Below are 72,089 nucleotides of genomic sequence, written 5' to 3'. Positions count from 1 at the left end.
GACAAGGACATCACACAAATTACAGACCAATATCCCTGATGAACATAGATGAAAAAAATCCTCAACAAGATATCAGCAAACAGAATTCAACAACACATTAAAAGGATCATACACCATGATTTAGTGGGATTTATTCCAGGGATGCAAATTTGGTTCAACATCCACAAATCAGTCAATGTTATAATCACATGAACAAAATGAAGGATAAAAAACCATATAATCATCTCAACAGATGCACAAAAAGCACTGGACAAAACTTGACATCTATTTATGATAAAAACTCTCAATAAATCAGGTATAGAGGGAACAAACTTCAATATAATAAAGGCCATATGTGACAAGCTCTCAGCAAACATCATAATCAGTGGTGAAAAGCTGAAAGCTATTTCTCTAAGATCAGAAATAAGACAAGAACACCCATTCTTGCCCTTTTATTCAACATAATATTATAAATCCCAGCCATAGGAATTAGGCAAGAAAAAGAAATAAAAAGCATGCAAAGTTGAAAGGAAGAAGTAAAACTGGCACTATTTACAGACAACATGATACATATATAGAAAACCCTAAAGACTCCATCAAAAAACTGTTAGAGGAATACTGGTCAAGATGGCAGTGTGGGAAAATGCAGAGTTAGCATCTCCCCACAACTAGGGTGCCTGAAGGCCGCGGGTGGGGGACTCTGACGCCCAAGGAGACGGGAGGAACCCCAAAGTGAACCAGTAGGATGTAGGGGGACTGAGCGGGGAGGAGAAGTGGATGGCAGACAGGATCAGTGCCTCAGAGGCCAGGGAGATCAGGAGAGGCAGGAGGGAGGGGCCCTCTGGGAAGAGCGGGAGAGGAGTGGAGGGCAATCACCTGGCCCACTTGGGCCAGGGAGCCTGCTGAGCTCCCAAACCAGTACCCACCCCCCCAAAAGCCTGATCCAGGCCACGTGGGTCCTGGAGGCATAGGAGGGAGGCTGGGGAGATCAGGAGAGGCAGGTGGGAGGGGTCATCCAGGAGGAGCAGGAGAGGAGCGGAGGGCGATTGCCCCGCCCACTAGAGCCCAGGAAGCCTGCTGGGCTCCCAGGTGAGGTCCCCTGCCCTCTGAGACCAGGGGTGAGGGGCATGCCTGGGCCCCTTCTGTTCCTTGAGACTAAGCCCCACCCCACACGGCCCCCAGGGCCTTTTCCAGCCCTGTGGGTCCTGAGCATAGACCCCGCACACCACCCAAACCTCGCCCTTGCTTAGGCCCCGCCCTCCACAGCCAAGGCCTTCCCCCCTTTTTTCTTCTTTTCACTCCTCCTCTTTTTTTACTATTGTGGTACTGATGTACCTTCCAGTTGATTCATCTATATTTTTATTTTTATATTCTTTCTAACATATCTGTTAGTTTCCTAGCCTAATTTTATTTTTTACTTTGTTATTGTTCTCTTTTTTTTTGCCACCCCATGCAGCTTGCAGGATCTTGGATCACAAGCCCAGGGTCGGGCCGAAGCTCCTGCAGTGGGAGCTTCAAGTCTGAACCACTGGACTAACAGAGAACCTCAGACCCCAGGGAATATTCATCAGAGTGAGGGCTCATGGCGTTCCTCATCTCAGCACCAAGATCCAGCTCTACCCAACAGCCTACAGACTCTAGTGTTGGAAGTCGCAGGCCAAACAACCAGTAAGACAAGAACACAATCCCACTCGTAAAAAAAAAAAAAAAAAAAATGAGACAGCACACAAATATGTCACAGATGAAGGAGAAAGGTAAAAACCTACAAGACCAAATAAATGAAGAGGAAATAGGCAACCTACCAGAACAAGAATTCAGAGTAATGACAGTAAAGTTGATCCAGAATCTTGGAAATAGAATGGAGGCATGGATTGAGAAAATACAAGAAATGTTTAACAAAGATCTAGAAGAACTAAAGAACAAACAAACAGAGATAAACAACACAATAACTGAAATGAAAAATACACTAGAAGGAATCAATAACAGAATAATGGAGGCAGAAGAACGAATAGGTGAGCTGGAAGACAAAATGGTGGAAATAACTGCCGAGGAGCAGAATAAAGAAAAAAGAATGAAAAGAATTGAGGACAATCTCAGAGACCTCTGGGACAACCCTAAACACACCGACATTCAAATTATAGGGGTCCCAGAAGAAGAAGAGAAAAAGAAAGGGTCTGAGAAAATATCTGAACAGATTATAGTTGAAAACTTCCCTAACAGGGAAAGGAAATAGTCACCCAAGTCCAGGAAGCACAGGGAGTCCCATACAGGATAAACCCTAGGAGAAACACACCAAGACACATATTAATCAAACTAACAAAAATTAAATTCAAAGAAATAATATTAAAAGCAGCAATGGAAAAACAAAAAATAACATACAAAGGAATCCCCATGAGGTTATCAGCTGATTTTTCAGCAGAAACTCTGCAGCCAGAAGGCAGTGGCAGGATATACTTAAAGTGATGAAAGAGAAAAACCTACAACCAAGATTACTCTATCCAGCAAGGATCTCATTCAGATTCGACGGAGAAGTGAAAAGGTTTTCAGACAGGCAAAAGCTAAGAGAATTCAGCACCACCAAACCAGCTTTACAATAAATGCTAAAGAAACTTCTCTAAGCAGGAAACACAAAAGAAGAAAAAGACCCACAAAAACAAATCCAAAACAATTAAGAAAATGGTAATAGGAACATACATATTGATAATAACCTTGAATGTAAATGGATTAAATGCCCCAACCAAAAGACACAGACTGGCTGAATGGATACAAAAACAAGATCCATATATATGCTGTCTACAAGAGACCCACTTCAGACCTAGGGACATATATGGACTGAAAGTGAAGGGATGGAAAAAGATATTCCATGCAAATGGAAATCAAAAGAAAGCTAGAGTAGCAATATTTGTATCAGATAAAATAGACTTTAAAATAAAGACTGTTACAAGAGATAAGGAGGGACACTACATACTGATCAAAGGATCAATCCAAGAAGAAGACATAACAATTATAAATGTATATGCACACAACACAGGAGCATCTCAATACATAAGGCAAATGCTAACAACCATGAAAGGAGAAATAGACAGTAACACATTAACAGTAGGGGACTTTAACACCCCACTTACACCAATGGACAGATCATCCAAACAGAAAATAAGTAAGAAAACACAAGCTTTAAATGACACAATATATCAGATAGATCTAATTGATGTTTATAGAACATTCCACCCAAAAGTGGCAGAATACACTTTCTTCTCAAGTGCACATGGAACATTCTCCAGGATGGATCACATCTTGGGTGACAAATCAAGCCTCGGAAAACTTAAGAAAATTGAAATAGTTCAAGCATCTTTTCTGACCACAACACTATGAGATTGGAAATCAATTACAGGAAAAAAATTGTAAAAAACACAAATACATGGAGGCTAAACAGTGCACTACTAAATAACCAAGACATCACAGAAGAAATCAAAGAAGAAATTAAAAAAACAAATGACAGTGAAAACACAATGACCCAAAAGCTATGGGACGCAGCAAAAGCAGTACTAAGAGGGAAGTTGAGAGCAATTCAATCTCACCTCAAGAAACAAGAAAACTCTCAAATAAATAATCTAACCCTACACTTAAAACAACTCAAGAAAGAAGAACAAGGAAAACCCAAAGTCAGTATAAGGAAAGAAATCATAAAGATCAGAGCAGAAATAATGAAATAGAAACGAAGAAAACAATAGCAAAGATCAATAAAACTAAAAGCTGGCTCTTTGAGAAGATAAAAAAAATTGAGAAACCCTTAGCCAGACTCATCAAGGAAAAAAAGGCAGAGGATGCAAATCAATAAAATTAGAAATGAAAAAGGAGAAATCACAAGTGACACTGCAGAAATACAAAGGATTATAAGAGACTACTACAAACAACTATATGCCAATAAAATGGACAACCACAAAGAAATGGACAAATTCTTGGAAAGGTACAATTTTCCAAGGCTGAAAAAGGACGAATTAGAAAATATATACAGACCTATCACAAGTAATGAAATTGAAACTGTAATTAAAAATCTTCTAACAAACAAAAGTCCAGGACCAGATGGCTTCACAGGCGAATTCTATCAAACATTTAGTGAAGAGCTAACACCGATCCTTCTTAAACTCTTCCAAAACGTTGCAGAGGGAGGGACACTCCCACATACATTGTACGAAGCCACCATCACCTTGATACCGAAACCAGAAGAAGATATCACAAAAAAAGAAAATTATAGAACAATATCCCTAATGAACATAGATGCAAAAATCCTGAACAAAATACTAGCAAAGAGAATCCAACAGCACATTAAGAGGACCATACACCATGATCAAGTGGGATTTATCCCAGGGATGCAAGGATTCTTCGATGTATGCAAATCAATCAATGTGATACACCACATTAACAAATTAAGGAATAAAAACCATATGATCATCTCAATAGATGCAGAAAAAGCTTTTGACAAAATTCAACACCCATTTATGATAAAAACTCTCCAGAAAATGGGCATAGAGGGAACCTACCTCAACATAATAAACGCCACATATGACAAACCCACAGCCAACATCATACTCGATGGTGAAAAACTGAAAGCATTTCCACTAAGATCAGGAATAAGACAAGGATGTCCACTCTCACCACTCTTATTCAACATACTTTTGAAAGTCCTAGCCACAGCAATCAGAGAAGAAAAAGAAATAAAAGGAATACAAATTGGAAAGGAAGTAAAACTGTCACTGTTTGCCAATGACATGACACTATACATAGAAAATCCTCAAGATGCCACCAGAAAACTACTAGAACTAATCAATGAATTTGGCAAGGTTGCAGGATACAAAATTAATGCACAGAAATCTCTTGCATTCCTATACATCAACAATGAAAAATCAGAAAGAGAAATTAAGGAAACATTCCCATTTACCATTGCAACAAAAAAATAAAATACTTAGGAATAAACCTGCCTAAGGAGGCAAAAGACTTGTACTCAGAAAACTATAAAACACTGATGAAATAAATCAAATATGACATAAAACAGATGGAGAAAGATACCATGTTCTTGGATTGGAAGAATCAATATTGTGAAAATGACTACACAACCCAAAGCAATCTACAGATTCAATGCAATCCCCATCAAACTACCAATGGCATTCTTCACAGAATTATAAAAAAAATTTACAGTTCATATGGAAACACAAAAGACCCCAAATAGCCAAAGCAATCTTGAGAAAGAAAAATGGAGTTGGAGGAATCAGGCTCCCCGACCTCAAACTATACTACAAAGCTATAGTAATCAAGACAGTTTGGTACTGGCACAAAAACAGAAATATAGATCAATGTACAGGATAGAATGCCCAGAGATAAACCCACACACATATGGTCACCTAATTTACGACAAAGGAGGCAAGAACATACAATGGAGAAAAGACAGCCTCTTCAATAAGTGGTGCTGGGAAAACTGGACAGCTACATGTAAAAGAATGAAATTAGAACACTACCTAACACCATAGACAAAAATAAATTCCAAATGGATTAAAGACCTAAATGTAAGACCAGACACTATAAAACTCTTAGAGGAAGCCATAGGAAAAACACTCTTTGACATAAACCACAGCAAGATCTTTTTTGACCCACCTCTTAGAGTAATGGAAATAAAAACAAAAATAAATAAATAGGACTTTATTAAACTTAAACGCTTTTGCACAGCAAAGAAAACCATAAACAAGACATAAAGACAACCCTCAGAATGGGAGAAAATATTTGCAAATGAAAACAACAGACAAAGGATTAATCTCCAGAATATACATACAGCTCATGGAGCTCAATATCAAAAAAACAAACAATCCAGTTTAAAAATGGGCAGAAGACCTAAACAGACATTTCAGCAAAGAAGACATACAGATGGTCAAGAGGCAAATGAAAAGATGCTCAACATCTCTAATTATCAGAGAAACGCAAATCAAAACTACAGTGAGGTATCCCCTCATGCTGGTCAGAATGGCCATTATCAAAAAATCTAGAAACAATAAATGCTGGAAAGGGTGTGGTGAAAAGGGAACCCTCCTGCACTGTTGGTGGGTATGTAAATTGATACAACCACTATGGAAAACAGTGTGGAGGTTCCTTAAAAAACTAAAAATAGAACTACCATACAACCCAGCAATCCCACTATTGGGTATATACCCTGAGAAAACCATAATTCAAAAACAGTCATGTACCACACTGCAGCACTATTTACAATAGCCAGGACTAGGAAGCAACCTAGGTGTCCATTGACAGACGAATGGATAAAGAAAATGTGGTACCTATATACAATGGAATCTCACTCAGCCATAAGAAACGAAATTGAGTTATTTGTGGTGAGGTGGATGGACCTAAGTCTGTCATACAGACTGAAGTAAGTCAGAAACAGAAAAACAAATACCACATGCTAACGCATATATGTGGAATCTAAAAAACCAGTACTGATGAACCTAGTGGCAGGGCAGCAATAAAGATGTAGACATAGAGAATGAACTTGAGGACATGGGGTGGAAGGGTGAAGCTGGGGCAAAGTCAGAGTAGCATCAACATATATATACTACCGAATTGGGAGATTGGGATTGACATATATACACTAATATGTATAAAATGGATAACTAATAAGAACCTGCTGTGTAAAAAAATAAAATTCGAAAGTTAAAAAAAACAACAACAACATATATACACTACCGAATGTAAAATAGTTAGCTAGTGGGAAGCAGCTGCATAGCACAGGGAGATCAGCTTGGTGCTTTGCGATGACCTAGAGGGGTGGGATAGGAAGGGTGGGAGGGAGGCTCAAAATGGAGGGGACATGGGGACGTGTGTATGCATATGGCTGATTCTCTTTGTTGTGCAACAGAAACTAACACAGTATTGTGAAGCAATTATACTCCAATAAAGATCTATTAAAAACAAAAAACTGTTAGAATAAAGGAATTCAGTAAAGTTGCAGGATATCAACATACAGAAGTCTGCTGCATTTCTACACACAAATAACCATCAGAAAGAGAAATTAAGAAAACGATCCCATTCACAGCTACATCAAAAAGAATAAAATATGTAGGAATAAATTTAACCAAGGAAGTAAAGACCAGTATATTGAAAACTACAAGCATTAATAAAAGAAATTGATGACAAATAAATGTAAAGCTATTCCATGCTCATAGATTGAAAGAATCAATACTGTTAAATTGTCCATACTACCCAAAGCAATCAACAGGTTCAGTGCAACCCATATCAAAATTCCAATGGCATTTTTCATAGAAACAGAATAATCATAAAATTTTTATAGAACCACAAAAGAACCCCAAATAGCCAAAGCAATCTTGAAAAAAAAACAAAACTGGAGACATGCTCCCTGGTTACAAAATGTATTGTTTCAAATGTATAGTAATTAAAACAGTATGGTACTGGCATAAAAACACATAGATCAACAGAACAGAATAGGAAGCCCAGAAATAAGGCCACACATATAGTGTCAATTACTGAGAATATATGATAAAGAAACCAAGAATATATGATGGGGAAAGGACAGTCTCTTCAATAAATGGTGGTAGGAAAACTGGACAGCCACATGCCAAAGAATGAAACCTAACCATTATCTTATACCATACACAAAAATTAACTCAAAATAGATTAAAGACTTGAATCTAAGATCTGGAACCATAAAATTTCTAGAAGAAAACATAGGCAGTAAGCTCCTTGACATAGGTCTTAGTGGTGATCTTTTGAATCTGACACCAAAAGCAAAACTAAGCAAAGGACATCAAATTAAAAAGTTTTTGCACAGCAAAGGAAAGCATCAATGAAATGAAAAAACCTACTGAATAGGAGAAAACATTTGCAAATCATGTATCTGATAAGGGACTAATATCCAAAATATATAAAGAAGTCATAACTCAACAGCAAAAAAAAAATCTGATTTTTTTAATGGGCAGATCTGAATAGACATTTTCTCCAAGACATACAGATGGCCAACGGGCACTGAAAAGATGTTCCACATCATTAATCATCAGGAAAATCAAAACCACAATGAGATACCACCTCACACCCATTAGACTGGCTATTATCAAAAAGAAAAATAACAAATGTTGAAAAGGATGTGGAGAAATGGGGACCCTTGTGCACTGTTGGTAGGAATGTAAATTGGTGCAGCCACTATGGAAAACAGTATGGAGGTTCCTCAAAAAATTAAAAACAGAACTATCATATGATCCAGCAATTCCACGTCTGGGTATTTAACTAAAGAAAACAAAAACACTAACTCAAAAAGATATCTGCACCCCCAGGTTCACTGAAGCATTATTTACAATAGCCAAGACATGGAAACAACCTAAGTGTCCATCAATGAATGAATGCATAAAGAAGATGTGGTATATATGCACAATGAAATATTATTCAGCCATGAAAACTGCTGTCTCACCATGAATTAACAATCTTCATTATATGTTTTCTAAAAACTGATAATAAGTTTAAAAGTTTAAAGCTAATTATACAAAATCATTTTCTCTATATAACTTTTTTTCCAGCTCTTTTAAGATTAATACATAAATGCTGCTGGAAAGTTAATTTTACTTAAAAAAAAAAAACTATAACCAAGTAGATTATTTTGAAAGTCTTTTCCTCCTCAAATCATTTACCAAAAATGACTTTCACTTGCATTTTGATTAATTTATGTAAACACTGCCTGTTACCACCCTTGATGAAGGCAAACGGCAAAGGCAGCCCAGCTGGGTTGATGGGGAGACAATGTTAAACAGTCTAACAATAACCCACAAGAAGAAAATCTAATTATCCTAATTACCACCAACACACGTGCCCTCAAATTTATATGTGACAATCCTTAACTCTTGAAAACAAGGCCGTCACCACACCTCAAGTGGGCGACGTTGACCAAACACGTGCCGCCACAGGACAGTCCACCTGCCCCCTCACGGTGTGCATCTCCTCAGGTCACTCCTGGTCCATGCTTTTAGGGCCAATGAGTGCATCCCAGGGCAGGACTCTCCCTTATCGGGGTTTCCAGAGAGTCTGAGTCACGGCAAACACAAGGCTGACTCAGGACTCTGCTCCAGGCTTCCAAACTACCTCAGGGCGTAGCAACCTGTCCCATCAAGACAACCCAGCCCACCACCCCAGTCAAGGGAATCTGGGGAGTTTCCTTTGTGATGCTAGGACTGCACCCAGCATCTCCCTTCCAGGGCCTTTTTCCTTTTCCTTGACCAGAATAAATCATCTTAAGTGGTCTCCGGAAGGGGTCCTCCCGCACGCTGGGCCACTCCCTCGGGCCATGGGTCCCCTCGTGTCCTCCAGGCCTCACTGGTGCTTAGTTAAGTCTGCCCTGAGCACAGCACTGGGTTCCAGATGGGCCATAAAGAGGCATCAAGCGGGTCCATGGCCCACCTCAACTTTTATCAAACTGTGATGTTAAAATGTTCATGTGCATTTTTTTTAACAAGAGTCCATGGACCTTGTCAGATATTCTATATTAGTCAGCTCAGGCAGGGTAGCTTAAACAGAATGTATTTCTAACAGTTCTGGAAGCTAAAGTCCAAGATCAAGGTGCCAAGGTTGGCTTCTGGTAAGGCCTCTCCTGCCTTATAAATAGCCACCTTCTTGCTGTGTGCTCACATGGCCTCTCCTCAGTGTGTATGTGGAGAGAGAGAGAGCGCTCTTCCTTTTCTTCGAAGGCCACCGATCCTATCAAATTAGGACCCCACCCCTATGACCTCATTTAACCTTAATCACCTCCTAAAAGCCCTTTCTCCAAATACAGTCACACTGGGGGTTAGGGATTCAATATATGAATTGGGGGGGGACACAATTCAGTCCATGGCACATCCAAAGAAGTCTTGTTTCCCAAAAAGGTTAAAAACCACCAGTAGGTAATGTGGCAAACCTCAGAAAGCAGAAGTTGAGTTCTTGCCCTTGATCAGTTTACCTCCTCATTGGGAAAACAGACCCACGTGGGATTAGAGCACAGGAGAAGTTAGTATACACTGCTGGACAGGAGAGAGTCTTGCTTAATGTACAAACTAGTGATGCTGCCTTCACAATTACACTTCAATTTAAAAAGTAAAATCAATAAATAATATAAATACACAAATACAAAAACAAATGAACAAATTCCTCTAGATGAACTCATTCTCCAAACTCACTACTCCAAAACATGAAGGCCAAGCCCCAAATCCATTCTTTAATTGTGGCCACCACATGTGAGTTCAGAAATGCTGGCAGACTCAACACAAAAGGTAAAAATATCCTCCTCCACCAGTGGCTTCTCAATGAAAAACAAGACAAAAACAAAAATATTGTCCTCAAAAAGAAGCAGAAAGACCCTCACAGAGGCTCATGTGCTTTTTTAGCAAATTGATAGAGGAGGTCCAGATTTTCGTCATTAAAGAGAGAGAATTAGGGACTTAGAACCGGAAAGCAGAGCCATTTCCCAAAAGCAGAAATTTCAATGATTTACACCAGGTTAAAGTGAGTGATTCCACACACAAGACAACAGCTGATCTTCACACCAACTGTGTGATGAAGGGCATGTTTTGATATCTGTAATTTACTTTAAAAATCACACCGTGTGATATATACGTGAATATGTATCTGAGTCACTACTCAAAAGAGGGCTTGGGGGCATCCTACTTAAGCTACTCTGGGAGTCCACACTCCAAGAGGCAGCTTCTAGAACGCTTCAGTTAAGCTTCATCTCTGGTCAATGCCCAAGGCTGTGCTAATTAGCACAATGAATATTAAACCTGTTTTCATAGGTAAAGTTAGTGACGTGTCAGTCAGCATACCAGATGTTAAAAATGGACAGTGGTTGTGAAGTTAGTAGTGCTCCAGCTCTGGAGACCGGCTAAAATGTTTTAGAGACGCTCCAGTCTTGCCTGGAGCATCTAGCCTCAGGACCATATCATTAGGGGGTGATGCTCCAAGCTTAAGTCCTAACCGCCTCCAGCTGTGAAACCTTGGTATTCTGGTTGCCTGACCTGGCCGTCTGTAAAGTAAACCGCATCCTACCTCTAGACCAAAATGAACCTTTCATAGGGGAAAAGAACATCTATAAGGAGGCGGAGCTTGCACTTCGCCGAGCTTACAGACAGGATGTTTAATTTGAGTGCGTGCATGCTTGCTAATCAATGTCTGCGGGTATGGCACAATTTCATCTAAACTTGTCTTTACAACATGATCGCGAGGATATGGGGGAAGAACTAAGTAATCCTTGCCAACCTCTGACTATTGGGCCTTGGGAGAACCTCCCCAAAAATCGAATAGTTGTGCCTGATGAAAGTGGCTTGGGTCAGTGACAACTGGGGGTCGCTGTTCTGTCCCGCGGTACCGATGAGGAATTAAAGCGTCAGACGGGCTGAAGAGCCCGCCGGGACAAGGTGAGTCGCTAGTCTCTCCCCTGGCCTCCCAAAGCCTGAACTCCCTCCTGAAGGACCCCGACCCCCGCCTTCCCTCCCTCCAGCCCCTGGGCGACCTCACTGCGGGGCCCGAACCCGCGCAACCCGGCTCCCCGGGACGGGGCGGCGCGCTGCGCTCGCTCACCTTTGTGGCAGTGGGACAGGAAGTAGGCGCGGGCCCTCAGGTTCTCCCGGTCGAAGCGGTCTATGGAGATGGTTGGATACTCGGCCATCTGCCCCTCGAAGCAGCTCATTGCGTCCGCCAACCCGGCCGGACTGGCCCCCAGTCTAGAAAGCAACGGAAGCCCCAGCCGCCGCCGGCCGCGCCGCCACTTCCGGGAAGCTGCCGCCGCCTCACCATTGGCCGGCCGGGCGCAGCCACGTCCAATCATAGCAGCCCCTCGGCCCGGGGGGCGGGAGGGGGGCAGCGCCAAGGAGCTTCCAGTCAGTTCCCGCAGCCCGTGACCTGCGGGGTGAAACCAACTAATTGGGCTACCCTGCGCTCAGAGCTGGGAGGCCGGGTGGAGGAATCTAGGGTGCAGCGCGAGGAGTGAGGCTCCTCCCGGATACCTTGACACAACACGGTGTCACTCTGGTGAAGAGTTGCCCGTGTCTGTGCAGGAACGAGAACGCCAAGGGAGACAACACCCAGAACAGGCGGCTCCACCCAGGGATGCGGAGCTTGGCTTTGAAATCGGATGCATTCCACTTCCTGCTTGTCAGCGGCGATCCTGCAAGCCTTCTTTTGCTTCTCTTCCTCTTTCTTGTCCCTTCCCAATGTCTACCTTATAGGATAATCGTCAGAATTGTGTGAGAAAACGGTATCAGGCTTGTGGTAGATTCGAAAACTCTTAGTCCCTGCTTCCATTTATACGTAATCTACAAACGGAGTAAATCCACGATCCCTGATGATCACAGCTCAGATGCATGATCTTAGGGTAGATAAGTAAAGATCCCAAGGAGAGCTGAGCTGCTAGTCTCCCCTACCTCCGCCCCTTTTGACCTTTTTCTTTTTTCTAACTTTTTTTTTTCTTTTGGAAGTTAGAAAGATGTATAAAAGAAAAAAAAAAAGGTAGGGTAATGGGCGAAAGGTCTGGAATTTTTTCACCACCAAAGCAACTTTATGAAAAGGTTTGCTAAAGTATTAACATTCACCGAATAGTCACAATGGCATTACCCGCGCCCCTTAGCAGCAAGTCTCCTTAGACACCACAGTATTATTAATCACAACTCCAATACTTGAGGTCCTACTTTGTGCAGAGCACCGAACAAGCCCTGCCGTGATGACAGAGACGACTAAGATGCGCCTACGAGTCATTTTCAATCTATTTGGAGACAAGAACTTTGCAGAACGTGGTAAATAAATGCTTCCACAGAGACACAAGGTAATGTAAGAATAGATCCAGTAACAATGCGTTCTAGCCAGGGAAAACAAGAATCAGAATGCCACCCTCAGAGAATATCGGCATGTTCCCTGCAGCCACGGGAGACAGTTCTATTCAAATACAGATTCTGGTGAAATGCTAAGGAGGAGGAAGAAAGGAAGAGGAGGAAGAAAGGAAGAGGAGGAAGAAAGTAAGAGGAGGAAGGTGGGGGGGTGAGTGGGAGGTGTGGACACATTGTCACGAATCTGAGTAAAACACCCTGCTAGTGTACATTGCCAACACCTTTGATTTGGCATAAGATGGTTTGTCATAGGATAAAAGAAGGCTGTCGCTGTGACTAGGCTGTCTATACCTAAAACCAAATCTTGCACTGAGCCTGGTATTTGCAGAATCCAGTGTGTCTACCTCTGACAATGAAGCTCCTGGCCACACAGGTCAAGATGAGGCTCATATTCTTATTAATTTGTCCCCGTGTTTATTCCCTCCTCTAAACAATGGATACAGGACAAGAGAATAAAGGCAAACAGAGAGTCAGGATTAAAAGACAGGGTATAAAATAGTAAAGATGGGTAAGCATAGCCCAGACACATGTAATATTGGCTCTTGTAGAGGAAGATTCAGTCACTTACTAGACTTTGGCATCCTCACAGTACAAATGAAATGGACTTTCGGAAGAAGCCCAATTACCTGGATACTAAGTCCCAGGAAAAATGCCTCTTGTGGTTGCTTGTAAAGAAAAGAGTGAAACATGATTAGTCATTGCTATGTCCTCCTTCCCCAGCTGGGAATTTCTATCCTTCTGCAATCTCAAAGCTCTTTGGACTTCCAAGTCCTCAATTTATTCTGTCCCAGAAGGACAGAAAACTGCTATTAAGTTTATGTTAAATACCTAAAAACTACTTATTGAGGTAGATACAAGTTTTTGTTAGGAACTCAGTACAGAATATCTTTTTCTTAATTTTATGTACTTGTAAATCGTTGTCCATAGGGTGGATGAAGAATGTCACTTGCCATATCAGTCAGCAGGGGATGTTTCAGCCATCAAGAAATCAGCCACTGCAGTTACCCCCCCCCCCAACAATGCACCCTGAGGGGATTCAGGATGGAGAAAAATAGGATACCAGCCCTAGATAGTTAAGGTGCAGATCAAGGGAATAATTTCAGTAAGCCCAGACTCTTGCATCCTCCCGTACATAGAAACGCACTCAAGGAGATATCTGGTTTTTCTTTAATTAGCAGTAATTTTTTGATGTTTGACTACCTGATTAGTTGTTGTTGTTTTGTTTTTTGCAGAAACTCCTATATATCCTAGCTCCTCCCTTACCTCTTTGAAACAGACCCTGAGAGCTATCTGAGAGGCTGTATCCCAGGCTTAAGTCCTCAGTCTGCCAAATAAAACATAAGTCTCAACTTTTAGGTTGTGCTTTCTTTTTTTCAGTTGACAATATAAACAACTTGCATTATAAATTTACTGTATCCTATGCTATTCTTTTAGAAAAAATACAGGCCCTGGATAGCGCTGCATCTGAGCCACTACTATTTATGTGATCTTGGTTAAGGTAACCTCTCCATAACTCAGCTTTCTCATCTTAAAATGGTGGTAACAATGAAGTCCACACAACGTCCTGGAAAATTGTAAGAGCTCAATAAATATTAGCTATTATTATTTATTCGGGGTATTTACTACTATATGATCTCACTGATATGTGGACTCTAAAGAAATTGCACTCATAGAAACAAAGAACAGATTGGTGGTTGCCAGAGGTGGGGGAGGGGTGGGAGAGATGACTGAAGGTGGTCAGAAGGTAGAGACTTCCAGTTATAAGATGAAAAAATCACGGGAATTGTAATGTACAGCATAGCGACTATAGTTGACAATACTGTACTGTATACTTGACAGTTGCTGAGGAAGTGGGTATTAAAAGTTCTCATCACAAGAAAACGAAAACTGTATGCTCTCGGGAGTGCCAGAGGACTGGGGGAAATAGAGACTTCAATCTTCAAAGGCACACACAAAATCTCATGCACACCGGGACCTAGAGCAGAAGCTGAAATGTTTATTTTTATTGGCCGCGTTGCACGGCTTGTGGGATTTGAATTCCCCAACCAGGGATCAAACCTGGGCTCTTGGCAGTGAGAGTGCAGAGTCCTAACCACTAGACCACCAGGGAATTCCCAGAAGCTGTAATTTAATAGGAGCCTGGGTCAAACCTACCTGCTGATCTTGGACAGTCTCCCAGAGAGGCAGGAGGCGACTGCAGCTCATCCTGGAGACACAGACACTCGGAGCCATTTTTAGGAGCTTGCTCTACCTTGTGGACACTGGCGCTGGCAAGCACCAGTACGGAACCCTTTCTCTAGCTTATGAGTCCCAGGACCCAGCCCTGCCCTGGCCCCACAGCCTACAGGGGCAATTGCGGGGATGCCTTAGGCCAAGTAACTAACTGCATGGGCCCACGGCCCTGCCTACCAGCAGACAGGCTGCCTTACTACCTCCTGAGCCCCCAGCCGCTACTGGACACAGCCCTGCCTACCAGAGGGCCCAGGACATAGCTCCACCCACCAGTGGGCGGACACTGGCCCCATACTCCCCTGGGCCTGGCTCCAGTCTCCAGCAAGCCTGCTCTAGCCTCTAGACCATCCTCACCCACCGGGGAGCAGACACCAGTCACGAGAAAACCACAGCTCCACAGCCTGTGGACCCAGCCTGCCTACCAGGAGATCGGACCCTGCACTGGGACCAGCTGAGCCCTGGCCCTGCCCACTAGCAGGCCAATAAAAGTTTCAAGATGCCCCAGACCCTGCATCCAGCTGTGTCAGGAACCAGCCCCACCCACCAGCAATCTGACACCAGCTCTGAGACACCCCCACCCCAACCCCAGGCCATGCAACCAGATTGCAGGAGCCAACTCTGCCTGCCAGTAGACTGACATTAGTTCCAGGACCTGGCTTCACCCACCAGTGGGTAGCAACAGCCCCAAAGTCTTCTGGACCCGACTCCTCCTACCAGTGAGTCAGCACTAGCCCCAGGACCACCCCTACACACAGGGTTCTGCAGTCAGCTACCTCATGATCTGGTCCTACCAACCAGTGGCTGGCAGCCTCCATACAAGGCAGGGCCTGGCAACAAACCAGACCAGGGGCCAACCAAGCCTACCAGCCTGCCTACATAGTCAGCCTGCCACAACAGAAGGACCCAACAGCCCTCATAAGAGGGAACCTATAGCTCGGGTGACAAGAGGGGAGTGTGCTGATGGGATGCACAGGATATCTCCTACAAAAGGCCAGTTCTCTAAGGTCAGGAAACAACCAATCTACCAGACACATAAAAATAAAAACAGTAACCTAGGCAAAATGAGGTGACAGAGGAACATGTTCCAAATGAAGGAACAAGATAAAATCCCAGAAGAACTAAGTGAAGTGGAGATAGGCAATCTACCCAAGAAAGAGTTCCGGGTAGTGATAGGTAAGATGGTCAAAAAACACGGGAGAAGAATGGATGCACAGTGTGAGAAGTTAGAAGTTTTTAACAAAGAGTTATAAACTGTAAAGAACCAGAAATTAAGAATATAATAACTGAAATGAAAAATGCACTAGAAGACATCAACAATACAAAGGAACAAATCAGCAACCTGGAAGACAGAGTAGTGAAAATCACTGATGCTGAACAGAAAAAAATAATGAAAAGAAATGAGGACAGTTTAAGAGACCTCTGGGAAAACATAAAGCACACTAATATTCACATTATAGGGGTCCCAGAAGGAGAAGAAAGAGATAAAGGGGCTGAGAACATACTTGAAGATGTAGCAGCTGAAAAACTTCCCTAACCTGGGAAAGGAAACAGATGTCCAAGTCCAGGAAGCACAGAGAGACCCATACAGGATTTACCCAAAGAGGAACACACCAAGACACATTGTAATTAAAATGGCAAAAATTAAACATAAAGAGAGAATATTAAAAGCAGCAAGGGAAAATAACGAGTAATGCATAAGAGAACTCTGATAAGGCTATCAGATGACATTTCAGCTGATATTCTGCAGGCCAGAAGGAGTGGCACGATATATTTAAAGTGATGAAAGGGGAAAATCTACAACCAAGAATACTCTACAGCAAGGCTCTCATTCAGATTTGATGGAGAGATCAAAATCTTTACAGACAAGCAAAAGCTAACAGTTCACCACCACCAAGCCAGCTTTACAAGAAATGTTAAAGGAACTTCTCCAAGTGAAAAAGGATAGGCCGCATCTGGAAATCTGAAAATTATAAAAGGAAAAAGCTCATCAGTAAAGGCAAACGTACAGTAAAGGTAGTGAATCATCCACACACAAAGACAGTAGGAAAGTTAAAAGATAATATAAGTAAAATCATCTATATCCACAATATGCAGTTAAGGGGTACACAAAACAGTTAGAAATTAAATATGATATCAAAAATAGTAATTGTGAGGAGAGGAGAGTACAAATGCGGAGTTAAGATGCATTTAAAATTAATCAGCAACTTAAAACAATCACACACACACATTTATTTATTTAAAAACCTCATGGTAACCACAAATCAAAAATCTATAATAGATACACATAAAAAAGGAAAAAGGAATCCAAATATAACACTAAAGATAATCATCAAATCACAAGAGAACAAAAGAAGAAGGAAAAAAAAGACCTACAAAAACAACTCCCAAACAATTAACAAAATGACAATAAGAACATATATATATCAATAATTACCTTAAATGTAAATGGACTAAACACTCCAATCAAAAGACATAGAGTGGCTGATTGGATACAAAAACAAGACTCGTATATATGCTGCCTGTAAGAGAGTCCCTTCAGACTTAAAGACACACACAGATTGAAACTGAGGGGATAGAAAAAGATATTCCACCCAAACGGAAATCAAAAGAAAGCCAGAGTAGCAATACTTATATCAGACAAAGTAAATTTAAAATAAAGGCTGTTACAAGAGACAAGGAAGGATAATACATAAGGATCAAGGGGTCTATCCAAGAAGAAATTATAACAATTGTAAGTACGTAGGCACACAATGTTGGAGCACCTAAATACGTAAAGCAAATATTAACAGATATAAAGGGAGAAAATACAGTAACACAATGATAATAGGGGGATTTAACACCCCAGTTAAATTAATAGATCATCCAGACAGAAAATCAATAAGGAAACACTGGCCTTAAATGATGCACGAGACCAGGTGGACTTAATTAATTTTTATAGAGCATTGCATCCCAAAGTAGCAGAATACACATTTTTTTCAAGTGTATATGGAACATTTTCCAGGATAGATCACAAGCTAGGCCACAAAACAAGCATCAGTACATTTAAGAAAACTGAAATCATATCAAACATCTTTTCTTACCACTACCCTATGAGACTAGAAATCAACTACAGGAAAAAAAAAACACAAGTACTTGGAGGCTAAACAATATGCTACTAAGCAACCAAAGGATCACTGAAGAAATCAAAGAGGAAATCAAAAGATACCTGGAGACAAGTGAAAACGAAAACACAGTGATCCAAAATCTATGGAATGAAGCAAAAGCAGTTCTAAGAGGGAAGTTTATAGTGATAAAAGCTTACCTCAGGAAATAAGAAAAATCTCAAATAAACAACCTATCCTTATACCTAAAAGAACCAGAAAAAGAAGAACAAACAAAACCCAAAGTTAGTAGAAGGAAAGAAATTATAAAGATCAGAGGAGAAATAAATGAAATAGAGGGCTTCCCTGGTGGCGCAGTGGTTGAGAGTCTGCCTGCTGATGCAGGGGACGTGGGTTCGTGCCCTGGTCCGGGAAGATCCCACGTGCTGCAGAGCGGCTGGGCCCGTGAGCCACGGCCTCTGGGCCTGCGCGTCCGGAGCCTGTGCTCCGCGGTGGGAGAGGCCACGGCAGTGAGAGGCCCGCATACCGCAAAAAAAAAAAAAAAAAAAATGAAATAGAGACTAAAAATTATATATATATAGAAAAGATCAATGATCTGATTCTTTGAAAAGATAAGCAAAATTGATAAGTCTTTAGCCAGACTCATCAAGAAAAAAAAGCGTGAGGGCCCAAATCAATAAAATCAGAAATGAAAAATAAGAAGTTACAACTGATACCACAAAAATACCAAGGGTTATAAGAGAATACTACAAACAACTATATGCCAATAGTACAGACAACCTAGAAGGAGTGGACACATTTCTAGAAATGCACAATCTTCCAAGACTGAACCAGGAAGAAATAGAAAATATGAACAGACCAATTGCCAGTAATGAAACTGAATCAGTAATAATAAAAAGGAAACTCCCCAAAAGTCCAGGGCCAGATGGCTTCACAGGTGAATTCTACCAAACATTTACAAAAGAGTTAACACCTAACCTTCTCAACCTATTCCAAAAAATTGCAGAGGGAGGAATGCTTCCAAATTTATTCTACAAGGCCAGCGTCGCCCTGATGCCAAAATTAAAGAGATCACACACACACAAAAATTACAGACCAGTATCACTGAGGAGTATAGATGCAAAAATCCTCAACAAAATATTAACAAACTGAATCCAACATTACATTAAAAGGATCATATAGCATGATCAAGTGGGATTTATCTCAGGGATGCAAATATTTTTCAGTATCCACAAATCAATGTGATATACCACATTAACAAATTGAAGGATAAAAATCATATAATTGTCTCAATAAAAAGCTTTTGACAAAATTCAACATCCATTTATGATAAAAACCCTCCAGAAAGTGGGCATAGAGGGAACATGCTTCAGTATAATAAAGGCCATATATAACAAGCCCACAGCTAACATCAAACTCAATGGTGAAAAGCTGAAAGCATTTCCTCTAAGATCAAGGAGAAGACAAGGTTTCCCACTCTTGCCACTTTTATTCAACATAGTATTGGGAGTCCTAGCCACAACAGTCAGACAAGAAAAAGAAATAAAAGGAATCCAAATTGGAAAGAAGAAGTAAAACTGTTGCTGTTTACAGATGACATGATACTATACATAGAAAACCCTAAAGATGCCACTTAGAAAACTACTAGAGCTCATCAATGAATTTGGTAAAGTTCCAGGACATAAAATTAATAAACAGAAATCAGTTGCATTTCTGTACACTAACAATGAGCTATTGGACAGAGAAATTAAGGAAACAATCCCTTTTACAATCACATCAAAAAGAATAAAATACCTAGGAATAAACCTACTGAAGGTGGTAAAAAACCTGTACTTGGAAAACTATAAGACAGTGATGAAAGAAATTGAAGACGACACAAACAGATGGAAAGATATACCATGTTCATGGACTGGAAGAATTAATATTGTTAAAATGACCATGCTACCCAAGGCAATCTATAGATTCAAAGCATTCCCTATCAAAATATCAAGGGCATTTTTCACAGAACTATAACAAATAGTTTTAAAATTTGTATGGAAACACCAAAGACCCTGATAGCCAAAACGATCTTGAGAAAGAACAGAGCTGGAGGAATCACACTCCCTGACTTCAGACTGGACTACAAAACTGCAGTAATCAAAACAGTATGATACTGGCACAAGAACAGACACATAGATCAGTGGAACAGGACAGAGAGCCCAGAAATAAACCACACACTTATGGTTAATTAATCTACAACAAAGAAGGCAAGGATATACAATGGAGAAAAGACAGTCTCTTCAATGGTGTTGTTGGGAAAAGTGGACAAGCTACATGTAAAAAATGAAATTAGAACACTTCTAACATCATATACAAAAATAACTCAAAATAGATTAAAGACCTAAATGTAACACCAGAAGCCATAAGATTCCTAGAAGAAAACATAGGCGTAACACTCTGACATAAATTGTCACAATGTGGGACCTCGTTCGTGGTGCAGTCGTTAAGAATCCGCCTGCCAATGCAGGGGACACAGGTTCGAGCCCTGGCCTGGGAAGATCCCACATGCCGCGGAGCAGCTAAGCCCATGCACCACAACTACTGAGCCTGTGCTCTAGAGCCTGCGAGCCACAACTACTGAGCCCACGCACCACAACTACTGAGCCCACGTGCCACAACTACTGAAGCCTGTGTGCCTAGAGCCTGTGCTCCGCAAGAAGAGAAGCCACTGCAATAAGAAGCCCACGCACCACAACGAAGAGCAGCCCCCGCTTGCCGCAACAAGAGAAAGCCCGCGCGCAGCAACTTAGACCCAACGCAGCCAAATAAATAAATAAATGATAAAGTTAAAAAAAAAGATTGTCACAACGTTTTTGGAGGTCTGTCTCCTAAAGCAAAGGAAATAAAAGCAAAATAAACAGATGGGACCTAATTAAGCTTAAAAACTTTTGCACAGCTAGGAAACCATCAACAAGCCCAAAAGATAACCTACTAAATGGGAGAAAATATTTGCAAGTAATACGACCTATAAGGGGTTAATATACAAAATATTTAAACAGCTCATACAACTCAACAGCAAAAAAACAAACAATCCAATTTAAAAATGGGTAGAAGACCTGAACAGACATTTTTCCAAAGAAGACATACAGATGGCCAACAGGGACATGAAAAGATGCTCAACATCATTAATCAACAGAGAAATGCAAATTAGTACCACAATGAGATATTACCTTATACCAGAATGACTATCGTCAAAAAGAACACAAATAAATATTGGTGAAGGTGTGGAGAAAAGAGATCCCTTGTACACTGTTGGGGGGAATGTAAATTGGTGCAGCCACTGTGGAAAACAGTATGGAAGTTTCTCAAAAAACTAAAAATAGAACTCTCATATGACCCAGCAATTCTACTCCTGGGTATATATCAAAAAACAAAAACAAAAACCCCCCACTAATTCGAAAAGATACATGCACTCCAAGGTTCATAGCAGCATTATTTACAATTGCCAAGATATGGAATCAACCTAAGTGTCCATCAACAGATGAATGGGTAAATAAGACGAGATAGATAGATATATATAAAGTGAACTACTACTCAGCCATAAAAAAGGAATGAAATTTTGTCATTTGCAACAACATGGATGGACTTGGAGGGCATTATGCTAAGTGAAATAAGGTAGATAGAGAAAGACAAATACTGTATGATATCACTTATTTGTAGAATCTAAAAAATTTTTTAAAACTAGTGAATATAACAAAAAAGCAACAGACTCACAGATATAGAGAACAAACTAGTGGTTACCAGTAGGGAGAGGGAAGCAGGCAGGGGCAAGATAGGGGTAGGGGATTAAGAGGTACAAACTACTATGTATAAAATATACAAGCTACAAGGATATATTGTACAACACAGCGACTATAGCCAAGATTTTATAATAACCATAAGTGGAGTATAACATTTAAATATTGTGAATCACTATGTTGTACCCCTGAAACTTATATAATCTTGTACATCAACTGCACGTCAATAAGAAAATTACTTTAAGGAAAGGACCAGATCAAGAAGGTCTTGTACACCAAGCCAAGGGGTTGAAACTCTAACTTGAGTGATAGTGGCAAGCCAGGGTGGTTTGAAACAAGGCAGTGACAGGTGAGATTAGAGCAGTATTTCTCAAAATATGACACCTGGAAGAACATCACCAGTAGTATATTTAGAAATGGGTTAGAAATGAAAATTCTCTACCCCAGCCCAGACCTACTGAATCAGAAACTCTGGGGATGGGCCCAACAGTCTTCTGGGGGTTTTTTTTGTTTGATTGTTTTTGTTTGTTTGGCCGTGCCACTTGGCATGTGGGGTCTTAGTTCCCCAACCATGGATGGAACCCGCACCCCCTGCGCTGGAAGTGCGGAGTCTTAACCACTGGACCACCAGGGAAGTCCCATGGCAGTCTGTTTTAACACAGCTTCCCTCCAGGGGATTCTGATAGATGCTAAAGTTTGAGAACCGCTGGATTCAAGTTTAGAAAGACCACTCAGTCTGGGGCTGGGTGTGTGGGTAGGAAGCTACTGCAACACTCCAGGAAATGTGATAGTGAGAATTCATTTTTTCATTTAACAAATACTTGTTGACCATCTACTATGTGCTAGACACTGTTCTAGACACTAAAGATTCAGCAGTGAGCAAAGCAAAGCCCATGTGGTAATGGAGCGCACATTCTAGTGGAAATAATAATATCTATTGACATCATTTATGCAGTTCCAGATGCTGTCCTAAATACATTTAGGTGTATATTTATTTCTTCATCCTCACAACAACCCCATCAGATAGGTACAGTTTTTGTCTTCATTTTACAATTAAGGAAACTTAGTTTAAGTAGTAGAACCCAGATTCAAATCCAAGGTCATGCCCTAGATGCCAATGTCCTAGGCACCATGCTGTACTGCTTCCACAGCATCATAGTGGCAGTGGTAGTGAAATATATTTATTCAGAATATATTGTTTTAGTACCTACTGAGTGCTAAGCACTGTTCTAGGAATTTAGTTAACAAGATCTCTCTCTTGATGGAAACTACATTCTAGTGAAAGATAAATAATAAAATTAAGAAACAAGCAATATAGGGCTTCCCTGGTGGTGCAGTGGTTAAGAGCCCGCCTGCCGATGCAGGGGACAAGTGTTCTTGCCCCGGTCTGGGAAGATCCCACATGCCGCGGAGCGGCTGGGCCCGTGAGCCATGGCCGCTGAGCCTGCGCATCCAGAGCCTGTGCTCCGCAACGGGAGAGGCCACAGCAGTGAGAGGCCCACGTACCGCAAAAAAAAAAAAAAAAAGAAAAGAAACAAGCAATATAAAAAAGCATTATGCTAAGAAAAGGGAAAAAAAGAAGCAAGCAATATAAATAGTATATTAGAAGGTGATAAGTCTTGTGGAAAAAAGAAACACGGGAACATAGTAAGACAGATAGAGAATGTGATGGGAAGAGAGAGCTACAGGGATTGGGATGGGCAAGTTGAGATATCAACAAAGACTTAAAAACAAGGAAGTTAGCCAAGGGAATAAATGAAGACCATTCCAGGCAGAGGAAGCAGCTACACCTAAATCCTTAATGTGGGAGTAGGGCGAGGAACAGCCAGGCCAGTGTGGCTGGAGCAGAGTGATCCCCGGCTACAGAGCAAGGGAGGAGGGATTGCATGCAAATCTTGTAGGGCTTTGTTGGTTTTTACTCTGTAAAACGGGAAGCCATTGCAGGATTGGGAGAGAGAAATGACATAATCTTGTTTAGGTTTTAACAAGATCGAACCTATTGTTTTGTTGAGAATAGACTGCAGGGGACAAGAGAAGCCTATTGGGAACTATTGCAATAACCAGAGGGGGGAAAGTGATGGTGGCTTGCGCTGGATGGGATCAGTAGAGCCAACAGGTTTTGCAGATGGATGGATATTTTGCTGATGGAGGGCCAGAGAAAGTGGACTCTAGGGACCACCTACCAAAAGGGGGAGAGCGTGGAAGGGGCAGGTTTGAGGGTGGGTGCTCGGAGGGTGGTTGTTTTGGACAACCAGATAGACGTTGAATACACGTTGGTTATACAAGTCTAGAATTTGGAGAGAGATCTGGTCTAAGGAAATAAATTTGTGAGTTGTAAGTAAATAGGCAGTCTTTTAAATGATTAATAATGTAGGTAATGTTGGGAAAAGATAAAGGTATAGGTGTCATTTCTCATAGGTTTACTAATTGTCAGGCACTGTGCTCGACCCAGTGGATTGGCTCATTTAATTCCAACAAAATAAGAAGAGGTGGGACAGATAGGAGGTATCGACCATCAGGGACCAGAAGCACCAATGGTCTCTGTTCTCTGACCGGCTTTTTTAGGGAATTCCGTCTGTGATTGATGCAGCGGCAAGCAGTCCTCTCTCCACCTCGAAGTGGGGTTGAGAAGTTGCAAGGCTCCACCCTGCGATCGACTTTCACTCTCCAAACTGGGCCCCGCCCACGCGCTTGCGCACAAAGGCCCGTTCGCAGGGGGCGGGGCCTGAGTGAGCACAAAGGGGCCTGAATGAGTTGAGCGCTCGTGCTGCGCTGGGCGTTGCCAGGCGAAGCGAGTGTCTCCGAGGCCGCTACCGTTGGCCTCTCGCTGGCCCAGCTCAGCCCACGGATCCCGAGTGGAGAACACGAGCACCACCGGACTCGCTGGCGAGCTCCCAGGCGGGGCGCCCCGGCCTCTCAAGGGTACCCAAGCGAGGGTTACCCCGGCGAGCAGGACCCACGGGTGAGTGGGCGCGTCGCTGCGGGGCCGGGCCCTGCTCGCCCCGCCCCTGTGCCTGCCAGGCCCCGCCCTGAAGCCCAGGCTCCGCCCCTTCTGCCCCCGCTGCTCCTTCTGGGTACCTGAGATCTATCCGCCTCGCTCCTCTTTTTTCTCGTTTCCTCTTTCTTTAGGAAGGGTCTTTAATTTCGAGTCTCCGTAGTTTCCGCGCCCCCTTTGTCTTTAGGGGTCTCGATTCTGGGGGCTCCTTTCTGAATTCCTCCTGCAGGTCAGTCATTTGATCCCCAGGGTTTAGGATACTTTCTCCATCTCAGCCTTCTCTAGGCAGATTTTACCTTACAGACGTGATTGTTGATTTCTGGAAGAAGAAAAAAAAAAGTTTGAGGGACCAGAGAAGCCCCATCGGTCAGCTCGCGGGGTCCCCGAAAGGAGGGGCTTTCTGCTGTGCAGATGCACACTAGCACACCTGGACCATGGACCACCAAGGCCTGTTATGGAAACCAATTCTGTTGTTCAGCTGAACCCCCAAAAACTTTGGGAAGGGAAGTGTAAGAATTGTAGAGATAATCTAGTGAGACCTCTTCTCAGTTCAGGAAGCAGAGGCCCGAGAGAGTGAACTGACTTGGTCCAGGTTACATGCTAGTTAAAGGGCCCCTCCGCCGGTATTCTGCTGTGTCTAGGAACAGAAAAAATAAAATGGGGAAAGAAATGGAAGATTAGCCTTTCTTATAGCTCTTGGGGTTTTAATACGACTATAAAAGTAAAAGCACTTTTCAGAGCTAGAAGAAGGTGATGGCTTTTTGCATAGAAGGGAGTTTGAAATTACATCAAAGGCTTCTGTTAGATTAAAACCTCAGATTGTCACGGGCTTAATATTGGTGGGATTTTAAAATACCCACATAAACCCTACTACTGTTTAATAAAATTTGATTTTTGCAAACTAGAGAGTCAGGCATTGCCATTTCCTGTTTTTCCAGACACAACTTAGTATTACAGAGGTCAAATATATTTTATATAAATTATTTTTTGCCACAGCTGTCATTAAAGAAACCACTAACTTTCTCAGTGCTGAAGGCTACCAGCAGAATTAGTGCCGCCAGTGAATTTCTGGGAATCACGGAAATCTTTAAGGAATTTTAAGTTGATCTTTCCTATTTTTAGTTGCATTCTGTTTTTAATAAGTAGTAAGTGGTAAGAGAGACCAAAAGAATTTACACCATCACCATATAGTATAGCCACTAGGGTTCCTCTTATGGTGAAAATACACTCATGTCCCCTTTAGATATTTTGGGAAAGCAGAGTATTGAAATGCCTGATATGTTTATTTATTTATTTGGCCGCGTGGCATGCGGGATCTTAGTTCCCCTGCGCAGGGATTGAACCTGTGCCCCCTGAAGTGGAAGCACAGAGCCCTAACCACTGGACTGCCAGGGAATTCCCAAATGCCTGATATGTTTAGGGGGATGCATATTTCTACTGAGAAAAATGGCGATTTCCCCAGTAGTTAAGCTGAATGCAGCATATTTTTCTGCTCTATTAAATGTTTGAAAATGATGAAAGGTTACATAGATAACATTTAGGAAAATACTTTTTTTTTTTTTTTTTTTTTTGCGGTACGCAGGCCTCTCACTGTTGTGGCCTCTCCCGTTGCGGAGCGCAGGCTCAGCGGCCATGGCGCACGGGCCCAGCCGCTCCGCGGCATGTGGGATCTTCCCGGACCGGGGCACGAACCTGTGTCCCCTGCATCAGCAGGCGGACTCTCAACCACTGCGCCACCAGGGAAGCCCGGAAAATACTTTTTGAATGACTTTGAGTAAATAAAAGTATTTTATTATATATCAAAAAGACAAGCCTCAAGCAGAAATGGCTTGGGTGAAACAAAAATTAAGATAGTATCACTGCTGGGCTTCCCTGGTGGCGCAGTGGTTGAGAGTCCGCCTGCCGATGCAGGGAACACGGGTTCGTGCCCCGGTCCGGGAGAATCCCACATGCCGCGGAGCGGCTGGGCCCGTGCGCCATGGCCGCTGAGCCTGCGTGTCCGGAGCCTGTGCTCTGCAACGGGAGAGGCCACAACAGTGAGAGGAGAGGCCCAAGTACCGCAAAAAAAAAAGATAGTATCACTGCTCTGAGAAAACTGTAAAACCAATGTTAAACACTATAGCCACTAAATTCATATAAAAACATGACTCATTTTGAAAGTATTTTTAATACCCTAAATTTGTACCTTTTTTTCTTCCATGTTTCTTAGTGTCATTTTCCTGTGGAATATATATATATATGTATATATATATAAAATATATAATTATATATGTTAATGGATCATCAGGCTGTACCACATGTGTCCAACTCACTTATTGGTCATAATTAGTATATGTGCAGCAATGAAGCAGTCAACCTCCCATTAAAATGAATGCAGTTGAAGGACAAAGTTTGACTGAAATATGGCTTATGTCTTGTTGTGTCCGGTTTTCCAAATTTTACATAAATTTATACAATAACATAACAATGTACTGCCTTAAATTGCAACATGAGCCTGAACCTAAATTAATAAGTAAGCATCAAAAATTTTAAAAAATCAAATAGTAACAATACGTTAATTTTCTTTATTCTCATCAATATATGTGTTAGCGTGCACATGGGGAAAAATGCAAACAACAATTCTAATGATATATCCACTTAGGTGGTTGCTACCATCATCAGAGTGAGAACTGGGTGACTCAAATGACTTCATTTAAACACGGAGCTAAGTCTGAACAACTGTGGGAATTATGGTTTCAGAATAGAATGTCAGTGCCATAACATTTAGAATGTTACTTATATAACACAATTCTAGAGGAGGTAGGAGGAAGCATAAGACCAATTTCCTTATTTTTCCTAGAAATGAATCACTCAGTACTTGTGTGTGATTTATATATGGACTTCAAACAAATGACTTAGTCTCCTAACATTCTTTTTTATTAAGTCTTTTATTAACAGTCTTTTATTACTTTTATTTACTTAGCAGTCTTTTTTATTAACCATTTAGAGAACTTTTACACTACACCTTTAATATTGAAGAAACATTTAATATTTAACACTGAAGAAACATTTATCTGAAGTTCAGCAATTCCCATCAATTTTATTTCCATTTCCTATTTTCTCTCCTGGTAAATCCAGGTAAAGCTAAATTTATGACACTTGTTAAAGCATTTGTTATAAGATTCCTTTTCATAAAACTTTTTTTTTTTTTTTTTTTTTTCGGTACGCGGGCCTCTCACCGTTGTGGCCTCTCCTGTTGCGGAACACAGGCTCCGAACTCGCAGGCTCAGCAGCCATGGCTCACGGGCCCAGCCGCCCCGCGGCATGTGGGATCATTCCCGGACCGGGGCACGAACCCGCGTCCCCTACATCGACAGGCGGACTCGCAACCGCTGCGCCACCAGGGAAGCCCCATAAAACTTTTTCAGTCTTTCTTTCTAACTCATCATTTGGTTGGGATGACGTTCACCTGATGGATATTTCTAACTGCTGTGATGCTTATTTTGCCTTCTCTTTTTGTACTTTAATGTTTTGCTTGACTTCTTTAACATAATAAGCATTTGGGGCTTCCCTGGTGGCGCAGTGGTTGAGAGTCCGCCTGCCGATGCAGAGGACACAGGTTCGTGCCCCGGTCCGGGAGGATCCTACATGCCGCGGAGCGCCTGGGCCCGTGAGCCATGGCCGCTGAGCCTGCGCGTCCGGAGCCTGTGCTCCGCAGCGGGAGGGGCCGCAGCGGTGAGAGGCCCGCGTACCGCAAAAAAACAAAAAAAAACAAAAAACATAATAAGCACTTGTAATTATAACTGAAAAAATTCAAAAAATTTGAATTCATTTACAGGATGAAACCTACTTTATTAGGTCTGATTTTAATGTATTTCAGCCAATAGAAACATATTTAAATAGAAGAATGAATTCAAGGAATCATGGTGAAAATTCTGGGCACTTTATTTTAATAAATGACTGTAACATATATTAATATATAATAATTATATAATATTCAAATATACATATATTGTATATAATAGGTATTATATAATATTACATATAATAATAAATGTTAAATGAATGATATATTTTGGTAATAAAATAAGAAGTCACCAAAAAAACAAGTGCAAGATTATATCTTTGAAAAACTGGCTATACAAGTTTGGTGACTAGACTGTTACGTGAACTAGAGCTGAAAATTTAATTTTAAGGACTACATTGTTTTAAAGTCAGGGATCTCAGTGTCAGGACAGCCACACAGCTGTCAATGACTGTGTCAATAGTCCATCTTCTCACATCAGGACACAGTGGCCTAAGTCAGTGGACTGCAGTGACTGGCATGTTTCCAAACAGTCAAGAAAAGGAAAAGGAAGAAACCATTGCTTCCCAGTAAGAAGAAAAGGAAGAGAGTGAGAAGACTGATCTTACATTCCCTTAACGGACAAAAAGGGAGATAAAGTTTTGAATATGATTAAATGAAATGGTGGTGGGATATTTTGACAATCTCCTGAGCAGTTAAAACCAGGAGTGTGATTTCAGAAATGTATAAACTATTGTCTGAAATACCAGAATTAGTCTGCAGCATTTAGGACAGCACTCTGTAACTCTGAATGCAATTTTATGTATCTTTCAGGGTTGATTTTATTTTATTTCCAAAATAGAACATGAATCCTTCTCACTCTTGGAATTGAATGTCTAAAAATCTAATATATTTAATGGGATTCTTAGCTCCAATTTTTTTAAATGCTAGTTTTGTCCATTCTTAAAGGGATTTCCCAAACTGTCACTATTATATTATCTACTAATGTTGTTTTCACATCTTTCAGAAATAACTGGTAATAAGACCTCTGTAGCCATGGCTAGTTCTGACGTGAAACCAAAATCAGTAAGTCATGCCAAAAAGTGGTCAGAAGAGATAGAAAATCTGTACAGATTTCAACACGCAGGATATCGAGATGAAATTGAATATAAACAAGTGAAGCAACTTTCTATGGTAAGATTTATGCCTCTACAAACCTGAACTCAATATGAGTTTGTTAGGTGGTGAAAAGCACTAAAAAAAAAAACAAAAAACAACCAAACAAAAAACCCACCACCAGGGCTTCCCTGGTGGCCCAGTGGTTGAGAATCTGCCTGCCAATGCAGGGAACACAGGTTCGAGCCCTGGTCTGGGAAGATCCCACATGCCGCGGAGCAACTGGGCCCGTGAGCCACAATTACTGAGCCTGCGTGTCTGGAGCCTGTGCTCCACAACAAGAGAGGCCGCGATAGTGAGAGGCCCATGCACCACGATGAAGAGTGGCCCCCGCTTGCCACAGCTAGAGAAAGCCCTCGCACAGAAACGAAGACCCAACACAGCCATAAATTAATTAATTAATAAAAAAAAAAAAAACAAACAAAAAAACCCACCACCAACAAAGAACCAGAGAATACTAAAAGGGAATTCTACTCCAGCCTCTTGTTTTACTGATGGGGAGCTAAGGCCCAGAAGAATGATTTTCAGGCAGACTGAGGCAAGAGGTGGTTCCTCAGCACAGAAACATTAAGAATTTTCTAGCTTTTACTGACAACTGCGCTGTGAATCTTTTATGGTAGACCATCAAAGCAGAGTCATTTTCTCTCCCTAAGGTAATTCTATTATCAGATATTCAGTTTGCTGTGGAACTATTATTTCTTTCCTGTTTCTTATTTTAACCACAAATTATAAAGGGGTTAAATTCTTCCTTAGGTGACAAAATCTCCCGACTTTGGTTGTGTATTCCACACTTTCTTTTTTTTTTAGAAGATGTTGGGGGTAGGAGTTTATTAATTAATTTATTTATTTTCTTGCTGTGTTGCCTCTTCGTTTCTGTGCGAGGGCTTTCTCTAGTTGCGGCAAGCGGGGGCCACTCTTCATCGCGGTGTCCAGACTTTCTTGAGAGACTAGAGACATGGTTTTGCTTTTCAAAGATTATACCAAAATCTAGATACGGCCCCAGTTTATAATGTGATTTTTAAAATTCATTTATTCTACTGAATATTAGGAGGCTGAGTTCGGAAGGATATTATAGAATATAACATAGTATTCATAAATGTATTTTAATTTTTAGAGCTGAGGTTGCAACAAAGTGTTTATTATTAACTTGTTTTTTATTTTTGTTTTATGTTTTTTTATTATTAACTCACCATTGTTCAGAGACTAATTCTTAGATGGGTTTTTCAGATCCCCATATTCTTTTTCTTCCTTCATTCTACTCTTTGATCTCTACTTAACACGTCCTAAAAAAGTAGATAGGAAAAAAGATGGAGGCAATACAGAGCTAAAATGTAATAGACTCTTTCATTTAATGGATGTTAATTCAGTAGAGATTATTAGGGGTGGTAAGGAATGAAATTAAACATACTGATCAAATGAGGATTTGATGGATGACTATGACTTTCACATATCCATTTCTTCATATCTACTAGCATTTTACTCTTTGGTCCCCATTACCAAAACGGAGTTTTCATTACTCTATCATCTGTGGCTTCTAAATAGTTGTAAAACACAAGCGACAGCATTTTAATGCAGTTCAAAAATAAGCTTCATACACTTGCCTTAAGATTGGGATAGGCAATGCCCCTGAAAGGTGTGTAAGACCCAGGATCATACAGGCAAGGTGATCATACAGGCACTGATGCACCTACACCACCAACCACCCCAGAAACTGTTGTGATTGAGATCAGATAAGAGATAAGAGACTGAGATAAGATCAGATTTAAGGGAACACAAACAACACCCTTAAAGGGGAAGTCCCAAAAAGCACCTGAGGGTTGTGTATGTGTGTGTGTGTGTGTGTGTGTGTGTGTGTGTGTAACAACCCAATCCACTGTATGACTTGACAGTTGTAGAGAGGTTTTGCATTTCTCTTCAGTGTATATTTATTGGGTACCTGCCATGTGCAAATTTCTGTGCCAGGTGCTTTAAAAAGATAAATATAAAAGCAAGTGCCTGACCTCAAGAAATTTAGAGTACAGTATTTGGAATCAGTCCGCCCAGGCTTTGCATCCTGGCTCTCCTCCTTGGCTAGGGAACCCTGAACAAGGTTCATAACCCTTACTGAGCTCAAGTGCAAAATGGCGACGCCACTGCCTGCTTTAGAAAATGGTCTCAGGAATTAAATGAAACCATGTGTTGCAAGTGCCTCGCATTGTAGTGCTCAGTAGTAGTTTGTTGAGTGAATGAATGGTGTTCAGTGAATGATAGCTTTTATTATTCCTGTATCTTGGAGTGGAAGATTAAGAGTGACGAACAATAAAAACTTACGCAAGTGAAAATATATGCCCCCCAAAATTAAAGGAAGATAAAATTTTCTTCCTTCAGGGACAATCTTCCAAAAGGGCTTCATGCCCCGAGAGGCATTTGCAGTGGGCCTTAAAGGATGGACAGGAGGGTAACTGAAGGCTTGCCTTGATTGGCAGTGGTCTGAAGGGTTTGGGCGATGTTCTTGTCCTTACCTAAAGCACACGTCCTTATGGGCACTATTAGTGCTTACTGATCTCCTGCCCAAGGAGCGCTGACTTGAGGACCATATCACCCGCCTCCACCATTCTCTAAGGAATGAAAGTTTCCTAGGTTGAATGGGAGTGATGGGTAGAAAGCCAAGAAGAAAAAATTATGAAAGAGCAAAGGGTTATAGAAAGAAAAAATCCTAGAGGTTGACGAGGCAGAACCAGTACATCTGTTTGGAAGCCCCCCTGATTTCCTAGGGTGAGGCAGCTGGAAGCAGGACCTCAGTCCTTGTCTTCTTTGAAGAAATAATTCAGCAAAGTGACAAAGATTATGAAGCAGATAAAGTGTTTATTGGGAGTAAAGTACGTGTTGAAGAACACACAGGCAGACTCAGAGTTGCACGCAATAGGGGTGGCTGAGATCGCTTATATGGGGGCAGTCTTCTGGGTTACCTCTGGCCAATCGTCCTGTTCGTGCCCACATTTGGCCTGACTCAGGGTCCTTCCTGGTGGGTGCACACGTATCTCTCAGCCAAGATGGATTCCAGCGTGAAGGTTTCTGGGAGGTTGGCAGGACATATTATGGGCTGGTGGCTCCTCTCTCCTTTGGCACCTCCCCGAGACTGAGGACCTTCTCTGCGCACGTGTCCAGCTGGAAAATCCCCTTTGCCACAAGAATGAGAAAAATGTGGTCACGTTGTCTTCCACCCAGTCAGGGCTCTGCTCCTGCTGGCCTCTTATCTCGAGGCGTCAGCAGGAGGCTGGTTGCAGCTGCTCAGCCTGGGCCCATCTGTCTCCTTCCTCAATCCCACATAAAGTGCTGTGGGTATTCTGAAGAAGCAGCAGTGTACTGTTTCTTCACTGAATAAGGTGGTTGGGGGACCCTACTAAATGAGAGAGCCTCTTGGCCCCAAGAGGAAGACAGCGGTAACGGTATCTTGAGAACTTCTTCCTTTCTTTGCTGAGAGTAATGGAAGCAACAAAGGGCAGGCTTGACCTAAGTGATGGAAAGCATTGCTTTTCTCTATGATGTACGTGTCAGAGAGCCTGCCAAGGTTTACCAGATAGGCTGCTACCCGTTTTTGCTAACTCCTAAATAAACGAGACCACAGAAGAAAGCGAAAATATGTTGCTAGAAAATAAAGGATGTGTGTTCTTTTGTATGCGTGGCATGTTCGTGTTCCAGTTTGGAAGCTGTGATTTATAAGTGGGGGATTGGAGAGTGAGTAGCTGCCTGTAGAGATGACGTTGAAGGACAGGATTTGTTTTTTATGCCGGGAACACAAAATCGAAATACTAGGGTCTTGACAGTGGTGGAGTACATGTCACACAATCCAGAAGCAACATACCTAACCACAGCAAAAATGCACTGACCTGAGCAAGAAAGTATAACGCGAATTCAGAGAGGAAGGGGAGGAAAATGTCCAAAAAGATCGAGCCGAACGATCAAGTAAGCAAACCAATGTGGCGAACGAGAGAGACTAGTGGGGAGAAGGTAAGAAGAGATTGCTAAGGACTATGTTCATGACCTCAATTTCTATGAAAAATTGAGTTTTCAGGTGTGAACTTGAAACATGGACATGAGGAAATACACGTGTATTTCTAGATATAGAGATTTTCTAGATGTAGAGATTTAGATATCTCTAGTCTAACTGCTTCCTTTAGTCACCCCTGTGGCCTGGGCCTAGCCCTAATTTCCTCCTTGGGTATTATTTTTAGAAGTTAGTAAGTAATAATGCTTAAAATAGTTTGTAAACATAAGGATAAAGTTTAGATTATTTTGAATGTTTTATCTTGGCTGCAGAGTAGAAATTTAAATCTAGAAATTGGGATCTGAATTAGTTGCCCTGCAGTATAAGGCTGCCACTTAATGTATGTTGTGTGTTGTGTGTGTGTAAGATATCACTAAGAGCTCAAGTATTTTTAAATTTTGTACTTTAATTGTTTGATGTGACTTGTGTTTTTAACTGTTTGATAGTGAAATATTATATAAAAAGAACATCAACATTACAATATTTGTACTCTGGTTTTCAATATACAGGTAGATCGTTGGCCAGAGACAGGATATGTGAAGAAACTTCAGAGACGGGACAATACTTTCTATTACTACAACAGACAGAGGGAATGTGATGACAAGGAAGTCCACAAAGTGAAAATTTATGCTTACTAGCCTTACTTCTTTGTATTACCTGTCATTATCTTTTTAAAAATCCACTGTTTGATTCTATATCATGTAAGTGTCATTTTACAAAAGACTCCAAAATGCAGACTTCAATGGAATGTTTTGAGACACAAAAGCCATGAAACTTGGTCTCTAATAATCGTCCCATTCTGTTCTAAAATATAACCGCAGTAGCATTCCATTGGTGCCCGCCTTGGTCTGGTTCTTCCTGTTTTAACCATGGTAGCATAACTACAGTAAGTCCCCTACATACAAACGAGTTCTGTTCTGAGAGCGCGTTCGTAAGTCCAGTTTGTTCGTAAGTCCAACAGAGCTAGCCTAGGTACCCGACTAACACAATCGGCTACATAGTACTGTGCTGTAATAGGTTTAGAATACTTTTCACACAAATAATACATAAAAAACAAACACAAAAAATAAAGAAGACATTTTTACTCTTACGGTACAGTCCCTTGAAAAGGACAGTAGTCCAGCACAACAGCTGGCATCCAGGGGCTGGCATCGAGTGAGCCGGCAAGAAGAGTTACTGACTGGAGGAGGGAGAGGAGGTGGGCGACGGTAGAGCTGATGGATCGTCAGCGATAGGAGATGGAGGGCAAGCGACAATTCCACTCATGCCTGACACTGATGGAACGCACGTTCGCATCTTGGAAAGTTCGCAACTTGAAGGTTCGTATGTAGGAGACTTACTCTACTACGCAGGGGAAGAAAGAGCCCCACTTGAAACTATTGCAGCCGTTGTGTAGAGGTTGTGTAGAGGTTAGTCCCCCCACGCCCATCACTTTGAACTGCTAGATCTGCATTCTGTGGCCCGAGGGGCTTTCTCTTGCCTCTGGAGTCCTTTGCCTCTCGCTGAGTTGAGTGGAAATGCCAAGAAATGATGGTGCCTGGGGCGGAGAGGTATCAAAGGCCCAGCCACCTGCTTCCGCAGGGAGGAATCAACCCGAGGTTAATCTTTGCTCACATGCAGCAGTAACTCATTGGATGACCAAGACAATTGGTTCTCTTCCGTCCTTGCTCCCTTCCCCCACTCCCCTGCCAGCGGCTCTTTCCCTCCTGAATCACCTCCTGGGACTTGGAGCCTTGTCCTGGGGTCAGCTTCTGGGTCCCCTCCCCGCCACCACCACCATAGAAGACGTGTTCCAGTGCTGCCTGGCATCACTGCAGAAACTGCCCAAGTGCTAACGTGCAAAGAAGACAATTAAACCCCGGGAGACTTAAGAAGTCCCCCCAGATCAGTGAGTCTTGAGGCTTTGAAATTAACTAGCTGAAAGATATCATTTTCATTATAACTTTTTTGTCACTGATAAGACTTTTTGTTCCCATTGATAAGTTCTGACCTTTAAATAGCTTTTGGGTTACGAGCTCACATATATCAATTCATTCAACTTCAGGTCCTGTTTTCCAGAACTACCTGCCCCACGAAGCTCCGTTAGTTTTTCCCAGTTCAAAACTGTGCCTTTGGGACTTCCCTGGTGGCACAGTGGTTAAGAATCCGCCTGCCAAGGCAGGGGACACGGGTTCAAGCCCTGGTCCAGGAAGATCCCACATGCCACGGAACAAGTAAGCCCGTGTGCCACAACTACTGAGCCTGTGCTCTAGAGCCTGTGAGCCACAACTACTGAGCCCGTGTGCCACAACTACTGAGCCTGCGCGCCTAGAGCCCGTGCTCTGCAACAAGAGAAGCCACCGCAATGAGAAGCCCACGCACGCAACGAAGAGTAGCCCCTGCTCGCCGCAACTAGAGAAAGCCCGCGCACAAAAACAAAGACCCAATACAGCCAAAAATAAATAAGTAAATATTTTTAAAAAAGAAAGAAAAGGCAAGGCACTGACTGGGAGACTAAGTCTGCAAAACATACACAAAATAAAGGACTTATGTCCACAGTATATAATGAATTCTCAATATTAAGACAAGACAATTAAAATTAGGCAAAAAAAATAAAAATAATAAAATTAGGCAAAAGATGTGAACATTTAAAAAACAAAACAAAAGTGTGCCTTTTCAGAACAAACACATCGTGGAAAGGATAAATAGATTGGTAAGCCTCTTTTATGCCTTTCCCATGCTGCCTGGGGTCATCTTATTTAGCATTTGTTTCAAGTCATGTATCTGTACCTCTATGGTCAGGATTTCTGTCACTGTCTGTCTTCCAGGTTTGGCACACCACTAGGTGCTGAGCATAGGAGGTCTTCTGAATCTGATAATGCTTTTAAAAAAAAATTACTGTGGTAGAATAATTGTCTGCAAAGGCAACCACATCCTTATTCCTGGAACCTGTGGATGTGGTACCTTATATGGCTAAAGAAACACTGCAGATGTGATTAAGAACTTGATATGTGGACATTATCCTGGAAAACCTAGGTGGACCCCATGTAATCACCCGGGACCTTAAAGAGGGGAGAAGGCAAGTCAGAGTCAGAGAAGATGTGATGAAGGAAGCAGAGGCCTGAGACGTGCAAGGAAGGAGCGTAGAATACATAAAGCCCCCAAGAGTCTCCAAAAGGAACACAACCCTGCTAACCCCTTAGTTTTACCAGATAAGACCCATTTCAGACTTCTGGCTTCCAGAACTGTAACACGATAAACTCATGTTGTTTTACACTTCTCCGTTTGTGGTGATCTGTTAGAGCAGCGGTAGGAAATGGACACTGACATGGAATAGATGAAGCCAGTAACCATCCATAGTCTCGAAGTAAGCATGATTGTCAGCCACGGCCTGCCACTTTTGACATTTTGCTACAGGTTCAGATTCAATCCAGGGAAGTTGGTCAGGCAGTTTTTATCTGGAAAGCTCTCAGTAATTAGCTCGAATGTTCTAAATGCGATGGTATCTCTCTGCAGCAAGACTCACTTCAGAAACATGGCCCTTGGGACCATGAGATGCAGTTTTGGTTCGCTGAGTCCGTGTGACCAGTGCTTTCCCAATGTGCCTTATGGGGAGCATAGCCGGTGCCAATCTTTCTTAAAAAATGGGTAAGCCACTTTCTTCTCAGCTCCTTTTGGCCACTTCTCATAAGTGCCTGTGCCAGCTAACCGGTATGGTGCTGTGGAGAGCGGCATTGGCAGTCACTCATAGTAGGGTGTCTGTTCTGTGTTGGGACTTGGCCCACAGGCTTTGGTCCATGATGGCAAGAGAACCCCAATCCTGTTCCATACTAGATACTGGAGAAGAGCTGTTCTAACACACAGTTGCCGGTTTCAGACGGAAGCAGCAAGAGGGCCAGGCTACCCAACTTGGCAGGGCATCCCCAGTATGAATGAGCACTTGGGGAGGACCCCTCTCTCCAGGGCATCAGAAACCTGCTTCGTTTCTACCATTAAGTTGCACTTGGTGATGCTTGTCAAGAAGCAGCTGACTGCTCACTAACCATGTACTTATTCTTCCACATTCGTTGGTTCTCTAGCCTGGCTGTGCACTGGAATAGCACAAGGCATTATTTAAACAATACTGATGCCTGGACCCCACCCCATTCCAGTTAAACCATAATCTCTGGGGTCAGATCATAGAAAAAAAACTATACACACACACACACACACACACACACAGACACACACACACACACATCTGTCCTCAGTTGCTAGCACAGAGTTTTCCTGAAACCCTTGTAACTGAAACAGGAGGGAAGGGGGCAGGGCACAACCTTTAAAAGAATGACATAGCCCGAGGACACGACGTAAACTGATGAGAACAAAATAGGTCCAAGATGGTGGATGAGTCGACTTCCACTAGACTTTGAGTCTCAGTAAACGCTCACTGTAACACATCCCCAAGCTAAATGACACACCCACAGGCGCCATGACAGTTCCGAGGCTGACCATAAAGGTCAAAAAGTGGGCGGTGGCCCAATTCCTGGATATCCCCGCCCCTTCTCCAAAATAGCTGGAACACTCCTTCCACTCATTAGCCCGTGAAATTACCCACCCCTATAAAGACAGAGACCCCCATACCCTGGTGTTGCTCTTGCCTTCTGAGATGGCCCACACTCTGTCTGTGGAGTGTGTTTCTCTCTAAATAAATCCACTTCTTACCTATCACTTTGTCTCTCACTGAATTCTTTCTGCGATGAGACATCAAGAACCTGAGCTTCATTAAGTCCTGAGACCAGGTGTGCAATCTAAGTTAGAAGAATGTGGGTTCAAGTCCCAGTCTGGATGGCACGGTTTCATAACTTCCTAAGTGTGAGACCCCCCCAGAAGCATCTCTTGCTCTCATATTCATCTCTGACCCCCGTCTCTGACACAGGGCTCCTAAAATCCTTGTAAATTCCTAAGTGACAAGAGGACTGGGCGCATCTTTTGTTCCACTGAGGCGACTCTGGGTGAGCTCCTGGATGGGGGCTGGTCACCAAAAAGATCAAGCTTGGAATTTTCAGCCCTAACCCCACATCCTCCAGAGAAGGGAGAGGGGCTAGAAATGGAGCTAATGATCCATCATGCCTAGTGACGAAGCGTCCGCAAAATCCTAATAGCAGAGGGTTCAGACAGCTTCCCAGGGTGTGGGACAAACATCTGTATGGAGAGGGTGTCATGCCCCAACTCCACAGGGACAGAAGCTCCCAACCTTGGGACCTTCCCAGGCCTCACCCAACTTCCACGCTGGTTTCCCAGACTCTGCTGTCGTCCCTTCCGACCCATTATCTTCCCTGCGGCCAGAGTGAGCTTTCTAAACCGCAAATCTGAAAGCTGCCTCGCTGGTAAAACTCTTGGAAGTTCCCTATCATTCTGAAAATGAAGCGTCGATGCCACCCAGTGTTCCGCATGGCCCTTCATGACCTTGTCATTGTTTAGTCCTTGGGCGTCTTCTCTGAAAGCTTCCAACCTCCACACCTAATTGACCTGTTTTCAGACCGTTAAGGCTTCTCACTGGCTGCATGTGGCTCTCCCCACAAGCCAGCCTGATGCTTTTTTCCTGGTTGGCTTCCACTCTTCCTCTTGCTCAACTGGGCCACATTTCAGAGGAAGACTTTCCTCACGGTCTCCACCGCCTCCAATCTGGGTGAGAGGTCCTTCCCCTGACAGAGCCCTTTTATTTCAGCACTTGTCACACTGTTTTCTCACACCCCTTGTCTTCTTACAAGACGATGAAGTCAAGGAGGCAGAACTGCCCGTGTTTATCGTCTTTGTGTCGCTTAGCACTGAAGGCCTAGTACGGATGGGTGGGTAGATGAATGAATGAATAATACTAATACTAAACAAACTAGTAAGAACAGTACCAATGACTAGTAACTAACAAAATAGAATTCTACTGTTACAACTGAGGTAGAACTCTAGGATATAAAGGTAGGAATAATTTATTACCAGAATAAGTTGGGTCCATTGGAAAATGGAATCCAAGTGGATTCCGAAATGGAAACTCTGGATGAATTTCTTTTTCTTTTTCTTTTTTTATTGAAAGTGGTACACGTTCATTAAACAACATTTAGGAAAATATCCTGAGTAGGAAAAATTAAGTCACCTATGGTTTCATGCTCAAATACAAAATATATTACAATGTTGGTGTATTTCTTTCTAACCAAAAGGACTACAGCTAACATTTGAGACTCCCGAATTCTCACGGTAACCCCATATGGCACAGAGAGATTCAGTAACTGGCCCCAGGTCACAGAGCTGGTTAGATGGTAGAGTTGGGAGATGAACTCGGCATGTTGGCTTCAAAGCCCTCCCTGTACCTTTCTATTCATTCTAAACTGCAGCTACCCAGACGTCCTGCATTGAGGAAAAGCTATTTTACTTTCGCTTAATTTATCTTGTTATTTTCTGTCTTTCACAGAATGATTTTTTAGTGGTGTACAGAGTTCCTCTTGTTACCACACATAATCTATAAAACAAAGAGGAAAACTTTAATGAAAACTGCCCTAGGGCCGTATGGATACTGTCCAGCATCTTTACTGTCCAGCATCTTTAGTGCGTTGCCTTATTGCCCAGAAGGTAATAGGCAGTTTGTGGAAATCTTAGCATGATGCTTCTCAACAAGAACACAAATAAATCCTGTAAGTGAAAACTAACCCAACAGGGAATTTTGTGACTTGCTGGTCAAAGTGCCACATACATTAGGCTTCTCACTACTGCCATTTCTGGCATGAGAAGGGATTTCTGAAGGGGTTCTCAGAAGGCATGAGGTCAAAATGTTCTTAAATTCAGAGAAGTGGAAATTAAATTCCTCTCTACCTTTCTGCCTCATGAGAAAAACAGCTTTCTTCGTTCTGATACCTATCAAGGAAGGAAAGTATTGATCTCATTCAGCGATTTTACTGACTTTGGATTTTGTACTTAGCAAGAATAATTGCTAGAAATCAGTGGTTCCTAACTTTTTAAGGGTCATAAGTTCAGATTTCTGGATGTACTTAATCAAGATACTGGGTGACAGAAAAGGTCAAATCCTTTCCTAAGTTAAAAATCTAGGCGTAAAAGCATGACCGACTCCTTTTTTTTTCTTTACCATTGACATATGCATAGAAAGAAAGAGGTAGAGGATGAGGAAGGAAAGAAGAGAGGGAGGAACAGAGGGCAGGGGAGGGAGAGGTGTGGAGATAGTAAAGGAGGCAGACAGACAGACAGGGCCAGGTAATGTGGAAATTTAGGGAAAGCTGCTGGCGGTGGGAGCCTGCTGGCTGTTCAACAAAGTCCCTCCTCTTAGTTAAGTGAGCTGGGGACAGATAGCCACCTATGGCCCTAAGGAGCATATGGACCTTTTCTAACTCAAGGAGGGCTGCCCCTCCCAATAATCCTTAGCACGTGGAACTGCTAGCAGAGAAAGAGGTGAAGAAATTTTTACAGGAGGCACGGAAGCCTTCTTTGATGGGCAAGGAACCCCAGAAGAAAAGGCAGTGATGGGAGAAGGCCAAGGCCATCCTGGGGTCTAATGGTGGTGAAGGAAAGCTAGCCTGTGGCAGACTGTGCTGAGGCTGGAAGCAGCCTGCGGCCTGCCATCTTGGTCTTGTAGGTACTCTCCACGACGGACGAATGACTTGCCATCTTGGGAGTCCACCCCGGGCACCACTGTAGCTGTTGCTGACACTGCAGAGTGTCTGAGGCTGTAGAGTCAGTTTTCCACTGGGAAGCCCTGAGAGTTGAAAAGCTGGGGTCCTTCGTTCAACTTGCTAGAAGTAGGAGTTGAGAAGGAGCTGGGAGAGAATGCAGCGAGGGAAGGCGCCGCACCTTCTAGAACGTGGAGAAAAGCAACAGGAGAGAAAAGGAGGCCACAGACCAGAGAAAGCTTGGCCTGTTGGAGCAGTGACATTCCAAATCCTGGGAATGGCACTAACGACACCATCTTCCATGCCTTGTTTTTCTTCCGAGTCAAAAGCATCTCATCCTTTCTTTTTGTGGGGCTGGGTTGAGACCCCAGGAGGAGGTACGGAGGTAGAACCGACCCGGTGGGGGTGAAGGAGCACAGGCGCATCGCATACCATTTTCCAACTTGGCAAGTCATGAAATCGAAGAATGTCAGAACTAAAAGGCGCCTTGGAGACCACAGGGCCCAGCACCCCTCCTTTCCTCGTTCATACTGTCCTCGGATCTCACACCCATCCCCTGAGGCAGTGGGGGAAATCCAGGCCCACAGAGGTGTGTGCTTTGCCACTGCCTCAGGGTGACTGAGATGCGAGAAGTAGCCCAGACGCCTCCAGCTCCCCACAGTGGTGTCGGCTTGGGTGGAGGAGGCCGCTAAGGAAACACTGCAGATGCACCTCTCGAGAGGCCCTCGTCTGGGGAATTCCCCGGCGGTCCAGTGGTGAGGGCTCCGAGATTTCACCGCCGAGGGCGTGGGTACGATCCCTGGCTGGGGAACTAAGATCCCACAAGCCACGAGGTGCGGCCCCCAAAAAAGAAAATGTACAGTTAATCAGCCTGTTCCGGAGGCTGATTACCACGGATTACCACTCCATCCCAGCAGACTGAAAAGTCAACAGTTCTTCTGAGATCCCTAAGGGTGGGAGGCAGGGACACAGGAAAAACTGCTGCCCCCAAGATTGGAGAGACAGCTTCTGGGAGCAGAGACTCACGCGTGGAAACCTCCATGGGAGCCAGCGCTCAGGCAGGAACCCCTGGACCGCAATTCACAGAGCCCTGGAGGCTACATGTGAACAAGACCCAGAGCTAGGAGCCCAGTCACAGGGGTCTCCCACGCTTTAGTGAGTTTTACCCTCAGGAGCGCAGTCAGGTTCCCACAGTAGAGAGCAGAGAAAAATCCCCTCATGCTTCTGGTAGAGGGAGGGGAAGAGGAATCATTTCTGAAAAATGCCAGACGTTCTGTGCTTCTTAACAAGGTCTGTCCTCAGCAGAAACTAGTCAACCAGAGCCTAAGCAGCTGGGCTACGGTCAGAGTTTAACTAATCTGGGGAAAAGAAATACCTGGCTCCAGCCCCCGTTAGCCATCCTGTTCACATTTGTGAGCTCATGGTCCAGAGGCGCAGGCTCACTAAAAGACTGAGGCCGGATCACAGGACCCCGCAATGCCTCCCGCCCCACACGCCTCACCACTGCATGACCAAAGGCCTACTTACAGCAGTTTCTTTCACCCAGGACATCATGTCTGGCTATCAAGAAAAAACTACAAGGCATTCCAAAAGGCCAAAAACGCACTTGGAAAAGATACAGCAAGCATCAGAGCCAGACGTGGCAGGGACGGTGGAAGGATCAGGCCTGGGATTCGAAACAACTCTGATTAATATGCTAAGGGCTCAAATGGACAAAGTAGACAGCACGTGAGAACAGACGGGCGATGTAAGCAGAGATGGAAATCCTAAGAAAGAACCGAGAAGAATCAAAAACGCTGCGACAGAAATGAAGAATGTCTTTGATGGGCTTATTGGTAGACTGGACATGGCTGAGGAAAGAATCTCTGAGCTTGAGGATATAGCAGTGGAAACCTCAGAGACCCCCCCTAAACCTGAAAAGCAAAGAGAACAAAGATGGAAGAAAACAGACGGAACATCTGAAGACTGTGGGAAAACTACAGAGAGTATAACATATGTGTAATGGGAGAACCAGAAGGAGAAGAGAGGAAGAAATGGAAGAAATACTTGAAACAATAATGACTGGGGATTTCCCCAAGTCAACAGCAGGTGCTAACCCACAGGTCCAAGAAGCTCAGAGAACACCAAACAGGATAAATGCCCCTAAAACGGCATCTTGGCAAATCATTTTCAAGCTACAGAAAATCAAAGATGAAAAGAGCCAGAGAGGAAAAATTACCTTATCTGTAGAAGAACAAAGGACCGAATAATAAATAAGAACATCGATTTCCCTACATCTTTGCCAGCCCTGAAATATAACCATACTTTTTCATCCCCAACAATCTGAAAGGTAGAAAAAAATTTCACTGTAGATTTAATGTTCCTTTATTTAACCAGGAGTGGGGCTACATATCTTTTTATGTTTACAGAGCATTTATATTTTTCCACAAATAGCTCATTCATATCCTTTTTCCATTATCCATCTTTTTAAAAAATGATTTGTAGGTGCCCTTTATAAAAGCATGGATAGAACCTGTCATTTATTAAGAATTTTTACTTTGGGCACTTTAATCTCATTTGATCCTCACAACAGCCCTATGAGAGATACGACCCTCTGCTTATATTCCATTGCCTAGTTTGTTGTCTATTGTTCAGACTGTAAATACTTTACCCAGTTTAGTTTTTAGCATTCAGCTTAATTTATGGTATTTTCTCCTTTACAGACACAAAATTTTTATGGGGTCTACTATTTAAAATTTTCCCTTGTGGCCTTACGGCTACCTTGCTTAGAAAGTCTTCCCAATTCCAACATTACATAAGTATCCTCCTATAACCTTTTCTCTTTTAGCTTTATAACTTTTGGGAAAAAATATTTAGCTTTCTAATTCATTGAGAATAAAATGCATACAGGATGTCTACACGGGCAGACTTCATTCCCTGTTGGTCTTTTCAGCAAATATGCAACCCATTTCTCCTGAGCTGTCCACAGACAGTGGAGCATCTGAATGGGCAAAGGAATGGTCCAGGAATCCTGCACACCCACAGCTCCTGGGCCTGAAGTCTCTACATTTGGGAGGCATTGAACTTAAGCGGCCTCTTCATTATAAGTGCTGGTCTTTACTCTGTTTGACAACAACTCTGCCCGAGAACAAGACTTCTCCAAGCTGTATGGCCAAGGCAGAGAGCCAAAGGCCAAGCCCACAGTCTGGATGAATCAGGAGAGGCACACTCCAGCCCGCGGGGCAAACAGCAGGTGTAGGAGTCTCTGGCAACTTGACCCATATTGGAGAGATTTCAGGAGAAAACACTGGATGTACTAAAAGTCACTAAGAGGGGATGCGGTGGTAGCTTTGAAGGGCAGGTTCTCAGAGAATTTGCCGATCTCATTCATGTGTCTGTAGCATGACCACGCTGCACTCTGGCAAAAATGGTCAGCTCATTAAAAAAAAAAAAAAAAGCTAGAGTCTTAATTATCTCCCTATAAAGTTGCGCTTGTAGGTGTTTTTTTGAGACCCTCAGCCAACACAGTCCTGCTGAAATTATGTCTACACCACCGTCCAGAGTGTAGGGCCCAAGCTGCAGCAGAGGGCCCTCTTCCTGAGGGGGTTTCTTGCTCACTTTTCCTCCTAATTTCCTGGCTGCCCCATCCAAGCTTCCCTTGGATTCGATACTAGTGAATCCCGGAGCTCTGTCCTCACCCATTTTCTTGTCGCTCTTAACCTGAAACCCACTGACCCTTACAGAATCTATGGGTGGGTTTGAGAGGGTATCCACAACCCTCACCTCCACTCCCACAATGGCACCAGGCACCAATACAATAAATAGGCACGGGCATTTCTTCTAGAAAGAGGGTCCGCCGTATATGTCTGATATGGCGTGGAGTCTCTTACGCCTCCCCAGCCTCCACTCCCAGTTGAGAACACTGTTCTCAGTTCTCTCCAGGCCTTCTCATGCCCTCCCCTTGATGCAGACAATCCCCAAATCTACTCCCAGACACTCTCCTGAGATCCAGATCCCTACAGCCAAATACTCTCTGGAAATCCCCCCACAGATGCCTCACAGATACCTTAACCTTAACAATCCAAAACTAAACACACCATCTTTCCCCCAAATCCACTTCTCCTGTTTTCTGTCTCTAGAAATGACATCACCACACACTCTGTCTGTTGCCTAAGCCAGAAACCTGGGAGTCATCCTGTTTGGAGCTCTCCCACACTCCTCATATCTAATGAATCACCCAATCCCATGGACTCCAGGGGTGGAAGCAGCTGTGGCACACAATGCACAATGCAGAGTGTGGTGGCGTATACTGGGGTTTAAGAGCACAGCTTCTGGAACCAGGCTATCTGGGTCTACTCTTTGCCAACATGTGTCTTTTACTCACTTAACATCTCTGTGCCTTAGTTTCTTCATTTTCAAAATGTAGATAATAATAATACCTTGGGAATTCCCCGGCAGTCCAGTGGTCAGGACTCCGTGCTTCCACTGCAGGGGGCATGGGTTCAATCCCTGGTCAGGGAACCAAGATCCCACAAGCCTCACAGTGCAGCCATAAAAACAAATAAAATAATAATTTTATAATATTTTATAATAATACTTTCATCATGTGGGGGGAAGAATGTCCACATAATTGTGAAAATTAAAGACTTAATACATATTAAAAGCATGAGTGATGCCTGGCCCTTAGTAACTGTTCTTTAAGTGTTTCCTAATGTTAGGATTACCCCAAGTATCATCCTTTCTCTCCTAGATCATTACAAGAGCCTCCTAACTTTCTCTTTGCCATGACCTTGTAGTCAGAGTCATCATCCTGAAAGGTGATTCTGGTCAGTGTACCTTTCCATGGATTCTCATCGTTCTTAAGATCAAGTCCCAAACCTTTCAAATTGCTTGCTCACAAGGTAATTCACAATCTGTCTCCTACTTATATACTTGCTTGTTCTTTCACCACCTTCCCATCCATGCTCTGCCCTCCATCCATATACAAATCCAAATCCTTTCAGTTTCTGAATTGACCATGCACCATCTCACTTCTGGGGCTAAGGCACCTGTTGTTCTTTCTGCCTTGTTCTCTGGCACTCCATTCTCCATACCTTCTTTTCCACTGCCTAGCTGGTAGCTAGTCATCTTTCAGAACTTGTTTCTTCTGTGCCAGAGCCTGGCAGTGAATATTTCACATTTGAAATTATTTCAAAATCATAAGAGTAATATCTTATTAGATATGTCTCATACACACAGCATTTAACCAAATCTGACAATTTTGCATCATTCCTAGAGAATTTAGTCCATTAATATGTAATATAAAACACAGTCACTGATATTTGGGGTTTAAATCTGCTATCTTGTATTTTCTGCTTGTTTTACCTGTTCTATGTTTTTCCTTACTTTTCTCCTTTCTTTCTGATTCACTAAACATTCCTCTCTTCCAGTTTGGGTGGCATATCATGTGTTTCTGTTCTTTTAAAGACTTGCCTTAGAAATTAAAACATGCATATTTATTAAACTCTAAATTAAAAAAAACTCAAAGATACTATAAGGAAATTCCTTTACTTGCTCCTGACATATACATTATTTTTTGTTCAATATTTAATTCCATATATATTTTAAGGCTGATTAGAAATTACAATTATTATTTTATGCAATTAATGTTCATTTACATTTGCTCACATATTTACCACTGTCTTTTTTATTCCTTCTTGCATCTCAAATCTTCCATCTGCAGTCATTACTTTCTGCCCAAAGTATTTCCTTTAAACTTTCATTTAGTGAATGTCTTCCAGGTGGCAAACTTAGTTTAAAAGACATTTGAAAATGTCTTTATTTTGCCCTACTTCTTTTGTTTATTGAAGTATAGTTGATTTACAGTATTATATTAGTTTCAGGTGTACAACATAGTGATTCAGTATTTTTGCAGATTATACTGCATTTTAAGTTATTACAAGATAATGGCTATAATTCCCTGTGTTATAAAATATACCCTTGTTGCTTTCTAGTTTATACACAGTAGTTTGTATCTCTTAATCCTATACCCCTAATTTGTTCCTCCCCCTTCCCTATCCCCTTTGGTAACCCCAAAGTTTGTTTTCTATATCTGTGGGTCTGCTTCTGTTTTGAATATACATTCATTTGTATTATTTTTTAGATTCCACATATAAGTGATATCATACAGTGTTTGTCTTTCTCTGTCTGACTTATTTCACTAAGCATAATATTCTCTATGTCCATTCATGTTGCTGCAAATGGCAACATGAATTTCATTCTTTTTTATGGCTGAGTAATATTCCATTGTGATATATATTATACACATACACACATACACACACACACACACACATATATCATATCTTCTTTAACCATTCGCCTGTTTATGGGCACTTGGGTTGCTTCCATGTCTTCTCAATTGTAAATAGTACTGCTATGAACACTGGGATGGATGCAGCTTTTCAAATTAGTGTTCTCATTTTTTCCAGATATATATGCCGGATCATATGGTAGCTCTATGGACGAACCTCTGTACTGTTTTCCATAGTGCCTGCACCAATTTACATTTCTACCAACAGTGTACAAGGGATCCCTTTTCTCTACATCCTCACCAACATTTGTTATTTGTAGACTTTTTGATGACAGCCATTCTGACAGATGTGATGTGATATTGCATTGTTGTTTTGATTTGCATTTCTCTAATAATTAGTGATGTTGAACATCTTTTCATGTGCCTTTTAGCCATCTGTATGTCTTCTTTGGAAAAATGTCTACTCAGTTCTTCTGCGCATTTGTTGATTTGGTGGTTTTTTTGTTTTTGTTTTTGATACTGAGTTGTATAAGCTATTTATATATTTTGGATATTAACCCCTTGTCAGTCACATCATTTGCAAATATTTTCTCCCATTCCATAGACTGTGTTTTCATTTTGTCAATGGTTTCCTTTGCTGTGCAAAAGCTTTTAAGTTTAATTAGTTCCCATTTGTTTGTTTTTGCTTTTATTTCTTTTGCCTTAGGAGACAGATCCAAAAGTTATTGCTACGATTTATGTCAAGGAGTGTTCCACCTATGTTATCTTCTAGGAGTTTCATGGTTTCAGGTCTTACATTTAGATCACTAAACCATTTTGAGTTTATTTTGTGTGAAGGACTGTTCTGATCTCATTGTTTTACATGTAGCTATCCAGTTTTCCCAGCCCCACTTGTTGGAGAGACTGTCTTTTCTCCATTGTATTTTCTTGCCTCCTTTGCTGTAGATTGTTTGACCATAGGTGCATGGGTTTATTTCTGGGCTCTCTATTCTGTTCCATTCATCTACGTGTCTGTTTTTGTGCCAATACCATGCTGTTTTGAATACTGTAGCTTTGTAGTATAGTCTGAAGTCTGGGAGGGTGATGCCTCCAACTTTGTTCTTTTTTGTCAAGATTGCTTTGGCAATTCAGGGTCTTTTGTGGTTGCATATGAATTTTAGGATTATTTGTTCTAGTTATCTGAGAAATGTCATGGGTATTTTGATAGGGATTGCATTAAATCTGCAGATTGTCTTGGGTAGTGTGAGCATTTTAACAATATTAATCCTTTCAATCCAAGAGTATGGGCTAGCTTTCCATTTCTTTGTATCATATTCAATTTCCTTCATCAATGTTTTATAGTTTTCAGAGTATAGGTCTCTCACCTTTTTGGTTAAGTTTATCCCTAGGTATTTTGGTTTTTTGGATGTGATTTTAAGTGGGATTTTTTTTTTTACTTTCTCTTTCTGATATTTCATTATTAGTGTATAGAAATGCAACAGATTTTATACATTAATCTTGTATCCTGCAACCTTGCTGAATTCATTTATTAGTTCTAAGTTTTTGGGTGGAGACTTTAGGGTTTACTATATAAAGTATCATGTTATCTGCAAATAGTGACAGTTTTACCTCTTCTCTTCCAATCTGGATATATTTTACTTCTTTTTCTTATCTGATTGCTGTGGCTCAGACTCCCTAATAATACTATGTTAAATAGAAGTGGCAAGAATGGGCATCCTTGTCTTGTTCCTGAATTTAGTGGGGAACACTTAGCTTTTTACCATCAAGTATGATATTGGCTGTGGGTTTGTTGTGAATGGTCTTTATTATGTTGAGATATGTTCCCTCTATACCCACTTCAATGAGAGTTTTATCATAAATGGATGTTGAATTTTGTCAGTTGCTTTTTCTGCATCTATTGAGATGATTATGTGATTTTTATCCTTCCTTTTGTTAATGTGATGAATCACATTGATTGATTTGGGAATGTTGAACTATCCTTGTTACCCTGGAGTAAATCCAACTTGATCATGGTGTATGATCTTTTTACTATGTTGTTGGATTTGGTTTGCTAACACTTTGTTGAGGATTTCTGCATCTAAATTCATCAAAAATATCAGCCTATAATTTTCTTTTTTGTAGTGTCTTTGTCTGGTTTTGGTATCAGGGTAATGATGGCCTCCTCAAATAAATTTGGGGATGTTCCCTCTTCTTCAGTTTTTGGATAGTTTGAGAAGGATTGGTATTGGTTCTTCTTTATAGGTTTGGTCGAATTCCCTTGCGAAGCTGTCTGGTCCTGGACTTTTGTTTGCTGGCAGTTTTTTAAATTACAAGTTTATTTTCACCTCTAGTGATCGGTCTGTTCAAATAATCTGTTTCTTCTTGACTCAGTCTTGGCATATTGTATGTTTCTAGAAATGTGGCCATTTCTTCTAGGTTATCCAATGTGTTGGCATATAACTGTTCATAGAATTCTCTTATAATTTTTTGTATTTCTGTGGTATTTGTTGTTATTTATCCTCATTCATTTCTTATTTTGTTTATTTGGGTCCTCTCTCTTTTCTTCTTGGTGAGCCTGGCCAAAGGTTTATCAATTTTGTTTATCTTTTCAAAAAACAGCTCTTGGTTTCATTGATCTTTTCTATTTTTCAATCTCCATTTTATTTATTTCCTCTCTGATCTTTAGTATTTCCTTCCTTCTGCTGACTTTGGGCTTTGTTCTTCTGTTTCTAATTCTTTTAGGTGGTAGGTTATGTTGTTTATTTGAAATTTTTCTTGTTTCTTGGGAAGGCCTGTATCACTATAAACTTCCCTCTCAGAACTGCTTTTCCTGCATGCCATAGATTTCAGAAAGTTGTGTTTCCATTTTCATTCGTCTTGAGGTATTTTCTGATTTCCTCTTTGATTTCATTACTGACTTATTGGGTTTTTAGTAGCATGATTAGTCTCCACATGTTTGTTCTTCCCCCATTTTTCTTTGGTAGTTGATTTCTAGTTTCATACCATGTGGTTGGAAAAAATGATTGATATAATTTCTAGCTCTTAAATTTGTTGAGGCTTGTTTTGTGGCCTAGTATGTGATCTATCCTGGAGACCGTTCCACGTGCACTTAAAAAGAATATGTTTTCTGCTGATTTTGGCTGCAATGTCCTATAGATATCCATTAAGTCCACTGGCCTATTGTGTCATTTAAGACTACTGTTGCCTGATTTTCTGTCTGGATGATCTGTCCATTGATGTCAGAGGGTATTAAGGCCTCCTACTATTATTATTTTTTCATTACTAACAGTGTTTTTATTTACAAAGAGTTATTTTTATTTGGCTGTTTGGAAAACCACTAACATTTTTTCACTTTAGTAAACTTTAAATAATAAACAAGATGTTATACAGTACTTTGGATAACTTCTTCCATCAGTGTAGTGCAATGTATTATTGGCGCCTAAAGGTGAAATTTTCTATTATTTTCCCCTTTCATCTCCAGCTGTGCACTTATATGACCAGAAGGGAAATGAATCATTAATAAATGGATCTAAAGCCATATTTTCTGGCCCCTCCTCAAAGGCTTACTGATTTATATTCCCCCTCGGCCCTGCCTCCACCAAATTAAATGATGAAAGACGTTCTACTGTATCTATTGTTCCAAAAATAATACCATTTTGTGGGACTTGGGAGATTCCAAATGATAAGAGAAACTTATACCATTAGGTGAAGGAAAGGTCCTGGCAGTGGTGTTGGGCATGGCACTCTTTTTCTGTAGCCAAGTTAAGTTGTCACACACATAGGGAATGTTGCAGAGGGAATGCACCATATAAATATCTCTCTCAACTTTGTTCTTTGCTATGGTCTCTTTAAAAATCTGAAATATCATCCATTAAGCAAGTGAAAGCGTTATACCTTTACAAAGAAAAAAAATACATAGCACCACATTAGGACATTATTGAGATACTAAAATGTCTGCCCATAATACTCTTGGAATAGATTTTTAAATTTTGTCTTTTTTTTGGTTTTTTTGTTTGTTGCTTTAATACTGCTGGGTTTGCCATCAAGGGAGAGACATTTTCATGAGCTCAACATTTGGTGGCTTCCCCCTTTTGATTCCTCTCTATTAGGAAGCCAAGAGGGAAATATCTATATCAGATCTTAGCCTAGTCCAAGTTACTTAGTTCTGGAATCTTCATTACATAGTAATAGGATCAAAACATCTTTGGGGAGATGCTGTAATCTGTCACTCTACCTTAAGATAAGAACATCTTTAACCATCTTAAATAGAAAAAATGTAATCAAATTTTTAAAAGCCTCAAAAAATTTCACACTTTTTTTTAAACAAATGATTCAATTTAACAGAATTAGATTCTAATTTAAATTAGATTCTAATATAACAGAATTAGTCCCTGCCAGGAAATGCTCTGTCATGCTCCAGTCTAAGCCTGTTTCCTCTTGTTGTGTTCTTAGTGCATGTGGAGAACATCTGGTCACCACCCTCTCTGTACCGACCCTTCATATACTTGAAAACCAGCAATGATTTGCCCCTCAGTCTTCTCTTTTCCACACTGAATCATCCCAGTTCCTTTAACTTTTCATCATAACTTTCCAACCCTTTAATCATCTTTGTGATTCCTGGCAAAAACAGCTGAAAATATTTTGATTACTTAATCAGAAATAAAGAAAAGCCTCAGGAATAAGTTGCCTTTTAAAAGTTATGTAACCACTATGGAGAACATTATGGAGGTTCCTTAAAAAACTAAAAATAGAACTACCATATGACACAGCAATCCCACTACTGGGCATATACCCTGAGAAAACCATAATTCAAAAAGACACATGCACCCCAATGTTCATTGCAGCACTATTTACAACAGCCAGGTCATGGAAGCAACCTAAAATGTCCATTGATAGAGGAATGAATAAAGAAGATGTGGCACATATATACAATGGAATATTACTCAGCCATAAAAAGGAACAAAATTGAGTTATTTGTAGTGAGGTGGATGGACCTAGAGTCTGTCACACAGAGTGAAGTAAGAAAACAAATACCATATGCTAACGCATATATATGGAATCTAAAAAATATGGTACTGGGACTTCCCTGGTGATGCAGTGGTTAAGAATCTGCCTGCCAGTGCAGGGGACATGGGTTCAAGCCCTAGTCCAGGAAGATCCCACATGCCACAGAGCAACTAAGCCTGTGCGCCACAACTACTGAGCCTGTGCTCTATAGCCCACAAGCCACAACTACTGAGCCTGCATGCTGCAACTGCTGAAGCCCACGTGCCTAGAGCCTGTGCTCTGCGATGAGAGAATCCACCGCAATGAAAAGGCTGCACACCGCAACAAAGAGTAACACCCACTTGCTGCAACCAGAGAAAGCCCGGGCAGCAACCAAGACCCAACACAGCCAAAAATAAATAAATAAATAAATACAATTTTAAAAAATGGTACTGATGAACCTAGTGGCAGGGCAGGAATAAAGATACAGACATAGAGAATGGACTTGAGGACACGGCGGCGGGGGGCGGGTGTGCGAAGCTGGGGTGAAGTGAGAGAAGCATCGACATATATACACTACCAAATGTAAAACAGATAGCTAGTGGGAAGCAGCCGCATAGCACAGGGAGATCAGCTGGGTGCTTCACAACAACCTAGAGGGGTGGGATAGGGAGGGTGGAAGGGAGGCTCAAGAGAGAGGGGATATGGGGATATATGTATGCATATAGCTGATTCTCTTTGTTATACAACAGAAACAGCATTGTGAAGCAATTATACTCCAATAAAGATGTATAAAAAAAGTTATGTATAAAAAAATGTATATTTTTAATCTAAAGATAAACTTTGCAGGGAGGAAATATATCCCCTACTATTATTGTTAATTTCTCCCTTTATGTCTGTTAGTATGTGCTTTATATGTTTAGGTACTTCTTCTGTATACAGTATGTATATGTAAATGAGTGTAATATCCTATTCTTGTATTGATGATTCCTTTACCATTATATAATGCCTTTCTTTGTTTTTTGTTATAGATTTTGTTTTAAAGTCTATTTTGTCTGCTGTGTGTATTGTTACCCCTCTTTCTTGTTTCGTTTGCATGAAATAGCTTTTTCCATCCCCTCATTTTCAGTCTGTATGTCTTTAGCCTGGAAGTGAGTCTCTTATAGGCAGCATATTGAAGGGTCTTGATTTTTATCCAAACAGCTATACTGTGTCTTTTGATTGGAGCTTTTAGTCCATTGACGTTTTAAAATAATTCTTGGTAGGTATGTACTTGTTGCCATTTTATCACTTATTTTTCAGTTGTTTTTGTATTTTAAGTAATTTAGGTATTTACTTAAATACTTAAGTAATCTTAAGTAATCTTCAATTCTCAATCTTGTTTAAGTAATCTTCAGTCCTTACTATAGATCACCATGTCCTACAGATTCTTACTTCTTTTCCATTTAGAGAAGACCCTTCAACATTTCTTATAGGGTAGGTTTAGTATTGATGAATTCTTTTAGTTTTTGTTTGTCTGAAAAGTTATTTATCTCTCCTTTTATTCTAAATGATAATCTTGCTGGGTAGAGTATCCTCGGTTGCAGGTTTTTCCCTTTCAGCACTTGAATATATCATGCCACTCCCTTCTGCAAAGTTTCTACAGAGAGATCAGCTGATCGCCTTAAGGGGATTCCCTTGTATATGACTCTTTTTCTCTTGCTACTTCTAGAATTCTCTTTAACTTTTGCCATTTTAATTATGATATGTCTTGGTGTGTGTCTGCTTGGGTGCATCTTGTTTGGGACTCTCTGTACTTCCTGTACCTAGATAGCTGTTTCCTTCTTCAAGTTTGGGATGCTTCATCATTTCTTCATTTGGGTCACCCATCATTTCTTCAGATACATTTTCAATCCATTTCTCTCTCTCTTCTCCTTCTGGAACGCTTAAAATGTGAATGTTGGCATGTTTAATATTATCCCAGAGATCTTGTATAATGCTTTTGTTTTTATTCATTTGCCTTTCTTTCTGCTGTTCTGATTGGGTGATTTGTTATTCTATCTTCCAGATCATTTATGTGTTCTTCTGTATCACTTAATCTACTATTCATTCCTTCTAATGTGTTTATCTCAGATATTGAATTATCTATTTTTGATTGAGTCTTTTTTATATTTTCTAGTTCCTTGTTAAAATGATCAGTGTTTAGATCAATCCTTTTCCCTAATTCAGTTAACATTTTATTACCAGTGTTTTGAATTCCTTATCTGGTAAATTACTTCTGTTACATTATATAATTTTTGCAGGGGTTTTCTCTTGCTCTTTCAACTGAGGGTAGTTCCTCGGCCTTTTTAATTTACTCAACTTTCTCTGCCTCTGTGAATTTTGGTGAAACAGTTACCTACTGTGGTCTTGAGGGGCTCTTCTTAGGTGGGAGCACTCCCTAGGCAGACTGTGTGGCCCAATGCCTTTGCAGGAGGGCTGGATTTTATGAGGACATCAGTCATGTCCTTCCTCAGTGTCGGCAGCTCTCATCTTGGTAGGGAGTGTGGATGGAGATGGAGGGGATGGAGCCTGCACAGGGTGTGAGGCAGGGTTTCCTTCTGCTCAGTGGCCATCACCGCCCTGGCAGAAGTGGGTCTGCTCCCAAATTGCTGGAGCAGAAGACCTCAGGGCTGGCTCTGTTCCTTTTAAGTATGTGTTTTTCCTTTTCCCCACACTGGGACCTTTGCCCCACAGGAGAGGAGTGCAGGAGCAATGGGGTTCACGTGCTTACAGAGATCCAGTGTTCTGCCTGTGTAGGAGTCTGTGCTAACACTCAGAAGCAGCCCACTGTTGCATCTTTACTCCAGTCGTGGCTGCACCAGATCCAGTGCTGTGCTGTGCTGAGGCGTGAAGTGGGTGGGGCTGGAGCTTTCACTCGGCTTGGACTGGGGCACCCAGCAAGGCAGTCGTAGGAAACCCAGCAGTCATGCTGCCATAAGAAGTCTGGGCTGCCTCTGGGGTGCCACTTTAGAAAGTGCCAACGATGGCTGCTGTCCCCCACCTGGGCTCCTCCCTGGAACCGGGTCACCTCTGTGTCCCAAGGTCAAGTCTCTTCCCAAGCCCTGGCTGCCCCAGATCCAGCGCTGCGCTGTGGCATGGAGTGGGTGGACTGGGGCATTTGCTCCACTCAGGCTGGGGAGCACAGCAAGGTGGTTATGGGAAAACCAGCAGCCACTAGGGCAGACCTTTCTCCAGCCTGCCTGGGGGCCAGTCAGCACCCGTGCACTCCTCACGAGTGGAGTCCAGGACTCTCCAGACTCTTTACCTGTCCCAGTGGTTCTCCAACCAGGCAAGGGGGCTTGTCTCCTTCACCTTGGTCCCCAGGACTGGGATGCCCAGTCTGCGACTTTACCTGCTCACTCCCTGGGGTAGCATCCACATGTCTAATTTCCCTTTTATTCTTAGTCCCCTCCAAGGGGCACAGGTCCTGACCCGATGCTTTTCTTCCCATCCTACCCTATTATATGTGTATCTTTCTTACAGCCCAGGCTGTACAGGAGTCCTTCTGCTAGCTTCCAGTTAGCTTTCAGTGAGAATTGTTCCACATCTAGATTTTTTTTTCTTTTCTTTTCTTTTTGGCCAAACCACACGGCTTGCAGGATCTTAGTTCTGCAAGCAGGGATTGAAAGTGCCAAGTCCTAACCACTGGACCACCTGGGAATTCCCTAGATGTATCTTTTTATATTGGAGTATAATACTTTACAGTGTTGTGTTAGTTTCTGCTGTACAATGAATTAATTCAGCTATATGTATACCTAAATCCCCTCCCTCTTGGACTTCCCTCCCACCCCCCATCCCACCCATCTAGGTCGTCACAAAGCACTGAGGTGAGCTTCCTGTGCTTTACAGCATGTTCCTGCTAGCTATCTATTTTATGTATGGTAGTGTATATATGTCAATCCTAATCTCCCAGTTTGTCCCACCCTCCCCTTCCCCTCCCCACGTGTCCACAGGTCCATTCTGTACATCAACGTCTCTGTTCTTGCCCTGCAAATAGGTTCATCTGTACCATTTTTCTAGATTCCACATATATGCATTAATATATGATATTTGTTTTTCTCTTTCTGGATTACTTCACTCTAGGTCCATCCAAATCTCTACAAATGAACCAATTTCATTCCTTTTTATAGCTGAGTAATGTTCCATTGTATATATGTGCCACATCTTCTTAATCCATTCATCTGTCATTGGACATTTAAGTTGTTTCCATGTCCTGGCTATTGTAAATAGTGCTGCAATGAACATTGGGGTACATGTGTCCTTTTGAATTATCGTTTTCTCAGGGTATATGCCCAGGAGTGGGATTGCTGGGTCATATGGTAGTTCTATTTTTAGTTTTTTAAGGAACCTCCATACTGTTCTCCACAGTGGCTGTATCAATTTACATTCCCACCAACAGTGCCAAAGGATTCCCTTTTCTCCACACCCTCTCCAGCATTTATTGTTTGTAGATTTTTTTGATGATGGCCATTCTGACCGGTGTGAGGTGATACCTCATTGTAGTTTTGATTTGCATTTCTCTAATAGTGATGTTGAGCATCCTTTCATTTGCCTCTTGGCCATCTGTATGTCTTCTTTGATGAAATGTCTATTTAGGTCTTCCACCCATTTTTGGATTGGGTTGTTTGTTTTTTTGATATTGAGCTTCGTGGGCTGTTTATATATTTTGGAGATTAATCTTTTGTCCGTTGCTTCATTTGCAAATATTTTCTCCCATTCTGAGGGTTGTCTTTTCATCTTGTTTATGGTTTTCTTTGCTGTGCAGAAGCTTTTAGGTTTCATTAGGTCTCATAGTTTATTTTTGTTTTTATTTTCATTACTCTAGGAGGTAGGTCAAAAAAGACCACTTGCTGTGGTTCATGTCAAAGAGTGTTTTTACTATGGCTTCCTCTAAGAGTTTTATAGTGTCTGGTCTTACATTCAGGTCTTTAATCCATTTGGAGTTCATTTTTGTGTATGGTGTTAGGTAGTGTTCTAATTTCACTCTTTTACATGTAGCTGTCCAGTTTTCCCAGCACCACTTATTGAAGAGGCTGTCTTTTCTCCATTGTATGTTCTTGCCTCCTTTGTCGTAAATTAGGTGACCATATGTGTGAGGGCTTATCTCTGGGCTTTCTATCCTGTACCATTGATCTATATTTCTGTTTTTGTGCCAGTACCATACTGTCTTGATTACTGTAGCTTTATAGTCCAGTCAGGGAGTGTGATTCCTCCAGCTCTGTTCTTCTTTCTCAAGATTGTTTTGGCTATCAGGGTCTTTTGTGTTTCCATACATATTTTTAACTTATTTGTTCTAATTCTGTGAAGAATGCCACTGGTAATTTGATAGGGATTGCATTGAATCTTTAGATTGCTTTGGGTAGTATAGTTACTTTCACAATATTGATTCTTCCAGTCCAAGAACATGGTATATTTCTCCATCTGTTGATGTCATCTTAGATTTCTTTCATTAGTGTTTTATAGTTTTTTTGAGTGCATGTCTTGTGTGTCCTTAGGTAGGTTTATCTCTAGGTATTTTATTCTTTTTGTTGCAATGGTAAATGGGATTGTTTTCTTAATTTCTCTTTCTGATTTGTTGTTATTAGTGTATAGGAATGCAAGAGATTTCTGTGCATTAATTTTGTATCCTGTAGCCTTACCAAACTCATTGATTAGCTCTAGTAGTTTTCTGGTGGCATCCTTAGGATTTTCTATGTATAGTATCATGTCATCTGGGAACAGTGACAGTTTTCCTTCTTCTTTTCCAATTTGTATTCCTTTTATTTCTTTTTCTTTGATTGCCATGGCTAGGACTTCCCAAACTATGTTGAATAAGAGTGGCAAGAGTAGACATCCTTGGCAAGAGTAGACATCCTTTTCTTGCTCCTGATCTTAATGGAAATGCTTTCAGTTTTTCACCATTGAGAATGATGTTTGCTGTGTGTTTGTCATATGTGGCCTGTATTATGTTGAGGTAGGTTCCCTCCATTCCCATTTTCTGGGGAGTTTTTATCATAAGTGGGTGTTGAATTTTGTCAAAAGCTTTTCTGCACCTACTGAGAAGATCATATGGTTTCTATTCCTTAATTTGTTAATATGGTGTATCACATTGATTAATTTGTGTATATTGAAGAATCCTTGCATCCCTGGAATAAATCCCACTTGATCATGGTGTATAGTCCTTTTAATGTGTTGTTAGATTCTGTTTGCTAGAATTTATTGAGAATTTTTGCATCTATGTTCATTAGTGATATCTGTCTGTAATTTTCTTTTTTTCTTATATCTTTGTCTGGTTTTGGTATCAGGGTGATGGTGGTCTCATAGAACGAATTTGGGAGTGTTCCTCCCTCTGCAATTTTTTGGAAGAGTTTGAGAAGGATTGGTGTTAGCTCTCTGTAAATGTTTGATAGAATTCACCTGTGAAGCCATCTGGTCCTGGACTTTTGTTTGTTGGAAGATTTTAAATTTCAGTTTCAATTTCATCACTTGTGATAGGACTATTTATATTTTCTAATTCTTCCTGGTTCAGTCTCCCGGAGGTCCGCATCTCAGCACCAAGACCTGGCTCTACCAAACAGCCTACAAACTCCAGTGCTGGAAGCCACAGGCCAAACAACCAGTAAGACAGGAACACAATCCCACTCATCAAAAAAAAAAAAAAAAAAAAAGACAAAAATAAAAAGTCACAGATGAAGGAACAAGGTAAAAACCTACAAGACCAAATAAATGAAGAGGAAATAGGCAACCTACCTGAACAAAAATTCAGAGTAATGACAGTAAAGATGATCCAGAATCTCAGAAATAGAATGGAGGCATGGATCGAGAAAATACAAGAAACGTTTAACAAAGATTTAGAAGAACTAAAGAACAAACAGAGATGAACAACACAATAATTGAAATGAAAAATACACTAGAAGGAATCAATAACAGAATAAGAGAGGCAGAAGAACAAATAAGTGAGCTGGAAGACAGAATAGTGGAAATAACTGCCAAGGAGCAGAATAAAAAAAAAAGAATGAAAAGAATTGAAGACCATCTTAGAGACCTGTGGAACACTAAATGCACCAACATTCGAATGTGTGTGTGTTTTATTCAGCTTATCTACGTGTTCAGTGAGAGGGTTTTTCTGCTGCAAGATACTTTTTAAAAAAAATTTTTATTGGATTGTAGTTGATTTATTGTACAATGCTGTGTTAGTTTCAGGTGTACAGCAAAGTGAATCAGTTATACATATACATAGATCCACTCTTTTTTTTTTTTAAGATTCTTTTCCCATATAGGCCATTACAGAGTATTGAGTAGAGTTCCCTGTGCTATACAGCAGGTTCTTATTATCTATTTTATATATAGTAGTGTGTATATGTCAATCCCAATCTCCCAATTTATCCCTCTCCCCTCTCCCCCCTGGTAACCATAAGATTGTTTCCTACATCTGTAACTCTGTTTTTGTTTTGTAAATAGGTTCATTTGTACCATTTTTTTAGATTCCACATATAAGTGATATCATACGATATTTGTCTTTCTCTTTCTGATTTACTTCACTCAGTATGACAATCTCTAGGTCCATCCATGTTGCTGCAAAAGGCGTTATTTTGTTCTTTTTTATGGCTGAGTAATATTCTTTTAAAAAAAATTTTTATTGGCGTATAGTTGATTTACTATGCTATGCAAGATACTTCTTAACAACCAGAACTGGAAAGCTGGTTTAATGGCGTAATCTAATAAACCATCATGTATCAACTACTACCTGCCTTTTCAATATTATTATTTCAAAATATTTGCTTCAGATTTTATTTTTACTTTTGACAAAGATCTCCATTCTTTTTTTTTTTTTTTTAAAAACAGCTATTTAAAAAAATAGTTTTAGATTTATGGAAAAGTTGCAAAGGTTGTTCTCATCTACCCCCCCAGCCCATTTCCTCAATTGTCAAAATCTTTCAACACACAGTTTCATGTCTTATTTTATTTCAGGGAAGTTTGCATGGACTATAATTTCAAATATTAGCTCTTTTCCAGTGTTTCAGTTTGTTTACCTTTCTTCAGAGTCTCCACTTATTCCTATGTTGGAACTCTTCCTGCCTTTTATAATTATCACCTTCTTTGGGGATCTTTTCCTTCTTTTTTTGTTTTCTTATTCCTAGCTTTTTTATTTCTGTCCTCCATATCCATTTAAATACTTTGCATCTATTATCTCACAGATAACTTTCAGTCATTTTTGAAATAATATTTGTCTTCTTATTCACTTCCTTTCCAGCATTCTGTCAGCTTTTTTTGCAATTGTTTGTCTATTTCTGTTCAGGATTTTAAATTTGTGAGTTACAGTGTTTTTTCATACCTTCAATTTCTCATTTGAATTTATGTTGGAGTGTTGTATTGTTTGCTTTGTGCGTTTTTAAAAAAAATTTTATTGGAATATAGTTTTTTCTTTCTGGTTGCGTTGCGTTTTTGTTGCTGCATGCAGGCTTTCTCTAGTTGGAGCAAGCGGGGGCTACTCTTCATTGAGGTGTGCGGGCTTCTCTTTGCAGTGGCTTCTTTTGTTGCAGAGCAAAGGCTTTAGATGCGTGGACTTCACTAGTTGTGATGCATGGGCTTAGCTGCTCCGTGGCATGTGGGATCTTCCTGGACCAGGGATTGAACCCGTGTCCCCTGCATTGGCAGGCGGATTCTTAACCACTGCGCTCCCGGGGAAGTCCTGCTTTGTGAGTTTTTTAAAAAGCATGTCCATTAGCTGAAAAAATTTAATTCCTACTTTCTTTGTTCTGTGTGTTGTTTATTTCTGTTCATGATGAAGTGTGTTGGATTTTCCCGACCCACAAAAACAGGTCGTTCTATTGCGGGGGACGGGTGAGGGGGAGGCCAAGGTGATTAGTTGCTTACTCTACTAGTTCAAGAGTGCCCTCTTCTGTCGCTATAGTGAAGTGCAGTTTAAAAATAAATGACACTTTGTAGAGCTGCGGTCTCCACATTCTTCTGCTTCTTTGATCCTACCTTGTATCTGTAGGGCTCTTATCTTCAGCTCCCTCCTTTATTTTTGCCAGCAGCCCTCCAAGAGATGTTCCTCCCCTTTCCAAGATGCCTTTCTCACCCCTGGAAATGTTGCCCTTCCAAACACTACCCCTCTCTGCTCCCTCATGCTTTCCAAGCCCCCTTCTCTCCACTTTCCAGTCATCAGTACTCTGCCACGGAGGTCTCAAAACAATCTATTCATTGGAAGAAGAGAGCCCTGTTAGTAATGTGTAAATATATTTTTTCAAGTTATTGGAAGTAGTTTCATACAAGGTTTTAAATCAACAGCTGACAGTTTAATATAGACATTTCATGTGTTTTTCTAACTTTATATAAATGTACCATATTGTAAACATTCCTCTGAAACTCGTGTTTTTGTTTTGTTTTGTTTTGTTGCGGTACGCAGGCCTCTCACTGTTGTGGCCTCTCCCTTTGCGGAGCACAGGCTCAGGACGCGCAAGCTCAGCGGCCATGGCTCACGGGCCCAGCCGCTCCACGGCATGTGGGATCCTCCCCGACCAGGGTACGAACCTGTGTCCCCTGTATCGGCAGGCAGACTCTCAACCACTGCGCCACCAGGGAAGCCCCTAAACTTGTGTTTTTTATCCTCTAATTTTTGAGATTCATCACGTGGATATGTGGATCTCTACTTCATTGATTTTTTTTTTTTTTTGCGGTACGCGGGCCTCTCACTGTTGTGGCCTCTCCCATTGTGGAGCACAGGCTCCGGATGTGCAGGCTCAGCGGCCATGGCTCATGGGCCTAGCCGCTCCGCGGCACGTGGGATCTTCCCGGACCAGGGCACGAACCCGTGTCCCCTGCATCGGCAGGCGGACTCTCAACCACTGCACCACCAGGGAAGCCCTACTTCATTGATTTTTAACTAGTGTTTCTTATTCCATTGTGTGACTAAAACACAACTTATGCATCTACTCTTCTCTTTACAGGTATTAAAGTCTTTTTCATTTTTTTTGCTATTAGTAATCATTTCTATGAGCAGTCTCATATACAGTTGACCTTTAAACAATGCAGGGGGTAGGGACACTGACCCTCTGCACAGTCAAAAATCCACATATAACTAGCAGTTGGCCCTCTGTTTTCATGGTTCAGCATCTATGGATTCAACCAACCATGTTTCCTGTAGTACCATAGTATTTACTATGGAAAAAATCTGCATATAAATGGACCCTCACAGTTCAAACTCTTTGTTGTTCAAGGGGCAACTGTATGTGTTTTTGCATGCATGGGTAACAGAGTCTACATCTAGGGGTGGAATTTCTGGGTAGTGGAATAGGAGTGTCCCCAACCATAGGAGATATTGTCAAACTTTTCTCCAAAGGAACTGAAATGATTCACACTGCCAAAGAAGCACATGAAAATTCTCATTGCTCTATGTCCTTGACAATATTGTTATTGCCAAGGTTTTTGATTTTTTGCCAATCTGTGCATGAAATTATTCTGAGTTTGTTCTATTTTTTCCAGTTTTATTGAGATATAATTGACATGTAATACTGTATAAGTTTAAGCTGAACCACATAATCTGACATGTGTATATATTGTGAAATGGTCACCACAAGACGTTTAATTAACGTCCGTCACCTCATATAGTTTCAACCTTTTTTTCCTGTGATAACTTTTATCTTTCAAATATACAATACCGTTTTGTTAACTACAGTCACCATGCTGTACATTATATCCCTAGAATGTATTCATAGTAATCAAAATAGTATGTTATTGGCATAAAAACAGACACATAGGCAAATGCAGTAGAACTGAAAGCCCAGAGAAAACCCCCCAAGTACACAGTCAACTAATATGTGACAAGAGCGATAAGAATACTCAGTGGAAAAAAGACAGTCTCTTCAATAAATGGTGCAGGGAAAGTTGGATATTCACAAGCAAAAGAATGAAACTAGACCACTCTCACCACTTACAAAAATTAACTCAAAATGAATTAAAGACTTAAACGTAAGACCTGAAATCATAAAACTCCTAGAAGGAAACAAAGAAAAAGCTCCTTGACCTTAATCCTGGTGATGATTTTTCAGATATGACACCTAAAGCACAAACACAAAAGTAAAATAAACAAGTGGGATGACTCCAAACTGAAAAGCTCTGCACAGCAAAAGAATCAACAAAATGAAAAGGCAAAACCTACCAAATGGGAGAAGAAATGTGTAAATCACACGTCTAAGAAGGGGTTAATACCCAAAATATAGAAGGAACTTATACAACTCAAAACCAAAAAAAAATCTGATTTTAAGACTGAATAGACAGAGGAATTGAATAGACATTTTCCCAAAGACAATTCAAAATGGCCAACAAGTACATGAAAAGGTGCTCAACATCATTAATCATCAGGGAAATGCAAATCAAAACCCAAAGGTATCACCTCACACCTGTTAAAATGACTATTACCAAAATGACAAGAGACAACAAGTGGTTGATGAGGGTGTGGAGAAAAGGGAACCCTCGTGCACTGTTGGTGGGAATGTAAATTGGGGAAGCCACTATGGCAAACGGTATGGAGGTTCCTCAAAAAATAAAAAATAGAACTACCATAGGATCCAGCAATCCCACTTCTGGGCATATATCCAAAGGGAACAAAATTGGTATCTCAAAGAGATATCTACACGCCCCATGTTTATTACAGCATTACCTACAATAGCCAAGACATGGAAACAATCTATCCATCTACAGATGCATGTTATAGGAAATGTGATATCCAGATAGATAGAGAGATAATGGAATATTATTCAGCCATAAAAAGGGAAATCCTGACATTTGCAACATCATAGATGGACTGTAAGGGCATTATGCTAAGTGAAATGAGTCAGACAGAGAAAGGCAAATACTGTATAATATCACTTACATGCGGAATCTTAAAAAACAAATTCAGAGAACAGAAGTGGGTAGGGGAAATGGGTGAAGGTGGCCAAAAGGTACAACTTCCAGTTATAAGATAAAGAAATTACTCTGATTTTAAATGGAATAACCCTCTTTATAGATGAGACTGGGCATTTTCCTATATGTATTGCTACTTATGTTTTCTTTCCTATGAGTTTCTTATTAGTATCTTATGCCCACTTTTCCATTTGAATCTCTTTTTTTATGGACATGTAGAAATTCTTCACATATTCTTGACCCTAATATTTTTTAGGTTTGGTTGGTTAAAATGTCTTTCCCAGTCTGTGCCACCTCTTTATGTGTTGTCTTTTGATTCACGGAAGTTTTAAAATTTAATATAGTCAAGTTTATCACTCCTAAAGTTCGTACTTTTTACAGCTTACTTTTAAAAGTATATCCTAACCTTCAATCACAAAGTTATTTGCTGATGTTTTCTTCTATCAATTCTTAAGTGTTCTGTCATATTTAAGTTAGAATTGACTTTTATATATGACGTAGGAGCTTGGTATTTAATTTTACTTTTTCCACATGAATAACCAGTTGACTTGGTTATTCAGAGATCTACACTTTCCCCCACTGATTTTAAATTCAACACAGTTATAAACTGAGTTTCCACATACATGTGGTCTACTTCTAAGCTCTCTATTCTGTTCCACTGGTCTATCTGCCTTTCTCAAAAATTTAAGGCACTCCAATGCCTTGTCCCTCTTGGCCACCCTTTAAACCTGGTATTTTATTTTCCTAATACAAGCAATAAACAGCCATTCTGTTAGCACAGGCTCATGACTGGAATTGTCACTCCCCTCTTATTTTTTTTCTTCTAGGTATTCCATGTACCTTATTGTGAGCCAAACTCTGCACACGTGTGACTCAGCTAGTATTTCTAAATGTTTTATAGGTGGACAATATTTATCAGATATTTGGTCTGCTGTACTTTGTGCTCTTTCTAGTCAGCAAATTCCAAAACTTTTCTCTCCTTACATTGACCTTTGCTATTCATGTCTTTGAAACTGCTCCCATCATATTAACATAAGCTCTCTCACAGTATCACAGCATTCCTCTCGCTGTCTCTATGTATTAACTGTCTTCCTCAATCTCCAGTGCATGCCATAAGGCTTGCGAGAAAGTCGGCTGGAAGATCCTTTTCCAAGTGACGTCTACCAGATGGTTGATGAAGTTGCCTGTGCTCTGCTGCCGGTCCTCCAGGGTGAAAATTTTGCATCTTTTGGCCACAGGTGTTTAATCTCTGTTTTGAAAGACATCTGGGGGAGTTTCTTCCATCACAAATCTATGGTTAATGTTGTCCTTTGTGTCTTGTGGGACGCATGCCTTTGTTTTGGTTACACTGCTTCACCACTGCTTGAAAGAATGATTGAGTCAATATGGTTAGAGCTGTTCTCAGATGAGAAAGTCAGACCAAAAGAAGCCCTGCAGTAGGGAACAAAAAGATAGAAATGTCAGGTGGTGAGATTAACTGAAATCTGTTTTTCAGGAGTGTGTAAATCCTAGGCTCCACTTGGTATCTTCTCCTTTGCAAACAGTCCCAGCATGTTGGGTAATTTTAACCAGCCACAGCTCTTACAAATGGCCTGTCTGTGTAGTCTTCTTACCTTTTATCCTTTTAGGCAAAAAAACAAAAAAACAAAAAAAACAAACAAAAAAAAAAAACAAGACTTGTAAAATCAAGACTCTAGGCAGCAACTTATATTCCATTTATTTTTAAAATTTAAAAAGGATATAAATAGTATATGTTTCTTAAGCTAAGTTATAGAATTATACGGTTAGGTCATGAATTCTGGAGTTGTCTGCCTCCTACTCAGTTCGAGATTGGGCAACTTCCTTAGGCTTAAGGCAACTTCCTTAGGCTTAAGGAAATTAAGTGTCCTTCTCTGTAAAGCTGGAATAATAATGGTTCCCATTTGTGAGGATTAAATGGATAATAATCATAAGTTACTTGGTATTATGGTAAGGACTCAATAATTTTGGCTACTATATTATATATATTGGGTTGGCCAAAACATGCCTTCAGTTTTTAAGTTAAAATAAAAGACACATTTTTAATTTTCACCAAGAACTTTATTGAACAACGTATTCACCCTTTTGTTCCACTACCTTCTACCATTGTTCAGGCAACTTCATAATTCCATCTTCCTAAAACTTTTTGAGCAAAGAACTGTTCCAGGTGCCTTTTACAGTCTTCCAGGGAATTGAAATTTTTTCCATTAAGACAATTTTGTAAAGACCTAAATAAATAGAAATATGAAGGTGCGATGTCTGGTGAATACGGCAGTTGAATCAGAACTTCCCGGCCAAGCTCTAACAGTTTTTGCCTGCTCATCAAAGAAACCTGTGGTCTTGCGTTATCCAAATGGAAGATTATACGTTTTCTGTTGACTAATTCTGGACGCTTTTTGTTGAGTGCTGCTTTCAGTTGATCTAACTGGGAGCAGTACTTGTTGGAATTAATGTTTGGTTTTCTGGAAGGAGCTCATAATAGAGGACTCCCTTCCAATCCCACCATATACACAACATCACCTTCTTTGGATGAAGACCGGCCTTTGTTGTGGTTGGTGGTGGTTCATTTCACTTGCCCCACGATCTCTTCCGTTCCACATTATTGTACAGTAACCACTTTTCATCACTCGTCACAATTTGTTTCAAAAACGGAACGTTTTCATTACGTTTAAGGAGAGAATCGCATGAGGAATCTATGGTCAAGGAGATTTTTTTCGCTTAACTTCTGTGGAACCTAAACATCAAAGTGATTCACATAACTAAGCTGGTGCAAATGATTTTCAGCGTTTGATTTGGGTATTTTTGAGTATGTCGGCTACCTCCCGCGTGGTATAACGTTGACTGTTCTCATTTATTGTTTCGATTTGATCGCTGTTAACTTCAACTGGTCTACCTGACTGTGAAGCATCGTCCAGCGAGAAATCTCCAGCATGAAACCACTTTTGACACATTCGATCAGTCACAGCACCTTCTTCATACACTGCACAAATCTTTTTGGGCATTTCAGTTGAGCTTTTACCTTTCTTGAAATAATAAAGCATAATATGCCAAAAATGTTGCTTTTTTCTTCCACCTTCAATATTAAAATAGCTAGACAAAAATTCACCAATTTTGATGTCTTTTTTAAATGCACACTGATATGACAGCTGTCACATGCAATCTAACAAGATTGTTTTTAATGAAGTTAAAGACAACCAAGTGCTGCTAGAGCCATCTTATGGGAAAAAATGAACAAACTTATTGGCTAACCCAATATTTATAGATATGCTCAAGCAAAAAATGAAAAATAAAAAGTATCCAGTATCCTAGATAAGCCTTCAGAATTGTGATGTGGCTTCATAGTATTTTTGCATGATGAGATCCTATTTTATATTTTTTCCTGATTTTTTTCCCCACTTACTATTGCTGTGGAGATCTTTTACTGCTGTAAGATTACACTGCTTCATGACTTTATCAATCCCCTTTTGTGGACAGAAAAGTGTTTTCTGTTATGAAAACACTTCAATTAACACTTTTGTAGAATATCTAGTATACACCTCTTATAAATTTCTTAAGGACATATCTCCAGAATTTAGGTTAATGATATGACATTGATAAAGCTCTTGATATATATTTCCAAATTACCTGCAATTTACACTCCATCAGCAGTGAACATGGGACTGAGTTTTCCTTTCTTCATCCTCCAAATATATTTACAATAAATTACCTCTGGCAATACTGTCTACAAAATATAACTACATAATGTCCACAGCAGTCCATAAACTTTTTGGTCCCAGCACTACTTTAATACTTCTAAAAAGCATTGAGGACCTCAATGAGGTTTTATGTGTGATATATCTGTCAATATTTACCATATTAGAAATTAAAACTATGAAACTTTAAAAACACTTGAGACTTCCCTGTGGTTAAGGCTCAGTGGTTAAGAATCCACCTGCCGGGCTTCCCTGGTGGCACAGTGGTTGAGAGTCCGCCTGCCAATGCAGGGGACACGGGGTCGTGCCCCCATCCGGGAAGATCCCACATGCCGCGGAGCGGCTGGGCCCCTGAGCCACGGCCGCTGGGCCTGCGCGTCCGGAGCCTGTGCTCCGCAACGGGAGAGGCCACAACAGTGAGAGGCCCGCATACAGCAAAAAAAAAAAAAAAAAAAGAATCCACCTGCCAATGCAGGGGATACAGGTTCAAGCCCTGGTCCAGGAAGATCCCACATGCCACAGAGCAACTAAGCCCGTGCACCACAACTACTGAGCCTGCGCTCTAGAGCCCACGAGCCACAACTACTGAGCCTGCGTGCCACAACTACTGAAGCCCACGTGCCTAGAGCCTGTGCTCCGCAACAAGAGAAGCCACTGCAATGAGAAGCCCGCGCACCTCAACAAAGAGTAGCTCCCACTCGCCACAACTAGAGAAAGCCCGCACAGAGCAACGAAGACCCAACACAGCCAAAAAATAAATAAATTCATAAAAATACTTGACTTAACATTAATAAATCCCTTATATGCTGACATAAAGAATATATATTTTATGTAAAAGAATATATTTTTCCAAAAAACATAGTGAGAAGAGTAGCAACGTTTTACACTTTGGCATATCTTTAACGTCTGGCTTATTAGAAGGCAGCTAGATTCTCCCTTCTGCCTCTGCATTCCAACCGCGGCAATACCCCATGTCACACATGCGGTATGGAAAATTCAACAATGCTCTCATGAAAAACTGAGAGTTTTAAAGGCAAACGATATTTTAGTATTATCCTAAACTAGTTTTAACCTCATAGGCCACCTGATAAAACCTCATAGACCACGTGAGAACGTCTCAGGAATTCCTGGAAGTCCCCAGACTGTACTTTGAGAACTGCTGATAAATATTATTAAAGACATAGTGATATATCTATCTTTCATAGAGAAAAGGAAATTGAAATTAATTTCAAGACATTGTGGAAATCAGTACCAGATCTTAGTTTGAATTACCTAGGATGTCTTGAAACACTTCTCATGCTGCTATGAATCATTGAAAATATACCTTTTACAAATAAGTTAGTTATTACTCAACTAAGGTATGCTTTTCTTTGGACTATTTCATGACCATTGCTGTGCATATGACGCTTGTTCTTGTGGAGTCCCGATGGATTATCATGAGTTCTGTTGAACAGTTATTATCATGTTTTTCTTCCCCAAATGTAGTATCGGATCTTATGTTACTTTTATGCCTGTGCTACATCTAAAAGAAAAATATAAGCTAGAACCGGTGCATTTGTGTCAGGTATAAGTGCTCCTCATGTAAGTAATTTCGTTTTCCTTAGGGAGGGTGGTGGAAAGGAGGGAAATGTGAGGGGGGGCGGGAAATCAAGTTGTTATTTTCCTATCTGGTGAATTTTGATCCAGCGTAATGAAGGATTAATGAACGATGCTATTGGTTAATGAAACACCCACAAATCTCTTTCAGTATCTTCTCTCCTTTCCTCTGAAATGCACTTTAACTGTTTCTGGTCAGTGCCTGCACCGGCCCTAGCATCTCCAAGCTAATACTGACTCTAAGTGTATTTTCTTTCATTCTGAGGCAGATGAGAACTTAACTTTCAGCAAACTAACTGGATCAGAGAATTCTTGAAATCACCAAGAGGGAGAGTGGGATAGCTTTCGGTGTCTGAACAGGTGTGTTACATGAAACATCAGACTAATGTTGTTAATGTTTTAAGTCAAAGGCCAGACTTTGTTTTTCCGAAGATCTGTCAGAAGAACAAATTACCTGTCTCCTAAAGGATTTGGGAGGCACTCCTGTGGATTTTGTTGATGACAAGGCATTTTTACAACAATGTCCCAAACTGGTGACAGACAGTCCCATTGTTAGGAATTCCATGTAAGTAATCGAGACAAGTATTTTTCTGATATATAATTATCTATGGAAGATGCAGGTTGGCGGTTCTCTGGGGCTGCTTATCTAGGAAGGCAGTTTGACTTCCTTCCCTTTGAGGCCCACCTGTAATATTTTTGCTGCCTTAGAATGGAGCTGGGCCTGGAAATTACATCAATCAAGGATGAATAGAGCATCTTTTTCTTCAAAAAAAATATGGTTCAATATGTATGTTTTATCACATAAATATTTGCTGAATAAATTACTAATGCCAAAGGATTCTCATCTTAGGGGGTCAGCAAAAGGGGATCCCCACTTATTAAGTGTGGAGGTGACCCAGAACAGGGGAGTGGTTTGCTTTTCTGGGAATTTTGTTCCAGAGCTCAATTGGCTCCATGGCACATGACCATTCCTCTGTCTCCTGAGATGTCTCATTGACACTTGACTCTTCTAACAGGACTGACGTCCTAACATTCCAGATGCTGGCCCCAATAATCGGAACCTACAAACGGTTCTTCCTACTCTAACTTCCCCACGGCAGGCCCTATGGGCCAGCATGCGGCCCTTGGTCACCATTATCTACCGTCATGCATTTCTTCTAGTTTGTCTGGGCTTTGCCTCCTCTGTGGAGGAGCTAGATGCTTGGGCCTGTGTTTATTTCCGCCAAAAAGCCTGGAACTGGGCCTAGGGCCACCTTGGGCACTGCCTGTGACTAGAAGTTTACACAAATAGCTTTAAAAAAAAAAAAAGTGGAGCAGATTTGAAGCACCTTGAGAACAGAGACAATCCCGTCATCTTCATCACATCCCCGCATTCACCCTAATGCCCACCTCTACTCTATCACTAGGTCCACCATCCGTCTCCCAGCTGCCCCAAGTCTGACCATCTCTCTCCATTTCTACCCCATCTAAGCAAACGTGGTCCTCACAGGGCTGAGCTGTCTGTGTTCCTGGCTTAGCACAGTCAGAATCCAAGAAACACCCGTCCGGCCACGGACCTGTGACCGTGGCAGAAGCCCAGAAATCAGAAGGGGCAGGCCAGGGTCTTGCTGGATCCTCCTGTTAAGATGCTACTGAGCTTTTTTATCCAAGGATGGTCTCCCAACAACTGCATCCCTCACAGCAGCCCGAGTGGAATTACCAATGTGAGAAGTGGCCTGCTCTAACACATATGCTGTACCAGAATCAATACAACCGCCCAGCTCACGATACTAACCAGAGTACATGATGTATCCCTGGGAGAGAAGTGCTCTTAACAGCAGTCCAACCGTACATTTGAACAGCTGAGCCACCACCTAATGACCAATAAAGCCAGTGAGGCCTGAGGCTATGTACAAAGCCACAATGCCTGCGAAGAGCACTGCATTTGGAAGGTGCTGAAGCCATTCTTGCTACCCTTGTGCTTTGCAGAAGTTCTCAGAGTTCCTTGATCTCCTCCTGCAGCTCCCGCTGGTAACGAAGGCAAAATCCAAACCACCGTGGGCATTCACTGAAGGAATACCGTAG

At 41.2% G+C, this 72,089-nt stretch overlaps 2 protein-coding genes across 4 annotated transcripts in view; one reads left to right on the top strand and one right to left on the bottom strand.

Annotated features, from left to right (window-relative positions):
* The window catches only part of DCLRE1C (DNA cross-link repair 1C), a 49,803-nt gene extending 38,039 nt beyond the window's left edge, over nucleotides 1–11,764 (bottom strand). For 2 of the 3 annotated variants that reach the window (XM_029237817.1, XM_029237814.1), the window contains exon 1: nucleotides 11,572–11,695. Coding sequence is in view for 1 of the 3 variants with exons in the window: in XM_029237813.1 (XP_029093646.1) it covers nucleotides 11,572–11,680 (109 nt within the window). In the remaining 2 variants the exon portion in view is untranslated. Of the gene's footprint in view, nucleotides 1–11,571 lie in introns of all 3 variants that reach the window. The other variant, XM_029237813.1, reaches the window with a different exon arrangement.
* A 12,976-nt stretch (nucleotides 11,765–24,740) lies between these two features.
* MEIG1 (meiosis/spermiogenesis associated 1) lies at nucleotides 24,741–34,773 on the top strand. The gene is made up of 3 exons (XM_029238676.1): nucleotides 24,741–24,943; nucleotides 29,767–29,933; nucleotides 34,452–34,773. Exons 2-3 carry the CDS (start codon nucleotides 29,796–29,798, stop codon nucleotides 34,578–34,580), a joined length of 267 nt encoding a protein of 88 aa, XP_029094509.1. The 5' UTR covers nucleotides 24,741–24,943; nucleotides 29,767–29,795; the 3' UTR covers nucleotides 34,581–34,773.
* Nucleotides 34,774–72,089: the final 37,316 nt, after the last annotated feature.

This window comes from Monodon monoceros, unplaced genomic scaffold (genome assembly GCF_005190385.1).
Source record: "Monodon monoceros isolate NGI ecotype Baffin Bay Population unplaced genomic scaffold, NGI_Narwhal_1 Super_Scaffold_21, whole genome shotgun sequence".
Taxonomy (NCBI): Eukaryota; Metazoa; Chordata; class Mammalia; order Artiodactyla; family Monodontidae; genus Monodon; species Monodon monoceros.
This window is presented reverse-complemented; position numbering and strand designations above follow the sequence as displayed.

What these genes read in the sequence shown, in the direction of transcription:
- MEIG1 (XM_029238676.1), top strand. Translation starts at nt 29,796, where the DNA reads ATGGCTAGTTCTGACGTGAAACCAAAATCAGTAAGTCATGCCAAAAAG. An exon ending in AAGTGAAGCAACTTTCTATG is followed by an intron (nt 29,934 to 34,451) that starts GTAAGATTTATG and finishes TTCAATATACAG; the next exon opens with GTAGATCGTTGGCCAGAGAC.